Raw genomic sequence first — 58,669 nt, 5'->3', positions numbered from 1 at the left:
AAACTTAAAAAATAATAATAAAAAATGAAGTCAAGCAAAAATTTTGCGACCCCTCTGCAGTGCCTTCACAGACCCACTAGGGGTTGCGGACCCCCTGTTGAAGACCTGTGTGTTAGACCATTTAACATTTTAATATGATACAATTCAGACAGCCACAACATTTAGCATCTACCAGGCCATGTCCTTATCCTTCATTAACCGGGAATCAGCTATTGCTCATATCTGCCACCTATATTTTGTAAGTGTGCACCTAGCTTAATTGAACCACTTTCTTTCTGTATACTGCAAGAAATTACTGAAAAGACAAGAAAACAGTGAATCTGTTCATCTTTCTACACTTTAACGAGCCAAAAGCAAGTAGTTTCCAAGCTGGAAATTCCCTCCCTTATGGGAGCACTCTTTATCTGGAATTCGGATTTGAAACTGCTGACACAGCAGCTGTTTTATGGTGGTGCTTTATTTTGAGAAGTCTCTCCGGTTTAACTTTTTAAATCAGTTGTCCACCTCGGTGTTCTAAAATGCATTAGAGAGGAAATAAAATGAACTTCAGGTTGTTTTAAACTCATTTGATCTACATGTAACCCGGGGGCGTTACGTTTGAGACAGATCAAGCCTCTGGGGTGAAAATTTCATTTGCCTGACTCAATCTGCGGTGACCAGTGGAAGCTGCAGCCAGCTTCTGGCCTGAGGGCTCAACGGGGACGCTGACCTTTGATTGAAGGGGACGGTCTAAAATGCACAAGAACTTGACTTGTGTGCATCAGATGTCAACTTAAAAATGCTTACTTTGCTCCGGGGGGCTAATTTATCTGCTCAGAAACAAGCAGTGTGCTCCTCATCTGTGGAACAGTTTAAAGATTGGGCAGGCAGCGCTGGAGGCAGATCAAGACATTATTGACTTAAGCCGTTGGATGTGAGCGTGCAGGGCTTGTTTAGCACTGTAAATCAGGACTTGAGTCTCTGGACTGAGTCTTGTGTGATTTAGTTTGACCACCAGATGATTAAAAGCAGCCATTTGTCAAACTATGTAACAATTAGTCTTATCTTGAACAACCAAACGCAGCAAACATGGGAAAAGTCGAGGAATTTCTAAAGAATTACTTGAGAAAGACAAATAAACAGATATAGGACAAATGGCAGCAGTCCCTCAGCAGCCCCTCGGGGAAGGGTCTTTCCAGTGTGAGCTGCTCTCCTCCAGAGCAACTCGACACAGTCGGAGGTCCAGATGAGAGCCGGGGTCAGATGGGTCCAGACTCTGCATGAACTCTCACGTCTCTGACTCCGAGTTGATGACAAAGGGCTACTCTGGGTTGATGAGGGGAGGGAAGAGTTGTTTGACAGACCGTACAAATATCAGATGGGGCAAAAAAAATATTATATGAATGAACAGGCAGGGATGAAAGATAAACAGTTTTTGGAAGGTGTGCTCCATGAAGTATGAAGTGGACCTAGATGTTGAAAATAACTTTTGTAGTGTTTTCGTGCAAAGCACTGGGTAATTCATCATCGAAGATAGACAACATATTTTATCACAGTTTGTGTTTAATACAGAAGTTATCTAAATACGTGTCTGGTAAAGTCACCATTCATCACTCTATAAACTGATAAAATAATATAAAAGTCCTCACAGTTATAGTATTTGGGTGAGGCACAAAATAACAAGCCAAACATTTATCAGAATACAACATTTATACTATAACAAGTGCCATGTGGTTCTACCTGCTGTGGGGCCTAGAATCTGAACTCATTCGATTAATTTAACCAGATATGGACTGACACATGGGACACAATGACACAAATTTTCGCATTCATCGATTCTAGTTTTTGTCAACCTTTCCTCCCAGAGACTCGTCACATCACCTGATGTTCATCCCATGTGGGGCAAACATTACAAAATATCAGATCAGGTCTTTACACGGTATTAAGCATTAATATTTTCCTACTGAACAAATAATTTTCTCAATTCTGTTCTGATAGAGGTGGTTACATGAGGCCTTTCTGTTTTGATTGGTCTAATATTCAGATAACTACGTCCTTGTGAATGTAGCCACCGTGTGGCTCAGATTATTTCAAGCTCGCCAAAAAATACTTATCCTCTTCTCCGTCCTTGTTCAAATCTAAATTAAATCCATGATTGCAAAAAACGGGTTCATTCCAGAGGATCAAAGGCCCAAAGAACGAGCCCCCACCACCACGCAAGGACACATAAAAGTTGAGATTTATGCTTTATCTGGTGTGTTTTCCAACAGAATCGCTGCGGTCGCCCCACAACAACACCTCCGATGAAGAGTTTTTATTTGGAAACCGTTCCCTCCCACGGAGCGGGTGAGTAAGTCCAGAGCAGGGCTAAGGTGACCACAGGCAAACAATTCCCAGATGACTTCGAAAACAGCCCATTACTGTCAAACACATATCATCCCGCGCAGTGAAGTCCAACGCCCCAACTGAAGAAGAGCAACAGTGGGCCAAACGCGCCTTCAAGTGGATGTCGACTTTGAACAAACGCTGGAGATTCATATGTCGAGATCAGGACAAGAAAAATCCCCGCTGCCTTCCCTCAGGATCCCAATGAATCAGCGTGTAGTGTATACACTCTCATGTCACGGTCAGGACTTTGGACAGAGGCCAGGCGGTAGCCCCTGATATCTGATTCAGATTTTATCCCGCCCTCACATCTCTGTCCCACAGTGCAGTTGCGGTGCAAGTGTGGCTAAATTAACCATCACATCTATCCTAGTCGCAGGGCTGTGTCCAGATAAGCAAAAATGATAAATAAATAAAAGGTTGTTTCCTTTGATTTGTTGACAGATGTAAACAGGGAGCTATAATTCCTGTAAGACAATCCTCAGGACTTGGCAACCAAAATGGTTGTGGCGTTAAGAAAAAGATGCACGTCAGTTCAAATGTCAAAAACTACTATTCGTTTGACCTCACATCCTTCCGTGTGTGCTCCCAGTTCGGCATTATATGTAGCTCTTTTTATTGCTTACTTTCCGTTCTCAACCCGACGCCAGAGAGAGCGCGCACGTGCATCTGTACAGTAGTGATCCCGCTTTACATTTACAGCTTCAGCGGTCCGACTTGGAAAAGACTGGTAGCCTATACCTCTGAAACAGCTGGACGTGCGCGTATATTGAAAACAGATGTGACCAGTAATGTCCACCACATGGAAAAGCTGATTGTCCCTATACCTCTACAGTAATAAAGGACCTAACAGCCAAGAGTCTACTCACCCAGGCTAAAAAAGAGAAAAAAAAAAAACCTCTGGAAAGTTGGGGGATTAGCGAGTTTTGAGAGCAGCCTCCTGCGTCCAGCTCTTGTCTGTAATTTAACTGACCTCGTGGGTTCTTTAAGCACAGTCATCCAACTGAGTCAAAATGTTCTGAGCATGAACCCAGAACATGAAACAGGACGAATTTACTGTTCCGTTTTTTTGTTTGTTTGTTTTTTTTGCTCTAACCGTGTTAGGCTCACAGCCCAAACGAACACAGCTCCATATGGTGTCAGTCTGCACCGCAAATTACCCACGACTAAAAGAATTCCAGGCCCGCTACGAACCCTTTTTTTTCGTCGCTCGTTTCCGATTTTTATTCCGATGACACAATTTACGGTAAAGGCCGGGTTTATGACACATTTTCTTGCACGACGAGGAAAATTCTCCTGCTCCACATTATGAGAACATGGGGAGTGCAACGTTAATAAACAAAAGTCTAAACTAGAGGTGTCCACCTACTCTCATAAAATGACGGGAAACATGGCTGCACTGGTGGTGAACTTTCCTGCGGGCTGCATGTAGCATATGTACCATGTGGAGGGTCTCGATTTGGTTTAGTTGAGGCTGCTCAAGCGGATCTCTCACCTCTGCATGCAGATCCCAGACTCCGTCCCTCTAGTGGTGTGAGCGCATATGCGCCGCTGCAGGTATTTTACACTGTAAGCAGTTCGCCAGGCTCTCTCAATGGCAATTGCATCTGGCAGGTCAACAGAACATTCTACCTCAGCCTCAGTAGCTCAACGGAGAGGGATATTTATTGTGATTTGAACATGCAATCATGGAAAACTTGCGAGCATACCTCTGCTCAAACCCCTCTGTAGACATTAGACAACCGATTTCCTTCTGCTAAATCACTTAGAGCTCGGATAGCTTCGCTGCCTCTGTGCTGATCTCGCTCTTGAGACGCGGAGAAAGAGATATCCATACCACAAATGCTGGGTATTGGGCCGTTAATGATTTTGACTTGGGTTTCGCCTCACCCGTCACGTTAATATTTCCAACACAACTTCCACAGCGGGCCTATGAGAAGTCAGAGGATGCGAGCGCTGCCTCACTCCCAGTGCATTGTGACGATTAACATCTGTGACAATACCATCTGAGATGACGGTGCAAAGTGATCCGCAGGCTGCGCGGGGAAGGGTGAAGCTGTAATCTGATGGGTTTTAGAAGGCTGCAGCGTTAGATCATGTCCTTTTGAGCATCCAGCAGCATAACTGTGGTGAGTCTGAAGGGCTCATTAATAAACATTTGAAGCCTTCTCCACGGTGAAGCTGTCTCCAACACGTCATGTCTGAGGTTCGCGGATTCCTGTTTGCGAGTTTGTTCGGACTGACCGCTCACTCAGACCAACGCCGGCTGGCAACGCCTCATTGACAAAAGACACGACACGGCCCAAATCAAGGCAGACTTTTGTTCTCCATCTGGTGCCTCGATAATGTCCCAAAACGGAATTCAATGCAGGTCCAGATCACAAGTGATGGCTGCTTATCAGCTATTCCTCTCCTTACTACAAAAACAACATGTGCTTAGCTGATCAGAGCAGACTCACTGAGGACAACGTGTTGGCTTTAGCCTGCTTCTTTGTTTACAGCTCAAATATAAAAGGGATTGATGGAAACGCTATTGGCATCATCCTTAATGATCAAGTTAAAGTAATAAAAGGTTTCCTACAGCTCTACAAAAATATGTATACTCTGTTTGTAGTTTATTAGCATGGTAGTATTGTTTCCATAATGTACTTTCATACTTTCATATGTTTTTTAAGTATTAGAATAATTTTGGAGAGATGTTTAAATCCGAACAAAATTGTGCCAAAAGTGTTTAGTGTTTAATGTGGCTGCTTCAGCTTCATCAATTCTTTCTTCCTGTTTATCTTCTTCAAGGTCTGTTTTTGTTTTCCATTGGCCCTTTACTTCATCTACATTGTTTATTACAGCCATGAGCTCCATACGCCCACGTTGTGACCACGCTACATAGCCTGCTTTGTTTACTCCCAACCCAACCCGTTGATGGACGTGCACCTAATTTGCATTTTTCCGCTTTGCGACATTTTAAACATTTGCTTCAAATTTGCTGGAGTAAAATATGGAAACATGGTGATTATTTTGGTTCCGTGACCCTACGGTCTAGGTTCACTTTCACTGCTTCTATCAAACCGCTGCAAAACGTAGGTTTTCTGTTAAGGCCCCCAATAAATTGACTGTAAATTATCTGCTGGCGAACGTAACAGAGCATTTGTCGGCTAAAGAGCCAGCATGTATGGAGAAAAAATAATTATCGTTTAAAAGAAAAAAAAAGGTTTTTCATTGGATTTGGTCCATTTATTTCCAGGTCAGTATTTTGAGACTGGCCTAAAAAACAAGATCATTAAATCAGTGCTTGAAAGCAGGCATGGTTTTTAAATAAGCTAGAGAAAGTTGAAGAGAAGACCTTGTGCGAGAGAAAACTCCTGCCGTAAGGTGTAGTAACCAGTCGCAGAATTACTGAGCCCTGGGAGGGAAAGTCAAGAAAAAAGTTTCTCACATTTTTTTTCTTCCTTTTCTGGGATCTGTAGTTTCCCCTTCACGTTACAGAAATACAGAGGATTTAAATGGATTTAACTCATTCAGGAGAGTGACGGGTACACGGGTGGCCGTGCAACTCCCATAAACATAAACATTCCTGACATACACATACTTAACTGGAGTGTGTGTATATGTATAACTGACAGATAAAGAAATTGACAGATTCAAGTTTGAACTTGGGATTTCAAGTGGGGACAATTGCGGGAACATGACAGCGTCACCGTGTTATGTGTGATTGACTCAGCAGCGATAGGGGTGGGGCTTATCGTGTACAGGAAGCTTAGATTGACAGGTCTCGACTAGCTTGTCGCTGTTGAGGCAGCTCCTGTATAAATACTGACTGAAAGACAATGTCTTCTGCCTCCATTGATCCTTTTAGTAAATATGTTGGATCCATGTTAATTTGTATTTAAAGAAATTAATTTAAATTTGTGGGGGAAAATAGTGGATAAAAACTTTGAAAATATATATAAAAAAATGTCTAATCAACCAAATATTTTGCGACCCCCCTGCAGTACCTCAGCAGACCCCGTTGGGGTGGCGAACCCCCTGTTGAAGACCTATGTGCTAAACTGAGATTATGGTAAACATTACACTTACTTTGACATTGTGGCCAGGTTTTTATATAATTGACTATTAAATTCATGTCATTTCCTGTTCATTTTTTGCATAACGCATAGAGTAGTGTGGCGCTGCAAGGTCAGCTCGCATATGGCTAAATGAGCGAAGTGCAGCCTGAAAGATAATGTCTTCTGCCTGCATTGATCCCTTTACTAAACTATGTTGGATTCATGTTAATGTGTATTTAAAGAAATTTAAATTTGTGGGGGAAAATTTTAAAAAGATACATAAAAGATGTCTAATCAACCAAAGAGTAGAGCAGTAACTCCGCGGACCCCCTGTTGAAGACCTCTAAAGGAAAGCTAATATTCTCCAAATCTGTTGGCTGTGTTATGGGCATTTGGCTGCAAGCACAATAACTGTCTGTCAAACCTTAGCAGTGTCCTAATAACTATAAATAAAAAATGGCAGCCCATGACAAATAAATATAATTGCAACATGCTTTAGAGGAATTGTTACTAAATTAAATAGAAAAAGCTTCTTTTGTATGTTCTCCAGCTTAAGAATTGAAAATTCTATTTTATAGATGTTTATTAAAAAAATCTTCATCTCATAAACCATTTTTTTATTGTATTAATAACTCAAAATATATAGTCAATTAAGACATTATAGTGCAGAGTATTTATTGCAAGATTCGAGCGTGTGGCTTCGCCCCCCCTCCGTCCCCCCCAAGAGGATGACTGCATCCATTATATTAATAAGAAGAACAGCCATAAACACATCAGAATTTGATCAAATGTTCCACTCATCAACATCCAAACTATTCTCTGTCTGTTAAGGCCTCATTGTAAACAGACACAACAGGAGAAGTAAATATACAACAACCGCAGAAGCTCAATTACCCGCCTTAACAAGGAGAATTTTTCCATGGCTTTTCACCATGAAATTTGTGCTCTGTTTTATCATGTAAATGTCCTTGGCACACATCGGCGCTTCTCGAGAGAAAGGAACATAATGAATGGACTCTAAAATGGATGTAATTAAATGTCTGGAGCTGCAAGTTATGTAAGAATTACAGTAGGGTTACTGTGTACTTGGGTGTTCTATGTGTAAGGCGCTGGCACAGACTAGCGGCCGGTGAAGCTGATATGGCGGCACGTCAGAACACAATGAATATTTATTTTTCAAGCATTTTTATAGAAACGCTCTGAGGAGAATATCATTCCACGACCCACAGCAGAGAATTACCTCAATATGACACACAAAAGTGGCTTTTGATGCCATCTAACGTATCAGTGTTTTGCCACAAAGATATATATATACTGTCAAAATGTCAGTTAAAAGATATCCAACCTCAAAATAACTGAGATCACAATGACGAAAAGCAGACTTCTACGGAAACGTCCACTGTTAATATCCCTCGATTGCCAAGCGACAAGAGCACAACAGAGTCCGTCTGAAAAGCGGTATTTGTTTTTCCATATATCCACATTAATCACGCGGGGAGAGATTAAAACAAACACATTTGGTTACCATGCAAGGGCTAATGTTGCAATAATGAACCATGTCCCCGGAGTCTGCCGTCATGCAACACGCAACACGAGAGACGTCTGGAGCGAAAACGTTCTGTTCACTTCTGAAGTCGCGACCTGTCACAGTGATTTTCCTGGAAAACCATTTATTTATTTTTTTAATAGTTTTATGTACATGAAATAAAAGTGTTGTATTACAGGAATAAAAACGTCTCGGGCCGCGCGTTACTCAATACTCCGCGTGAAATATTGACCTTTCGGAGCCAAAACAAAGTCGGTAATGCCGTTTGGAATAACAGTCTGTTCGGTAGCAGAAGACGTGATCTCTGAAGGAGCTCAAAGTGAATTTTGATACGAATCACTGACATTGATTTAACCTCCTCAATAGGTTTCCCAGATAGTTGAAAACCTTGACAATTATTAGGGCCTTACCTCATTTGTCTAATATTCACAGTGACGTGTATTCTGAGAAAAAAATAATTAATTCTTATCAGCTCATGATACAGCAAGGTACATCTCAATGTATGGAATGCTATCCTCTATAGCTGCACATTGGTGTACTGGTCTAGCACTGATGTCTCACAGCAAGAAGGCTCTGGGTTTTAATTCCATCAACCAGCTGGGGCCTTTCTGTGTGGAGCTTGCATGTTCACTCAAGGCCTTGTGTGGGTTTCCTCCCACACTCCAAAGTTTAATAAGTTAGTCACTTCACCCGGTTAGGTTGTGAAAGAAGGGATGTCCTAAATTCTTCAACAGATTAAAATGTTCTTTTTGCAATGACCCCTGTGTTCCCTGGGTCCTATGTTCTGGACTTTGTATGTGAGCGGTGAACATAGTACCCTCTTTTTAGAAAAGGGTTAGGGTTAGGGACAGGGTTAGGGAGCCGGGGAACAAAGGACCCGGGGAACATATATATCCCCAATATTGTACCATCTTTAGTTGGGGGTGGGTTAGAGATGAAAGGCCTTGGGACCCGTCCAGTACAGCAGTGTATGCATCTGGAGAAATAGCACGGTCATGTATTTTAGAGAGGCACCTGAAGATATCTGTTCAGAATTTGTGTAGTTTGGGGCATGACCAGAAAAGGTCTCCCAGAGTGCCTTCTGCTGACTTACATTTTGGGCAGATTGGAGAGACAGATGGGTAAAAGGAATGCAGTTTAATTTAGTGCAGGAGTAATACAGTCTATGACTCACTTTAAATTGTATAAGGTGGTATCTAGAGTTTGTAGAGCAGCTGTGGACGGCAGAGAGGCAGGATTCCCAATTATCATCACTTATTGTGACACCAAGATCTTCCTCCCAAACCTCCTTTAGATACTGTGAGGAAGCATCTGCAGCAAAAACATTAACAAAGTAAGAGACAAGTCTTTTAGCATCAGTGACCTGCTTCATTAAGGTGTACAACTTGGGAGGGGGAGTGTGAAAGGTTACGGAAAATGAATGAACAAACCTTTCATGACATTACCCAGGATTCCTCAAGAGCAGCTTTGAAGCTCGATGTAGTGGCTCTGGTCATTGTTATCTTTGCTGATCTGGAGTCTATGCAACTTCTGGTCAATTCAAAAAGGGACACAGAAGCGTAGCATGTAACGGTTATGTAAGTGCTCACACCCACTGGCGATCTAACGGTTACCTAACTGCGCCTTGAGATTCAATACAGTGTAAATGTTATTAAAAATTGAATCTGAACATTTGCCAAGAATGGAAAAATTAGCCATATGGACCAAAACCGCTTTTCCTTACAAGTTGTAACACGTTTATTTCTCTTTTATCATGAGTGGTTTAGGATTGAGTAACTTTTGGAGCCAGCCTCAAGTGGCCATTTGAGGAACTACAGATTTTGGTTTGGGTTTTGGTTTTGCAGTCGCTTCATCCATTGTCGTGTCATATACACAGTTAATGCCGATGAGGTCACCATGTTGCTAACAACTCACTGAGTTATAGCCTTGGTTGTGTGGCGTGAATGCACCATTAGCATGCTTACACGTGAAGCCTGAAAGCATGACTCTCTAACTACTGAGTAAAATTCACCTGTATGACTATCCACTATTTGCGTCCACTGCCTCAGAAATTCCATATTGGGACAAAAGAGGTAGCTTCAATGGCATGTGCGCTATTTTCAGTCCCGCAACGCAATGGTGTGAAAAGTTTTATGTGTGTCTGGAGCGTCCCAAATCTTAATTTTATTGCTCACTTTAATGTGTCCATTACATAAGATTTTACTCCATCAAATTCCTCCGTTCGTCTGTGGATTTAAATCCGGAAAAGGAAAGTATGCCCATATGAATTATGCAAGAAACATTGGAAATCAGCTGTATGTGACCAAAAATAATAGCATATTTGCTTTGCGATTGCATATCCTTCTCGACATTTATAAGAAAGCCACACACCAGGAATTAAAAACCGCACCATCTTTAAAGTCAAGGCGTATCACACCAGCAGGGCTTATTTTTCCCCCAAATTCTCACTTTATGGAGCAACAATTATAGAATTCTCATTTCCATAAATCCTTCGTAAAACCAAGCTTAACCTCCACGTGGGACAAAAGCTTTGTTGTCTGAGTCTAAATATCACGAATCAGTGCTGGTATTCTTACTAATAGTTCAACAGCTTTTGTGTTGCTCATTAGGGCTTAATAGTCTGATTTTCCTAAACTTTCCAAACTAGGAATAAGCAGTCTCCTGTTTTGTACCATTCCTTGAATGGCTGAATGGTAAAGTCATCTGGACACACGGAGTAATTATTTGGGTGTCTGTCTGCTGCCGCAGCTTGTGCATATAAGCAGGTATGACTAAAATGGTATCTGCGGCAGGAACGCTGTGGCTAACCTCAACTATGAAGAGAGAGAAGCTTCACATAAACACAGTTGCCTTGTTTTAATCCAGTTTCATATAATTTAAACAAGGCAGCTTTTACATTGTATATATCATGTCATGTTTCCCGCTAGGCTTTGAGTTAACTGTCTGAACAAAGCTGGATGCTCGTCTGATTCACAAACAACACTGTCTCTGCCTCTTCGGCTCATTAAATGGATCCAATCTCGTTTCATTTTCAGTTTTCGATAAAATCTGTGCTCTTTTGACATAATCACAGTTGAGTAAAGTTTGTCACAACATCAACACTGGCGAACTGTTTGGGTGAAGACGGTACCACCAGTCTTTCAGGACCCACCAGAGGGTAACGGTGAATTACAGCACTTCTCCCTCATTTATCACAGTCTGGGGTTCAAACCGAAGCAGCAGAGAACGTTCAGGCTGCAGCCAGGATCCTTGTCAAGGAGAAGTCTGCTGCCAACAAGAACAGCCACAGCTGGAGTGGAAAATAAAGCCTCTTTTCTTCAACATGAAATTTGCAGAGCAGACTTGGTGTAACATTTTGCTGCATTTGTTTCCTTAATTGGTTCCTAGTTCAGTTAAGCACAACCCTTTTCAGCCTGAATGCAACTCATGTTTTAATTATCTAAAATAAATAAATAAATAAAATGTTTGCAGTGTAAGAAGCCCTCGCAAAGATAAATTATGTCAAATGGATGCAATATGAAAAAAAAAGTCCACTGCATACTGACTAAATATTTTATTATAATGTATAAGGAAACTTGCCAATTTACAATTATGAAAATCAGTTCTGAAATTTTGTTTTGTTTTTTCTCTGCACAACTATCTGGGTAGTTTTTCATTAGCACTTAACACAAAATGTCTTGGTCGTTTTGGTTGGTACTAGATGGTTTCTGGGCATGTTTTTGGTAGGGCTACCTGGTTAGGGCTCCCTTGTTTCTCGGTAACTTTTGTTTAGCACTAGATAATCCCTGGTAGGCATTGTGTAGGTAGTTGGTAGCTGGCACTAGGCTACCTGGTTCTGGAGCTAACTTTTAGTTAGCACTAGTGCCTGGTTAAGAGCAGACTGTTTCTAGTTGGCGACTGGATTCTGAATAGTTTTTTGTTAGCAACAGCTAGTTTCTGGCTAACATTTGGGTAGCTTTAGATAGTTTCTTAATAGCACTTGGTACTGAGTAACAGTATATATTTTTTTGTTAGCACTACCTGGTTCTGGGTAACTTTTACTTAGAACTAGATAGTTCCTAGTTAGCAATAGACAGCTTTTTTGTTGGCACTAGGTACTGAGTATTTTTCAGTTGATAGTTTCTGGGTATTGTTTTGTTGACACTAGCAAGTTTCTCTGTGATGTTAGGTAGATTCAGTAGCAGGTAGATTTCCATTAGCCCAGGACAGTTTTTGTTTAAAATAGGTTGACAAAACAATGAGCTAAACAAAACGCTGCCTTTTCTTACTTTTAACACCATGCAGTTTAAACATATGAGCTGCAGAACAGCATGATGTTTTGGCCATTTCTTGCACCGATGTTTTCGTAAGTGACTGGACATGAGGAGATTACATGTCCAGTAATCAATAAAATAGTGAAGGACCTGCTGATCCTTTATTAAACATGAGCACTTGTTTTGGAAAATTCCGATAGAATGACTTGTCCAATAGCAGATGAAACAAGCTGTTACTGAAAATTCTGTTAAGAAACACTTAACCCTGACCGGCAACACAAAGTTCTTTATCCACTTGAGTCAAGAATTACTGGACAGAGATTTTCAGCGATGGGATCACTTTCTATGAGACATATCCAGGGTCACTGGTTTTTAGTGTTGGTCCCATGTGATATCTTAAGTCAAACATCCAGAAAGGAGGAATTCTTTGACACTGTCACTTACTGAACTTAAAATACTGATATTTGTGTAACCCTGAAGATCTTGTATGTGTAACTTTATCAGAAAACATTTTCTTGTTTTCACTGATATGCAGAAAGTGCAGGTCAGTGTGTCATCTAAACAAGCTGCTTCTGATGTTGCAATTTATAAATATAGTGTACACACAGAGCCCTGAGTAGCTGGAACGGCAACCACTATGTTTGTGGATTTGTCTCAGTTTTCCTCACTGCGTAGCAACCATGTTTACTCATGCCTGTCAATACAGACTCCTAAATCCACTCTCTCCACAAAGAAATCTGTATTACCCTTTTTGGCAGCGTGCCTTTAAGGATAACTTGTTGCAGATGTGTGATAAGAAATGTAATTGTGCAGGAAAATAAATCCTCCACACAACCTTCACTAGGATACTAAATAAAACTCGTAATAAACCGATCGCTCCTTTTCGGAATCTACGTCAAGGCTGTTTTTACACTATTTACCATAAAATGACAAATCACAATGTCATTCCAGACATGTCGTTGTCCACTTGGTATGACTCAGGCAGGTGCAATGCACAGATGAGCACCAAAAAAAAAACCCCACTCAATCTGAACTGAGTGTTTTAATTTTTTCCGTTTTCGAAAAACTCTGACTCATGTTGATTTTCCTACAAGCATCAGCAGATAATTAAGATTCAAAGGGGCCTTTTTGACATTTCGTGCACAGTGAAACAGCTTGATTTAACTTATTTCAGGAAGACTCGACTGCGGCTGTTCTTCACTAACGATTATTGGGTACTGCCGCAGTCTAGCATGTTTGGATGTGTTTCTTTTATGGTTTGATTTGGTCACACAGCCTTGATAATACACAGTGAGGATCAACTGTAACAGCTTGTTTGTTCTTTTTGATGTATTAACAAACAGCAGATTGTTCGGGTCTGTATGCGGGTGGCACCACAGGCCATACCAGACATTCCAGCCACCTCCATTGACAAATCCTGCACGGCTCAAGGTTTAAGTCTTTTGCATACATACTCCGCCACCGCCAAGTCGGTTATGTAACCGAGGTCTGCCGTCCCTGATACTTGAACAGTGGTTGTCCTTCTCGGCAGGACACAGCACTTGGACCAACAGCTGCCATATAAGGGCAAGGCTACCGTGTCATTTCCAAAACTTCCAATAGTCTCCCAGTCAGGAATGGTATGTAAAAATAATGACTTCCACTTTTCAGATGTTTTTTATCTGTGTCCGGCTTGTGTGTTTGTACTTTTTGTCCCTTTCACATCGCTTTTTTTCCCATTTTTTTTTCCTGCACTTGTTTGCTGCTGCGTGCGAGTATTCACATTTTTATTTCCGTGAGACGGAGAGCAGTGAGCCCGCAATCTGTTTATCTTGAAAGCTTCTTTCCAGTGCAGTCATAGCTGATGTCATGCGACTTTTTTTTGCTCGTAGTGATGGATTGTTGTTTGAGCAGAGTCATATTCACTGCAAAGTCGCTGAAAATGTGCTTACTGAACCGCAGAGACATTTGATTGGATTATCTAATGATGATTAAGACAATGTTTCCGAATGACAGCCACCTTGTAGTCTGAAGAGTTTAATCAAACGCGGCATGTGTGAAAACACAGCCTTACTTTATTTATTGTGGGCAAACAGTGGAAGGCCCATAAAGTCAAGCTTCTTCATCGTTCTGATTCATCTTCAAAGGCACTGATACTCACACGCATCCCGGATTCTCGGTAGGGAAGATTTGCCACTTAAAAACTCAGAAATAAAACATCTGGGACAAAAGCCATCAGAGAGGAACACATGATCAGTTCTTAACGCGGCTTGATGCTTAAATAGTATCAACACTTACAGGAGAAGAAGCTCTTTTTCCGGGAATTAAAAGTGGGAGAAATCTGTATCAGATTTGTGGTGTGCCAGTGAGGTGTGCCAGAGTTCATGCATTTGATTTGGTTCAGCTGCTGTCAACAGTGGTTTCATTCAAACTATCCAACCACACACAGAGTTAAGCCAGAGGTACCTCATACTGCTACATTTGCTTTATCATTATTATTAAGTGTTGTACTCAACTACTGTTACGTTTGAAGGACTGTATAGTAACTGTGGGTTAGTATGGTTTGGATTAATATGAAATTCTTCCTCTATGACACAGAAGCCTAGTGTGGCAGCTCTAAGGTTACCTTTGACATGTCACAGCAGGAAAAGCAGAAGGTATCATTAATAACGCTGATGGCTGAATTCCATTAAAGTGAGACATTTCTAGGTTACGGTATTGTCCATGGTGTATTACAGGGGCGACCTGACTGGGCTTTACACAATTACACAATTTTTGTTTTTTTTTTCACTCTGACAAATGCTGTCTGAAAGTAAAAAGCAAACGGTTTCTTCATGTTGGCCTATCAATTTTCTCTCAGGGGGGACTGTGCGAGTACCGAAAAGCTACCATTCCAATTCACATTTGAATTGAGAAATGGTTTTCTTAAACCTGGAACACTTGAATACTTTTTGGCCAATTGAGAATGTAAGTAGAAAACAGATGCAGGCCATGGTTTACCAAAAGAAAAAAATATGAGGTGAAAAACAAAGGCAGCTGCACTTGCAGAATTTCTTGAAGATGTTTCGCCATTCCTCCGAGTAGCTCTTTCGGTTCTGAAGGACTGACAGGGATTTTGGGGTTTAAAAAGAAACATCTGTGAGTGTCGCCCATCGGAAAGATGATTCACTGATTGGTAGTATCTTAGCAGACAGCAGATTTACACACTTCCAGCCTACATGGGACATGTAATGTAGAGTAAAATTAGCAGAGCTTTTCTTTGGGGATGTCCATTCTTGGATTTATTTCTACCAGAGGCTACAGCTTTCATGTGACGCATACTGCAGTCATAAAGTTACTTCACTGATATACACAATTTGACCTGAGCGTCTGGAACGGCTAACTTTGTTTAAAATTGCATGAAGCAACATTGGAGAATTTTTTCACACAGTTATGATTCAAGACGCTATTAAAAACATGTGTTTATAAGGCTCAACGTTATAAAATGTAATCAAATATTTTCTCCAACTTCTTAAAATAGAATTACTTCCAGCTTCAACCTTCAGTAGCGTGTGCTTTCCCTGGGACTGCCAGGACTGTGGACCTTTAATCCATTTTCATCCATCAGAAAATAACATTTTTGCTAATGCCAACAGCAAGATATAACACAGGCCTGCACACATCATTTGTAGAGCGGAACTGGGGCCAGAGAGCGGAAAGTCATTTGGGTCGATATCGTTATAGCCACAAAGATAAAAGCCACATGCAAAAATGCTTTATCCAAAAAATGTCAGCTTCCACTTATGCCACACTAATTGTCAAAATTACCAGAAGACGAATACTTTCACGATGACTTTTTCGTTGTTTTGGTTTTTTTTTTGTTGTTGTTTTTTTTGTTTAGAAACCAAATCATTACATTGCAACACGGCCCATGTTCGGCGCCAAAGGAAAGGGACGGTGCAAGCCGATGCGGCGGACTTTAAAATGTTTACAGAAGTGTTACGTTGGCCGCTGTACCCCGCCGGCGCTGCTTGTGTCTGCTCTTCGTCTGGGAGGGAGCTGCTACTCTCCCATTTCCCTTCTCTCCTCCTCTCCTTCTCCCTGCTGAGGTAAAAATGAGTCACTGAGTCAGCAGCTGGTCTCCGTCATCCCCAGTATCGCCCAGGATTCCACAGGAGACCAGCTGCCGGATCGTTGCTCTCTGACGACACCACTTCCCCTTTGCCCTTTTATGGATATACTAACTGTTGGCAAAAAGGCTGACAATAAAAAGATCTAAGATGGTTAGATAGGAATGATGGAACACGGTTTGTAATTTACATGCGTAACGGCTTTTTGTTTAAACGAATCATATGTGTTTGAGCTTGTTTTTGCTTAAATTAGTTTTAGTGACCCCTGTAGAAGCTACTGAAGATGTATATCATGGAGATCAGGGCTATGTTTCTCTGTTGACGGGGGCCACCCATACTAGTAGTATGGGTGGAGTAGAACTAATAGAATAGTTAAGGAGTAGAAGTGTGAGCGTGAGCCTCATATCTTATATGTTACGCAAAAGTTACGCAAAAGATAAACATGTCAGGAAATCACATGAATCTATTATATAAAAACCTGGCCACAATGTCATAGCAAGTACACTGTTTACTATAATCTCAATTTACCATGTTGGATATTAACATTTGCTAATAAGGTTTGAGCACAAAGTCAAAATGTTAGTTTTCAGCTATTTATTTTATGAATACATAAATTCGTAAAATGCCCAAGCAATACTTGGCCCTCCATTATGGATTAATGTAACTGACTAACCGATTTGCTGTAAGCGTCGCTAAAATAACAGCAGCTGTACTTTGTCTCGCAATGGAGTACGTGGACCACATGCAATTGGTCAACACCGTTTTTGGCGTATCATCCCTTCAGTTGGACCTCAGGGCAAAAATACTTTTATTGCATTGTATAAAACTGAATCACCAAAACAAAAGGGAGGTCTTCGTTTTCGACTGGGTTGTTGATCGCGGATGAGTGGATTCTGTTATTGAATGTTTAAACCAAGGTGTTTAGTTTTCCCATTCCACTGGCTTCGAGGACAGGCAGGTCTGTGTCTCGCTCTATCTCATCTTCCTTCCCGTGTTCCTGTGAAGGGAGGTGCAGCGCCGGGCGCTGCTTATTTGAGGAATCACTATGGAATCTCCTGTCCCTTCTATTATGACCGAGCAGGCATGGTGGTGGAGATGTGAGCTGGAGCTGTCACTGCCCACTGACAGTTCACTTTCAAACAGCCCGTTTTTCTTGATGTTTATCCACAAGGTTTTGTGGAAAATATGGCCTGAATTCCACCTGTTTTGGTTTCCAGGTGGAGGCCTACCTAAGGCCTTTCTGTAGAATCAGAGATTAAAATGTCTGCATTGCTATAACTTGTTGCTTAGAACGTCATAGATTTAAAGATTGTAGCTCTATTGATTTTGGCAGGGTGTTTCAGCGTCAGAACACAGGGCACCATTGTTTTTCGGAAATACCAGGTCATGGTGCCTGAAGCAAAGAAAAATTGACGCCAAACATTAACTTTGAGGATGACTGGGCTCAGATTAGATCAACAAATCTGTCTCTAATGATCTGGAAGCTTTGTGAGATTAGCCTGCAAAGAATTTATGTTATCATTAGTTCAGGTAAACTGTTCTCTTCCAGTGGTAGCCAAATGATTTATAATGAAGACAAACATGCAGATATTTACTGTATCGTTGCCAGTGTCAGAGTCTGCATGTCCTGCCCTGAGTTCAACAAGACATCCAATTGTCTCTGATTCCATGTCACACTATGGCTAATGCCACTTCACCATTTGTCTGAGAAATATGAAGCCACACCTAACAGCTGGTTAGCTTAGCTTAGTTTATCTTAGATTATCTTAGGGCAGAGACTGGAAACAGGGGGAAGTAGCTAGCCCAGCTTTGCCCAAAGGTAACAAAATTACTAATTAACATGTTATCTCTCGCCATTGTCTAAGCCACACAAAACTACAGAGTGGATAGTTTGGCCAGGAGCAGCCGCCGGTCACTGAGCAGAGACTTCTTCCATTAATTAAATGTGCAAGGACATAATGACTAGTTTTTGTTTTTTTTTTGTAAGAGGAAGAATTGCTCAAATAATAGCAACAGAACACACAGTTTCTTGATAACAACATTCACGGGACAATACCAGGTCACTGCTGTAATCAGCGCACTCATTTGATTTCAACCCAGCCCCAGGACCCTGTGTCGAGAGCAGCTTAATACCATTACCATTTACCTCAGCGTGGATTTAATGGTTCCTGGGTTGATTTCAAATGAAACTCGCATGTTTGGCAGCACTCTGAATGAATGCTGATTGTTGTCGGAGGCCATTTCTCATGCATTAATGCAAAACGATGCCTTAAATGTGATCCTTTGACTCCGGATGGTTGATTGTGTTGAGATCCCCATTAAGAACAGTTACTGAAAATCAACATATTGTTGTTGGATGTTGACTAGCATTACACAGCATAGCCTGATGTGGGCTATTACAACTTTTAAGGGGACTTTTCTAGTTCATGAGGGACGTACAGAGACTGGACGCCCTTCCTTGTGTGTGAGTTGCTCTGTGGTGTTTGGCTCTCAGGCCTTAATGACACCATGCCTCTGTACACCAGCCAGGCAAAATTTCCCTCTCATTTGACCGCTTTTATTACAGTGTTACTTTATATTTTGCAAAGAAAGAAGCGAGAAAGTGGAGAAATGAGTTCAAAGCTCTCAGGAAAGCTTTTTGCTTTTGTTTTTTTACACACTCATTGGAAACTCTCAAAGCAAAGTCCTCTGAGGTCATTTGGTTTTAACCTCATTTCACCCTACTCTGTCTGGGGATCCATCCACACCCCATTAAAAATATAGGGCAGTGGCGAATTCAGTGAGACCTGCAAATAAAGGACCCGACAAGGGCCGGAGCTGCCGAGTCGATCTTGCATAATCACTATCAGTGAGCGCTCCAAATTGAGACAAACACATACGACCTCAGGGAAGCAGAGGAAGTCTCAACATCTGCAGCTCTGCACCTCTCTTCCAAAAGTAGAGGCTATCGGAAGCCCCATTGCTTGAAACACCTTTGTCCCATCATCTGGTCCTCTTTAGCACCCGACCGAAGACCCCACCCACTTGGGCTAAGTTGTTCTGTGATACTTCAGCTGGACCTGGCAACCACTGGCTTTTTTTTCCATTGTTGGACCAATATGAAGGAATTTCACAGTCTTTTTTTTTTTTTTTTTGTCTGCCTTTTTATGAAAGAGTCAATTCTTTACTTTCCAAAGGCAACAAACTGCAAATGTTGATTCTCACAAGGACTCAGCGGCGTTATGCTTGTATCAGAGTGATTTAAAGCCTTTCTCCTTTCACTGTTCATTAAGAGTGTGTTTAATCTGCATCTAGAAAAGGACGACTGATCACAACTTCTTCTTCTAAAGCCGCTTGCTTGCGTTTTATCAAAATCTCAGAGGTATGTCTACGAACTGTTGCTATGTAGCAATGCTGTATTCGATCCCACGGCTTTGGAAGAGCTCGTCCAAGTTGGCGGAAGGTCAAATGGCAAGCTTAAGTCTGCAGAGGACAGTGGGAATGAGAGGAGGTCATGAGGGGGCAGGGAAGAGGGCCTTGAGTCACGCAGCACAACAGAGTGAATCACGCCTCTCGGCAGTGCCGGTGACAGACTGACTAGTGTTTGGATCCGTCACAGCCGTGGAAATGGCTGGAATCTAAGCCACGGTTGGAAAGCCGCTGCACATGTGTATAACTGACAGGAGTGTGTGCTGATGGGCCCACACACTTGTTCCCGTAAGTCAAAAGGCACTTGTGGACACAGACGTGCAAATGGTTGCTGTTCTCCTTGGAATGCAAAACTTGTACAAGATGTGCAGCTTTATGCAAATGAAGTCTTTCCTGTGTCATTTGTTTTTCAGAGTCAAATTAATTGACAGGTATGAGGTTTTTTTTTGTTATGTAAGGGCTACTTGTATTTAAAAAAAGAACTCGCATTCCTATTTGAGAAAAAGTGCAAAAACAAGCCTGTGATGGTTTACATACCACAGAGGAGACACATTATGAGGACACGGAGAGCAAAGGCAGGAAGCACTAAACCAAACACAAGAGGAATATCTCACCTTAATGCTAAACCCATACTTCATGCCAAATTCAGACTAGGACACACAAAGCTAAAATTAGACCCTAAAGGGGACATGAGAGGAGTGTGTTAGATGAAAAAAGATGAGCTGCCGTCGCTGTTTATTTCTCCCATCGCTTCCTGTAGGCGGGGAAAAGTCCACTCTTTCAGACATACTGTGTGCTTCAGTTTAACCTCGTAATGCTGTCTGATGTTGTTGCTTTTAGCTTACTGCTCATCTTCATGTCTGATCCATCATGTGCATCCCATATGACATATCTTTGTGGTTTTAAGGCGGCCGAAGTATCAACCTGTTCCCCTCTCCACAACAACCAGATGCGCACAAGTGAAGGCAGGAATCATATTATTAAAAGTCTCATAAAGCTGCATTCTTACTGAAGTAAGGGTTGCAGACTGCTGAGTCTGGAACAATTGCTGTTTGACCTTTGAGATAAAACGAAACAGATTTCCACGAGCACAGAAAAGCTGTCTCATCACAATTACCTTTGTGACTTTCTTCTAAAGGCCATTGTTGTAACTGGAGCAGGAAGGACAGCCAGTGCTCTCCTCCAAGGATATTTAATCTTGTTCTCTTATGAGCTGGAATGTCGTGGGTATGCAGACCGGGAAGTCCTAAATCATGGCAGGAGCTAGCGTCTTTTCTTGCAGACTCACGCTTTCTCATTTTTCTCATATTTGTTCTTGTTCTAGTGCGTTTTTCATGCCTTGACTATAGACATGAGCAGGCAGCAGCCACGTTGTCACTTGGCTTGAAGCTGCTCCTATTAACACATTTAACAATGGATCAACTGGTCATTTCTGATTTTGTATGTAGTAGTGAGGAACCAACGGAGATTTATTACCTAACTCTGCAGTCCTATGCATCTCTATGGAACTTTTTACACCCCTTTCACAAATAAAAATACTGGGTTGACACGGGATTTTCAGACCAGGGTCGACTCACCTTTGGTGGGCTTTCACATCGCCAGAAGTCCCGGGTCGGACCTCCCACTGTGAGAGATGCGTGCCTGTTTTTTTCCTCCCTCTCATACGTCATTGTGTCGGCAACGTCATCATTACACATTTAAGTACATTACACTGCAAAGTAAACAATGGATGGCATGGTGTATTTTTTTTTTTAACGCTTGCAGTTTGTTGATGACCTGAAGAATGGACAGGTCAAACCCCCACTCTTTCAAAAGGCTGCTGCTATTCAAATAAATCATACAGTATCTGCACAGTACCCGATATCTGCAACTGAAATTCCTCTTCTACTTGGACACAGAGCAGCTCGCGGATCTCACGGTCTTGCCGGTGCACTGCCACGATCGTTAAAAAAAGTGCGCCACCTTGCTATACAAGCTGTATGGAAACACAGTTGCACATGCATTCCTTAATTGGTGCGATTTCCTGAACATGACGTTGGGCTAATTATGCGCTTCCATTAACAATCGCATGACAACACATTTGATTTGTTTGGCTGAAGAAATGGACAAAAATCTCTGCCCTTTAGAGATCGGTCTCTCATGGGAGTAGCCCAAAACTTTGCTCTGTTTTTGAGCTGCTCACAACCCTGGAGCTACAATGACACAGTCTGACAGGCCATCAAAAAACTCAGAACGTTACAGGCAGGTTTTCTTTAGCGTCTCTTGGGGCATTTATTTTATTTTAAGGTCTTAATTTTTTTATTTGTTTTTCTTCTTCTGGCACCTTTCAGCAACATAGTCTGAGATTTTACCAGCAAAATCCCCTGAATGTTACCTGCGCCAAATAGATGTGTTTAGTTAATGAATAGCTGGTGATTATTAGAGCTTATCAGCTTGGTGGAGTCCGAAACAAAGCTTAAAATTATAGTCACTCCATTGTCCAAAATTCAAACCTCACAGGTTCTGAAACAAGAACCAATTGCAGCTTGAGGCTTTCTTGACAACCACTAGTCCAAACTTCACATTTAACAATTTGCATTTTAGGTTGACATAGTTGATGTAATTAAATAAAAACAGGATTCCTCCTTTGTCATTGCAAATCGTTCATAGGTTGAGTTATGGTCACTCCAGTTTGCACATTTTAAGACATTCCTAACTAATATTAACTTAAAACAGCTTTCAGGCCAAATAAACACATCCAAGCAACTTCAAAGCTGATACTTTTGCACTTTTAGTAGAAAAAGCAACGTAAATATTTCTACGTGCCTGACTAGATAGAAGAAAAAACCTTCAGTGATTAAAGTGCTTGGTTTCATAACCAACCCTAGCAAGCCTTTCCATAGAACACACAGTACAGACGAGATGATGAGACTCTACAGGGCTTTTGATTTCTGGATCCCCTTCTTTACTTTGGCCTGGTCTAAGTTAGAGGGATGAAAACGTAGCAGCAGACCAAGTCTCCATCAGATAAAGAGGCCCAAAAGCCTGAGGACATTTCACACACATATGGTGTCCTCTGCAGGGCTTAAACCTGGAGATTGCTGCTGAAGATAAGAATAACAGAGAGGATGAGTAAACACCTATGAAGTGAAGTAAGATTATTGAGCATTTCATGCATCACATTGTGAATTATAGTCACAGCATAAACCTAAAACCTGACGGCAAAATATGAGTTCAACTGGAAAACTGTCTGTTCTTTTTGTACAATGACTTTCTGTTCTTCTTCAGAGGAGCAAAAACATTCACAGGTTACTTCTTTGGAGCTGCCTTTCCTCCTACTGTTTTCTCAATATGCATACCGAGTGCTAGTAAGCATGTGCTAAGCACGTGTAGTAAGCACATGGGTTTTGGGGAAATCAATCAAATCAACATATTTTCCTTCAAAATGTATGTGATTATATTTAGAATGCAATCCAAACTCACCACTACCTTGCAAAAAGACAAACCTCCGTTTGGTTTTAGGCTGTTCTCTGTCCACATGCCGAGGTTTAATTGAGATGACATTGGAGCAAATGGCAGAACACGTTTGAGGTGGCAGGAAAAACACAGCAGGCCGCCACGGGACTGCAGATCCCCTGTTCGGTTGGTTTAGGTTTGGTGGGAGAACAAATATTACAGTCAAATTTAAAAATGAACCTCGTCCGCCTCTTTTCTCTGGAGCTCGCACAAAGAGATGCCGACCACAACATCCCTCCCTCTTTCTGTGCAGCTGCAGGGCTCTCAGCCGCAGCACACCAGCCTTGCTAGACATCTCAAATGACTGCTGTCAGCATGGTCATTAAGCCTTTCAGCCTGGGTCTGTTTAAACAAGCTCCTCTGGTGGCCAGTGGCCACTCTAAAGCAGCTCCTAGCCACGGGATGATTTGCTTCTCGCTGCCCAAATTCATGCCGCGGTCCATTTAATGGGTGGTCAAACATACTTACTGTAAGGTAGAATAAACACTCCCAGTCATGTTTTTGTTAGCTTCCTTGGCTGCAAGCAGTGAAAGGGTGTCCACCTGTTTCTGTTATCACCTAGGAAGTGTTGTCAGCTAACAGTCATGCTAGGTGTTTTGCAAGGCTGAAGCTGCATAGAAGCGCTTCGAACATTGCATCAGCATGGAAACATACAGCAACAAACCAAATGGTTCAGGAATACACAAAGCAAGGCTGGAATTAAAGTGACATACAGCCATAGACCAGAGCATTTAAGATAGTAACGGGTGAAAATTATGGTGCAAAAACGTTGAATGGTCACCAGATTTATAGCAACTTGACCTCATCAGGACATATTGGAGTCAGTCTTTCTAAAAGTTGCAATGACGTTTCAATCAAGTCCACAAATAGGGCTTCAACTTTAGAGAACCATCTTTCAATATGTGCTAATCTGGAAATAACTTCAAAGACTAACTGTTTGTGACCTACTAAGTTAGACAAAAGTGAGCAAAGGCAAATATCTGGCCATGTCAGTCCATTTAAAACTGAACCACAGTGTCATATCAGTCAGCCAACATTGATATCCATCAAGTCATTCACAACTAAAACCTTTTCAGAATCAAAAGAATTTTCTTTGACTATAAATAATAAAATGTTCCTTTCTTACATTATAACTCATCCATGGCAAACATTGCCAAGTTTGCTCCCTTAATCTAAGCAAGATTGATCCAGATGGTTTACTAGACGGACGGTATCTTCACAGGTCTAGACAGGGGACATATCCTTCTGTCTGAATCCAATTGTAGCATGGGGCTAAGGACATGAATGTGCTCTCATCTCAAAACCACCTGCTACTGCTGGACAGATTCTCTAAATACTTTGCCTTCTGCAGTTTGAGACATCTGTGTTTTAGTAGTGAGCCAGTCTCTCTGATGATCCAATGGGCTGGTGAGCAGGAAAAGAGAGGTCTTTTTTCAAGGTACACTGGAGATCTTCATTGCTCATTCAGTTGGCTATCTGAGCTCTCCATAAACAGTCAAAACCACCTTACCATCAGTAGGACGGTCTAGTATGATTAAACTCTTTCAAAAACAACATCGGATACCGTCTCCTTAAGATGATTACCTTTACAGCCTAAGATGAGGTTTTGAGGACAGAGAGAGCAGCCCCATCCATTTAAATTTTATTTCTTGCTCAGTTGTACAAACCACTCACACCAAACACACACACACACACATTTGAACACGTTTTTGGTCAATGTGTTATTCAAAAGCAGAGACCATACAGGTAACTCCTACATGTAGTGAAAGTCTGAGTCCATCCGCATGTTAAATTGTTGCTCTTCAAACCAGAAGAGCTTTAACCTTTTGACCAAGCATCAAGCTACAGGACCAAAAGATGAGGCCAAAACCTGCAGTTTCCCAAAAACTGCCATCACCTCACCATATTAAAATGCCCAACTTCATGGCAGATATAAACAACACAATAGAAAAACAAGATAAGATAATACTTTATTGATCCAATAATTTGGGAAATTTTTGGGCTGGGCTGACCTGGGCCAGAAACTGCTCTTCAAGAATCCTATGTATGGTATTCGTCCGTTTTTATATGCGGTCAGTGCTTTTGACACATGAATGTGAAGTGAGAAAATAGTCCTGCAATCCAGACCACTGGTTGCTCCTAAACCACTTAAAGCTGTTGTTCCTAAAACAATAAGTTGCAGAAAATCACCACGGGGGGGGGGGGGGACAAAAAAGCTGAAATATTGTCTTAAGTTGAGTCAGGTTATGCCCTTGTCATAACACTTTGAGGAGGTAAATGATTACTTTGGGCCCTGCTGGGATTGCTTACTACTGGGTGATTGTCATGTCCAATAATAGCAGCAGCAGGCATACGTTTAAAATGTCCAAAAGGGCTCAGGGTTTCCAACCCTCTATTTGTTTCCTAATGTTACGAGTGTGAAGTACAACCAAGCCCACGTGCCCAGAAAGTTGCGAACACCCAAAGAGAACTCAGCCTCTGTTTTGTGAGATTATTAAGAGGGTAAGAGTTTACAGTTTTGAGTGCTATATCCATTACACCCACAATCACCTCATTCCTATCTTAATGGCTTTAAGACCAGTGATCTGAGGGGGATCTTGAGTTACTGTTCTAGGACATGTAAGCCACCCAGTGACCTTTTATTCTGCTGGAGCTCAGAAGCAATAGCTTCGTACACGAGAATGCACGAAGCGCTGTTCACCTCAACACAAGCTGCACTCTGTAATAAGTGGAGATTTGATGGTGAAGAGAGACCAACTAGCACATCAGATTGTTACCAAATGTTTCAACAATGAAAGCGTTCCCTGACATTTGGAGCCAAGTGTGAGGACGTAATAGTAACAGAAGGAGAAAGAGAAAGACTGCCTGTCATGCGCAACATTTAGGACACAGGATAGGCATAATGAGCCTGGCATTGTTCTCAACAGCAAACTGGATTCTGAAATAGCATTTGGTCAGCAGTGCCAACCCGTGAGAGACAAGAGAGATGTAGATAGAGTAGGTAAATGAGTTCTACTTTGGAATCAGTCACTGGCAAATTCCTAGTCATTTTGATCAGGTTTAGCAAACGTTGCTACTGTAAACTATGCAGGCTGCTGAATGAACTTTTCGGGGAGCCGGCTTAATAGACCATAACACAGACATCTTGAACCGAGTGACATACCCCAGTGCTGCATGCCAACAGCAGCCAATTTGGTAGCATGTCCCTGTTGTCGCTCAACTCTCAAGGCCCCTGAAGTGTTTAGACTCAGAGTTAATGAGTTGACTCCCTGCCCCCTGGCACAGAGCTAGCGCTTCCTGCAGACTGAGAGGGGTCGCGGGTTGGCCTGCTGTAGCAAACCCGACTGTATGCGGAACAACATGACCTGTGTATCTTTTTTTTCTGCCCGGTGGGAAAGACTCTTCCAGTCTTCTCATTTTCAAGTCATCGGACAAAAAATTTGGGGGTACACTGCTTTCCCTGGTAAATTGGAGGATGTTGACAATGCGCCCTATACTAACTAGTGTTCTCTCTGCTTGGCTAAACACATGAAGTACACCTAATGGCTTCCTGATAAATTGCTGCATTACTAATCAGGACGGATGGCTGCAGAAGGATGACTGTGCCACTGGTGATTGCAAGTTCTCGTTTTGAGTGGCCTAATTGTGTGCTTGAGAAGTGCATGGAAATATTTCCATCTGCAAATAATCATAAACAGCAAATTGGTTTAGCATGTGAGAGCTGAGTAATACTTGTATGTGTCTGACAGTCTTGTCAAACCTGTCAGTTTAGTACCTCTTATTTACCAATAAAATCAATTATAGTATAGTGGGTATTGATAATAGTTTTACCTGTTAACATTCTGAAAAGTCAGTTTTGGATTTCCTTATGTTGTCATGGATTTAAAAATGTACACCTGGTAATCCCACAATAGCTGCTAGCCTCTCCCAACCTTTATTGTATTTGTTAATGTTGCATTGAGAAAAGGTAGCATTACAAAAGCAATAGGAAACTGCTAATGGCAATAATATGTTTTTCCTCCGTTTTCCTCAATGGAACCATTGAGTAGGTAGGAACGCAACATTGTTGTGGAGGAGAGAAAGAGAGAAAGGTACTGGAAAAATCACACCGGTTATGCAGCAGCCAGGGCGTCAGTTTGTAGGTTTATATCACCAGTTTAGAGCATATTTAAGGTTTTTCATGGGATTATTGTATCCAGACGATAAATTAGCACTGGATTTGTTGAATTCCTAGGCTGAGATGAACCAGAGACAGTAGTCACATCACAGCCTTTTGAACTGTGCCAAAAATGAAATGTCAGCTGTGAAATCCTGTGCATGTAGAGTTTAAGTATAAAGTAGCATAAACTATGCTTCTTTTTCTAAAAAGTTCTGAAGCCTCTTTGAATGAAAATCAGACTTTGCTTGTGATCGTACATGTGCATTTTTATTATTATTATCGTTTTTACTTTTGTGAATTCCCACTGTGGTTCTGTACGTGTGTACCAATTCATTTTTTTTTCAAACTCCTATGTGTTTCAATTATGTACTCATCTTTTTCAGCCGTCATGCAAACTGACTTGTACAGGTAGATAAACCTTCGCTTCAGCTGTGCGTGTGTTTAGGTTCATGAAAAGCTGCACTTTTCAACATGTTTACACTGACGCAAATATGTATCAGAGACGGAGTGGAGATGACACGTGATGTTTTGCCCCCAAATGTGGTTAAGTAACGAGGATCTTTAGACTTCATATTCAATGTTATTCCAGCCCAGACAGCCTGCCTCCCATATAACCAGAAAGATGACTTTAATCGAATGCCCAGTCTGATCTGTTTTGATGTTTTTCTTTTTGGGAGAATGTGTTTTAAATTTACTGTCACTCACATGCAAGTGAGCAAAAGGAAAAACAAAACCGTTTCAGCGAGGGTGCTACTGTAGCTGCTGCAGATTCACTGTGGCGATATGCACTTGCTGTGTTTTTGTTGATGCTGATGTGGTGTTGATGTTGATGCTGAGAGGAATTATGCGGAATCGTGTGCAGCGATGCGCCTCTGCGGACTATACTTGGCTGTTCGTCTTGGTGGTGGTTTGAGGTTTGCTTAATAGCGGTGCTTTGGTTCTGGGGGAGCACTGAGCTTCTGGATTGATGAAATATCCCCAAGATCCAGCATCTGAGGGCCTTGAATTCATTACACATGTCCCCAACCTCCTGGGCTTAACCCTGCAATAAAGAGGCCGCCCCTTGATCACCCGTTGAGAGAAATACCACACAGAAGTCCTCTTCTGACTCCTGAGGAAGTTTGTTGTTGAGTGTGAGAGCTACAAGAGACTATTAGAAATAGATAAATAACGTCGGTAAGCCGCAGAGTCAAGAAAAGTGGCTCGTTGCTGTTCGGTGTAGAGAAAGAGAAATGTGCTTCCCAACCTCGCATGTGGTCCAAGGGGAATTCATTACTTAGAGATTACTCAGCGATAAGCTTGGGAAAGGATGAATAGATGCTGATGTGTCATCACAAACTGGCCTGCTGTGATGAAGTTAAGTGGGAAAACAAAGGCTCGGGACCAGACGGCATGTCCACTTTTCCTAGGTGATCAACTTGCAATGAACTCTGATGTTACAGAGCAAATTCCAGTTCATTCTATCTGAACCTAAAGTCATATCCTGAAATTTCTCTACAACACATTCGGAATATGTGTCTGTAATTGACTCATAGGCTTAACCGAAAAGAAGAGGCAAGTTCTGCACGTAAACTAGCCAACAGTTTATCAGGCTTGGGTAGAAACGAGTGGTCAAAAGAAACGCAGAGAGACAAATGCACCGACTACTATATTTTGAAAGACTTAAATATCAACAGTTTTCTGAGCTCCAACTCTTTCCAGAAGCTGGTTGAATTGTAAATAAGCCGCTGGGAAAAAAATCTGGTAACATACGGTTGCAATCCGTTGGGGCAGAAAGTCTAAATACACGTTTTGTTTTTCTAAGACAAGCTAACCAATCAGATTTTGGACAGCACAAAAATATTTTGTAAGCGACGAAGGGCTAGAAAAATGTCACAAAAAGTGTTTATGGCAAAAGTCACTTTCTGTCAACAACGGCTCTTGACCGCAACGCCACAATCCTGCCATGCCTCTGTCGCGAGCGGCAATAAGCACATCATATTTCCGTGGCAGTCATGCCATCTGAGGCGACATGCAATTTTTCTCTTCGCTCTTTATTTCCTGGATTGAGATCAATGTTTTGTTCGCTCACGTTAAATGATGAGGAATGTGTAGGGCCAAGCTCATTACTCTATGGCAAACAATTTTCCATCCATCCATTATTGCGTCATATATTGCACACGGATGACTGACTAGAACATATACGTGACCACTAACAACTGAAAACAAAAAAGTACAATCTGGCCGCGCGTGTTCAAACACGATCCGCGCGGCCGTGAACTCGGCGCCTCTTCTTCCCTGCGTGTCTCGCTCAGTGGGGTACAACGATAAAGAGAGAACGGCACGAGCAGTTCAGAGGCGAGGAGCAGCGGGGCCTTCTCTGCAAAGATACAATCGCGGGGTCCGTGACATTGTGTGTGAACAGCAGCTAGCAGCGGGTGGCGGCACCCCGACATGTGATCACTGCCCGCCCGTGTTTTTTTTTTTCTCCGCCAGACACCACTGCGCCGTGGGTCGTCGGCATCGGAGGGAAGTTCAACAAAAGTGCAGTTAAGGGTTTTACGCCACCGACGCCCGACTGCTTTGGCGTTTTCTGCTGGAATGCTCGGCTTTGTGTGAAAAACCTGCTCGGACACGTTTCGTCTGTGTATTTTAGCTTCTTCATTATAAAACGTGGCTCTACGTGCCGCCCATAGTATGTTGGATGTTTTCCGAATAAAAAGATCTGCCAAATAACATAGTGTATGTTAACTCAAGTGTTCGGCGTTAACGGATTTCGCATATGTAGACTATGTTGTGTCAACACAATTATACGGAGAGATGATTGCACTTTGGAGCTAACAGACAGCTTGACAGCTAAAAACACAGACACATGCAGGGTTGTCTGCCAGTACTCATCAGAGGCAGCACGATTTTATTAGGAATTAATACCACCAGAGTAGTAAGAGTCATAGCGTGAGCAACACCCTGGGGAAAGCGTCTTGCTCCCGCTCCGCATGTGGTCAGCCACAAGCAGCCCCCCCCGTTACATAACGGCGCTTTTGCGCGGGCGTACACTTCCATGTGTCTTTTTGTCTCTGATCCTGACGGCCACACAGGTGGACAATAAAATGAGGTTCCAATATCCTGTTAGGATAGGCCCGGGGAGAATCTGTCATCTTGATAGAGTGATAGAGGAGAGCCCTTACCTGTCTAAGTGTATTTGCAGGTTTTTGAAATGAAAAACGTACTCTGGGGGGAATAGAGCCTCGTGTCTGCCAGATCCATGCTGTCTGCGTCTGCTGTCAATCCAGCTCTAGCTGGAACCAGCTCTAATCCAAGTCTAGAGGCATAAGAAGAGCTCGCATCTACCTGCCGGCAAAGAAAGACAAACTAAAGCAACTTAAGTATAGCTGCGGTGATGGTGAGCAAATACAAAAATGTATTTATTCAAATGGAAAACAATTGTGGTGCCCTGTCTTAGCAGAGCACTTACAGCTGCATTATATACATTTACAGTAGATGATTACCATACAGAGGACAGACTGACATAAAAACATTCATTATTGCTTAAAAAGAAATCTGTATGATTGGTGTGATTCAGCAAAAGATGTGCTTGTTTGAGGATCAAAGTGCATTTTATGCGCAGAAACTTTTTTTAAGGATGGCAGTCTTCATGACCAGGCAGAGAAGCCGTGCTTTTCTTTTACCACCCATATGCTGTCAATCACCTTCCCGTACTGGAAAACAGACAAAAGCCTTAAGTTATTAACTGAGCAACACTTATCCTCCTTAAAATGTGTGTTATTTCACTTTTGCAGTAATAGCGTTGAGCCATGTGAGCTCACCTGATCGTCAGAGACTTGCTCCAAGTAAATGTGGGTGGCGTTGACCACTTGCATGCGGCTGTAGCCGTAGTCTGTGCTGCGGAAAGCGCTCCACCCTTTGGGGTTTGGATTGAACTTGTCCGTCCTCTCTCTGCAGCCCTGCAGAGGATTCGACAGAAAGAAGAGACACGTGCCTTTCTCAAACTCCGTCCACAAAGTCCTGTTTGACATTTACAAGTGTGGCTGTGCCTTGGTGTGAGTCTGGCTGCATGTTGATATGCTGATGACTAATCCCTCTGCGGTTGGATGACAAAGCATGCCCTGCGCCGCTTGCCACCACATCAGAAAACACTTAACCAGAGGAACAGCTGGTACTAAACTTATGTGGCAGAGCAGCTGCTGCACAGACAGAACTGTGTACAGTACATAGCAGTGTTTTTGTTGATGTTACAGTCAAGTCGTGTATTGATCTATGTGGAAAACTTCGACGGTGACACGGTGGTGTAAAACTACTTACAGCAGAGCCTGTGATAATGTGCACAGGAGCCTTGGGGTTCACATAAGGCTGCTCTGTGCTCCCATTGTACACCTACAGAGAGGAAAACCGTAGTTTGCATCATTCACTACTGGACAACAGGACACAGCGACGTGTATTATGGCTGCAGCAGCTGACCTTGTCGCCGTAAACAGGCCAAAGCCTCTCATACGTGTGCTCGTGTGCCCACAACTCCAAATCCACCCCTGTGGAAGACATTTGATGACAGCAAGCAGTTCAGTGAAAAAATAACATATCTACACAAACAGCTCAATTAAAAATATTATGCGGCCTAATCTCATGTTTCTCAGATCCTGCGCCTATTTAATTTTGAGATTTCTCGGCAATCAACAAAAGCTTAAGATCAGAGCAACCAAAACTTTCCAAGTTCCACCACAAGTCAAATAATTAAATGCAACAAACAAAAGTCTCCGAAATGTAATACAGGACAAATATTTGGAAAAGGGGCTGCGGGGATGTCAGCCAGAGCCCAGGCCTGCTTTTCCAATGAGGGAGCAATGCAGCGACTGTTGGGACATAAGTCTGAGTGTGCAAATTTGTGATCTTAAACACCCATTAGAGACACATAGCTGGCTGTCAAGTAGGAAGCATACCATAGCGGTAGAATAAATCCTCTAGACCAGGAGCCGTCGGCTTCGTGTCTTTCCGCCCGAGCCGGACCTGAGATATAACAGAGGGGAATAATGACAGTGTGAGCTGGCATTAGCGTACCTGCTACGTGAAACGCTACCTCGTGCATCGTGCCCGTGCCAGCCTCAGCCCCGACAGTGCCAAGTGCTGAGAGACGCAAGTCCAAGTGGAAACTATTCGGTCCAAATTACAGTGATTATGACAGCATGCCGCACTCAACGTGCTTATGGGATGTGATGTGGACTGGCCAGCCTGCAACATCCATGACACGTCTGCTACCACGGGTAATTTAGGTGTCAAGCAACGCAGCAAAAATAAATCATTCTAATAACTTGTGATGAATTAAAACCTTTAACAGTGCAGATGTGTCGTTCTTTCTGGGCACAGAGCAAACAATGGGCTGATTTCTCACAATGTTTTACTGTTTAATAATATATTTTGTCTTGTTCGGCCAAATCAAATAATCTCGTGTCACACAGACATGGTTGCATTAGCAAAATGTTATTAATGAGGCTTTGCTAATGAAATGTCTGGAATGCAGCTAAGCCATTAGAGCAGGAATGTCCCCCTTTACTTGGCCAGACTGTTAACTCACTTGACACCTAAAGAATCTATTTATCTACCTACGGTATGAAGCTTTGTCAAGTAATTTTCTCCAGCACTATCTACATCAGTGGTACATTAGGCAAACTCTTAAAATAAACCCATACATAGGAGTCAAACTGGGTGCAGTCATCCTGGTCGTCATCAGAGCAGTACATTGGTCTGTGTCCCATGGTGATGATCCATGGACGCGCCGCTCTGTTCTCAGGCTTGTTGGCCTCCTAAGGAATAAGTGAACCCGTACACGTAACAGATTAAAATAAGGAGACTAATGGAGTAAAATTATTTGTGTTAACATAATTGAGATTGATTAAATGACATTGCTTTGTAACTCTCGGCAAAACAAGAGTGATAGAGAGGTTAAGAGCAAGTGTGGGAACAAAAGTGAGCACTCGGCCATCATCAACTGCTGTGGTCATTAACCTCCAGGTCTTTCTTCAGCCACTCGTACTGCTTGAAGAGGAGCTCCAAGCCAAACTCCAGATAGAAATAAACTTCGGTGGAAAAGGAGATGATGTGTGCGGACCCCAGGTTCCAGCTGCAGACAAACATTGTTAAAGTGTTACATAGGCTTGACCCAGAAGAAGAGGCACGCTGAGCAAGAACAGGCATCGCTTTAACCTTTGCACAGTGTGAAAAATACTCCAAAATCGTGGTGATGTTTTGCCGCTGCAAAGTTATTGTTCAGTGCAATAAACTCCTCCTTTAGTGTGAGGGGTTACACGGTCATTCAGCAGGGTTAGTGGGAAAGTATGATACTGAACATGGGCGCTGTGCGTTATGAGCTGAGCTGTTTCCAGTAGCAGACAAATGCCTCTCCACCCTTGCTGCTAACCGTGCACATGAGTGAAGGGCGCTAAGCCAGCAGCCCTGTCTACCTCTAGACCCACGGAGAGTGGGCAGCTGGCCTGTGGTCCAGCGAAGTATTATCTTACTGTCTGCAAGACGGAGGTCTGTAGTGGGTAATGAGTCACCCCGTCGGATGTGTAGCTCCTTTGTATAGGCTCCCTGTCCCTGAGATACAGTAGCAGGAGGCAAACTAAACTAAGAGAAGGAGGCTAAGCACTCTCACAGAATGCTGACTCGTAAGGCTCATTAATGCTTAGTGAAATCAGCAGGAGGTACACCACACTTTAATGTGATACATCACATGAGGCCCTCTTTGTAAAAAAAAAAAAAAAAAAAAAAAAAGTACTATTTGCTAAAAAAGTATTATTTGCTAATTCTTTCACCTGCCCGAGCATATCTCTAACCCTTACCTGTACCACAGGCTCTCCGTCTGGCCCGGCATACTGAAGCGATTCCTGTAGTTGGAAAAGTTGCTGTGAACAAACAAGATAGTGAGAAATGTAATCAGCACACAATCTGCATTCCTTGAATATCCAACAAACAGCAATTAGCACCACAAACTGCCGCTTTCTCTCTGCTTGTGGTCCTTGGGCCACTGCGCAGAAAACTGCAATGTATTCAGTTAATTTCCAGCTTTCTCAAAAATGTAATGAACCCTTTTAAAATAACCATCTAAATTTGGACTGCTTCTTTTGTTTTATGTCCATTTTAAGTTGTCATTTCAACTTGGCAGAAAACTCTGGGTGATAGATCACTGGGCAAAAAATCAACCAACCTGCAATGGTGGCTTCGGATTCGAGCCTTAAAAGAACCGTGGATATTTAGAGAAACCATACGTACTGCTATATGCAGGCTATCAGTGGCTGGCGTCTAAATTAAAGGCTGTACAAAAACATGAATGTGACATCACCCTATATGTCTGCGATGGGATATTTTGAAGCTTAGAATCATGGTCAGCTACTGGAGCCAGATAATCAAAATCTGGGCAACACGGGGGAGCCCGGGTGGAGCCGGAGTTGGGATAAGAAAGCAGGAGCCACCACGGCTGAGTGTGCTACACTTGTCAATCATGAAAACGTGCCTTTAAATATACTCTTCTCAAAACCATGACATCTTGTTAAATGAAGACTATAATTTTAGATCCGGCAGTCATTAGAAGAAACGGATTTTGAGGCGCTTCGACTGTGGTTTTAACAGTGAGTCATGGCGGTTCCTATTGATCCAGATATAGTCGGACCCTTCCACTGCATCTATTCTAAGAGAGCACTAATACAAAACTCTAAAGGAGAACACAAACAAGTATTCCCCAAATATTACAATGGGTGCACCGAGCAAGGGGGAAAAACTCTTTCATGGAAACCTTTCCCCGACTCAAGTCCGCCAGTCTCTTTTCACAGCTTCTAATTTCAGCATGAAAGCCGGAGCCAATCCTCTCAACAAGCCATTAACTAAACGAGGTGATGGGAGCGATTGTTTTGTTATCTTACGTAAGGGGGGTGGAAAAACAAAAAAAGAAAAAGAAAAACAGGGAATATCCTCAACAGCAGCCGGGGTACGCCGGGACAATTTGGAACGCCACACTGACTGGATTGATGTAGGGTTTGGGATAACCAGAGGCCGCCAGGGTCAGAGGTCAAAGGCCAGGAATAGGGACACGGAAGGACGATCACAGAGACCTTTGGTAATGCTGAGTAGCTGAGTAAGCTAAAACCAATTAGGCCAGTATTTCTGTGTGGGTCGAGGTCAGGTATAAATTGCCAGCTTGACAATTCAGGAAAGGACAGATCGTGAGCTGTGTTCATTCATCAATGCTGTTTGATCGTCCGTTTATATCCATCATGAGGTGCTGATCATACTTCTGATACCTCATGTTTAAGGTTTTACACTATATCCCAAACCAAGCACTCAAGTCATTTAAGTTACACTCGCGGCCAAAGTGTCTTAACACAGGTTCATACTTCCATCTTGTGGTTAGGAAGGGTACCAGCATACATTTTAAAGGACCTGAGCATGTAGAAGCTATTAGAGAGAAGGAATAAACAATCCATTTTAATCAGTGTAATAACACACATGCACTGCGCTTGCTAGGAAACCAAACGGTAAAAATATTAGCTTCTAGGGACAAAACCTACCGCAAGTAGCGGAAAACCTGATTGCATACAAATATGATAAGGCCAGAGTATATTTATTTCATTAATCAACACTACGGGAATCCAGAGTACTGCACCATGTGAGTCATTCTCTCTAACCCAAAGCATGCTTGTTTCCATGCGAGCGCGTGTTTTTCTATGACACGTCAAGATAGAAATCTGGTGGATGTCAACTTCGATGTGAACGGCCCGACCCCTCGAAAGGCCCCAAAAAGATTTCCTCTCCTCATCAAAACTTTCCTTTCATCATCTGATGAGTTAAATCCAGGCAGTCAGGCAAATGAAAGCAGCCAGTTGTAGTCTTCACGAAGCATATCCCTGACTCCCATCACTGGACATTGTTTCAGAAGGCGACCGTTATTTCCCTCCGTGAACAAAGACAGTCTTGATTGGGGCCTTAGCATCTTCTGTGGATCCGCTGTTCTCATCCTGCTGGAATGCTGACTGAAAACTTTTGCGGTCGTGGGCCGATTCGGTTGCCTTTCACCCATTAGGTTTTGAGGTTGGAAAGAACAAGGAACAGAAAGTATAGCAAGCGAGAGAGAAAGCACAACATGAGGCAAGGAAGAAAAGCACGAGGCCAGCTGCTGGGAATATTTGGATTCTTAACAACACCGCAGAACAAAACATACATTTAGGTATGGAGGCGGGTGAGAGGAGCTGAGTTTCAGGTTATGTAATGAAGCGCGCTGGTTCGTGATATCGGGTTGTAATGTCGGGATGCGGCGCCAAGAAAAAGGGACTACTGTTTGCAACTCTTTAATAAAGACCAGACAAGGCAAGGCCGAGTGAGGGCTGTCTCAGTATAGCGGCGGTGGGTAAATATTATGGTGCAGGATTGGGCACCTCTGAGTGATTCAAAATGCAAAACACACACAACTAAATCCAGCAGATGTGCTTGGAATTTAGGGATACATTCACTGCTGATCCTCAAGATGAAAATCGTTCCAGAAAGTCTCACATACTCTATAACGCTGAACGGAAACATATCCATATGGATGACCAATTCTTTTTGAATTCACAATGGAGTGTGACTAGGATGGAGTTGTGATGTGTTTGCTGACGTTTTAAGAAATGGTGGCGTTAGGTGGTAAATTAATATACTGTGTACTGAGGAACGGCCTCGTCCTTTTCATTACATCTTTACATTTTGTACACTGCGTTACCTTGTTAACATGCTAAACCATAGGTCTTCAGCAGGGGATCTGCGACCCATAGGGGGCTCATGGAGATATTGTGGAGGGTCGCAAAGTATTTGGTTGACATTTTATACATATATATAATTTAGTGATACAAGAGCTTTCTCAACAGCGCACCGTTAAACACAGAGCGTCACACTAGCCAAGACTTGTCAATCTAAGCCTCAATTAAACCTCTATTTCCCACTAGTTTATCAGAACTGAAGAAGCTACTAGGATGAGTGGCGAAACGTCTTCAAGAAATTCTACAAGTCCAGCTGACCTTATTCAACGCTTTTTTGGAATAATACTGTACATTTATATATAGCACCAGGCCGGGACGGCACAGAAGCTCGGTGGTTAGTACAGATGCCTCCCTGCAAGAAGGTCCGGCTCTGGCCTTTCTGGGTGGAGTTTGCATGTTCTCCCTTTGTCTATGTGGGTTTTCTCCGAGTACCTCCAAAGACATGCTCGATAGGCTAATTGGTGATTCTAAAATGGACCCTAGGTGTGATTGTGAGTGCGAATGGTTGTTTGTCTATGTGTTAGCCCTGCGACAGGCTGGCGTCCTGTCCAGGGTGTACCCCGCCTCTTGCCCAATGACAGCTAGGATAGGGTCCAGCAACCCCTGCAATAAGTGGTAGTAGGAGATGAGATGAGCACTAGGCCGAGTTTAATATAGAACACATTTAGTAGGTAGGGGGTCCCTACTTAATTTCTCCATCAGTTTGGGGGTCCTTGGCCTGAAAAATTGAAGACCCCTATTTTAAATTGTTCGCTGCATCTTCTAGACACCAACATTTGGCCAGCAGCGGTGTTCTCACAACATCCAATGTTGATGCAAGATTTCTAGTGTGACGAGTTCCAGTTGGAGCAGTTTTATTATAAGTTAGTTTAGTAAGTTAGTTTATTATAATGCAGATTTTTCTGAAAGAACTATAACATGCATGTTTTAAATTGCCTCAGGTTGCTTAATTCAGATTGTTTGATCCACTGAGGCAATATAACACATTGTATGCTGCTGTATTTTGTTTGTGCTTCAAGAAGTGGTTATCAAATCCATAAAATTGCTTGGCCTCTCCGACCAACAGTCAAAACCCCAAACACATGTCATCTTCTATCATTCCAAATAGTAAATATCTGACAAAAGAAAGAAACAAATCGTCCCATTAAAGAAGCTACGGTTGGGAGTTGTTTGAAAATAATGTTCTGAACAATGAAATCATTGAATTTAGCTCAAATTGAGATTCTGAGGTATTCTGTCCTCGCTGTCCTGTCATTCAGAAACACTCTCGGCCGGCGGTTCCCACAACCGCAGGCCACCTCCACAATCTGAAAAACAGATATAGAGCTGATGATTCCCCATCAGATAAATGTTTGTTCTGGAGAGTGTTGCCTTGTTTAGATGTTGGTGGTTCCTGATGCCGCTCCAGCATTCAGAGACCAAAATAGCTCCCATCTGTCGAAATGGTCCGGCGAAGGGTTCTCGGCAGAACAAAGTGTGTTCTCTGAAGCAGAAAAACTGCGGCTGACAGCTAGAGCATGTCTCACCAATATGAAATACGGCATGTGCTGCTGTTTTTTCTCCAAAACCCATCACTTACACTGCTGCCTCTGACTGCCTTCTGTCTGACCCGAGTGGAATGTGGTGCAAATGTAAAGAAAAGGGAAACAGAAAAGAACAGAGGACAGACAGACCGGGAGACAGCTGTTGTGTTGACTCACTGACTATGAATGCGTGTGACTTCCTATATGGGTACACGTTCAGATGTCAAACAGAGTGACTGGAGAGAGACAGTGACGAGAATTCCACCTACTACGTAGACTCGTGGTTGCCTGGACAGGTCATGTAGGGCACGTAGGCTGCTATGGACTGGATCTGCCTCATGAACTCATCTCCAATCCTGGCATTGTCCTGAAACAGCAACATTCATCCATTAAACGTGACGCACAAGAGTTTCCCATTAGACATCAATGCTTGATTTTCCTCCATTCACTGATAATTAGCCAAATTAGTTTAAGAACTGACTTAGCCCATTTTCCAGACAGCTTCAGGAATGCATCATGAGCTACCAAACAAACCTGAATGAAACCAGAGGATTTTGTCCTCAGCAGAGCTTTAACAGCACACTGTGGTTCACTGCCGTTCTGATGGCTTTTACCTGCCACAGCCATTAACAAGCCTTCCTCTGTTTTTCTATTTAGAATATCAGTGAAGCCGCGGGACGTGCTTGCACGTTCCAGCTGAAAACACAGCTTGGGTGAATTATGGTTATTAATTTTTTTGCAAAAGTCTGCTGATGTCATTTATCATTCTCTCCATATTAAGCATTAATAACGCGGGGACTCATTTGAGGGAAAATGATATTAGCATTCAAGACGGGGTTATGTCGGCAAAATATCAAAGATGACAACTGGGAGGATTTCATAAGAGCAAATATGTTATTGGGATTTGAGATTTGTGGTTTTGAATAGCACCACTTTATTCATGAAATAGCTGGGCGACATGACCCCGACTCTCGTCTTTCACCGCAGACTTAAGGCATTTCACAGCAATGCTAATCATAAGGTGACTGTCTAAACCACGGTTCAGAGCCTCCGTGTGCCATGATCTTAAACAGGGGTGTGCTTTGGGAAGGAGGCAGGAGAGGAACCTAAAGTGGCTTTTCTCATCTGTCACTGTGGAATTAGTGGAATATCAGAGCGGTTTAAAGAATATAACATATTGATGACAGAAATTTGCTGTCAGTGATCTTAACTGGTATGCGGCACATGTTTGGTCACATTTCAGTGGATTGTAAATGCAGAAAGATTAAATACCTCGTGCATGTCGTAGGCAAAGTCCCCTGTAAAACAAAAAACTCCAGATTAAAACTGAACTTTAAAGCGATTTAACTCGGGTAAAATGGACAAACCCTTCAGCAACATATTTTTCTTATGTGCTTATTACCTTTAAATCCCCCGAGGTTATTTTACTACATTTAAGTGAATAGTTAATTTTGCAGTTTTCCTGGTGGAAACATCTAGTCTGGATATTCCAGCACTTCCAAAGCACCCCAAATAACACATTATATCATGTTAGTCTAATCTGTACAAAATGTATCAACGCCAATTTACCGTTTCACAAGGTATTACATCCTTGAACTAATCACATAAGGAGATTCTGAGGTCCTTAGTTGGCAGACTGAAAATGTTAGCTGGGCTAAACATTTTATGTAATCAGTCACCACAGAAAAAATATCAACATTTATTGTACTGTAAATTAGTGTTAATGGTTCTGATACAGTATCTGTAAGAGAAAGCTTCTTCTTCAGTTTGATTCCTGCAGCCATGACACATCCATGTCCTGGACACGGACTCAATGAGTGTCGCTAATTCTACATTAAAATTAGATCAGGTGCTACGAAATAGTGTAGCACATTGTCGTCAGGCTCGTCTGCTACGACTCGGTATTCTGTGCGGGAGTTCATCGGTCCTGCGTGTCAATGCCTCTTGTCCAACTTAGTGAAATTCACAGCTCATATTCTATAACTAAAACACATTACAGTCCAAATGCTGTCTGATTTTATGGTATTTTATGGTTTTGTGATGTGACCAGTTATGACATGAGGCGGAGAAGAAATAACAGCAAATTGGCATGGTTTTTATGTGGTTATAAGATGCTGTCGTTACAGGTGTTAACCTTGATTGGCTAAATGTGACTCACTAAGAGTGAATCTATTAATCACAGGGCCCTCGGATCGTTATGCTGCACCTCAGTCGGCTGTTTCGCTCTGCTGCCCTGCTCATAAATCAGTACTGCTGATGGCATCGACACAGCAGATTTAAAATAGGACTTGTGATAGATCTATATACTGGATTCTTATACTTTAGTTTAGATTCCACAACCTACTCTCAATCTCAACTGTGACGTGATGGAAGCACAGTCCAAACCATACATATGCTCCAAATGACAAATAGGTCTTATTATGCTAATTACAGTCATTACCGCGATGATATATTACGTCTTCACTACATATTTCAGCTGCACGTCCACATCATTTGATTTATATTAATACAGCAGTGCCAGGTATACACGGATGACTGATGCTCGAGGCTCCTGTTGATAAAACTTAATTCCCTTTTAATTGCTTTCACGGTTGAGAATAATAATATTTCTATCGGCGTAGACGCGTGTACCTATGTGCAGGATGACGTCGTACATGCCAAGCTGTGTCTCCTTCTGCAGACGAGACAGGGACTGAGGGTTCTCATTGCCCAGATCGCCATACAGAGCAAAGCGGGGGCTGAAACTAATGCTGTCGTTCAGTGCGGTGAAGGAGAACACATCGCTCCAGCCTTCATCGCTCCCGCAGTGATAAACTGAAGAAAAAAAATGAAGAGAAGATAATATTTACGCACATACGCGCATATGAAGAAGCCAGAAATACGAAAGCTCCACCCACCGTAAGCAGCAGCAGGTTTGAGGCCCGTGAGCGTGACTCTGTGGATGAACAGCTTCCTCTTCTCCTCTCCCGAGTCCACAAATAGAGCGGTGTCACCTTTGGCGCTCATCTCAAAGAGCCGACCTCCAAGAAGGCCATACTCCACCTTGCTATCCGTCTTATTGAAGGTGGTCCAGGTTACTACCATTGAGCCTGGCGCTCCTGTGAAGGACAGCCCAGTTATTGGAAATCTGATTGGAGATTGATCTGACAGAACCATTGGATTCACTTACAAGTGCATTTATAACAGTCCAGAGATGCTGACTTTACGATTGTGGAGCTTTTGATCTCACTTCTGGCGAGATGGAACCGTGAGAGGGCCGAGTTAGCCTGTCGACTCGCCAGGTACTTATTGTATCAAGACATCAACTCATTAAATGACTACCACATGTTTCTCCTCAAAAGAACCGAACATCAGCTACACCATGACAAATTAGAGTACAGCTACTTGAACTTAAGTGAACTTTCTAAAAAATATAAGTGCCTTCAGTCACTGCATTATTGATTGATTAGTACAAAATACTTGTAAAGCTGTGAGCCATATGACCTGGATCCTGGTTTCCATAACCAGTGACGGAAGCAAATGCTCACCTGCATAGGAGAGGTGCACTTGTTCTGGTTGGGTCCAAATAGGAGGAACACCAAGCACCAACAGGGGTGCAAGGCTGAACAAGGCACAGGCAGCATGAACACGCACCATTTCACACGGGGCTGAACAAAAAAGAAAGCCCGGTTAAAGAAGCCACGCACACCCACAACATAAACAGGTTTGTGACGTACACCAAAAATCACATGCCACTAAGGGCACTGTCATTTAAAAAAAGGGCGAGTAAATCTGCTCCATTTACTGACCTGATCTCAGAGCCAGTTTAGTCAGTGGTGAGTGTGGCAGAGATCCACAAACTAGGCTGTGCTCCGGTCTCTGGTGAGAAGGTCCACATCAGTTAAACCTGCAGTCAAGTCGAACGGTGAAACTGCAGAAGCAAAACAGTGGAGTCAGCGAGAGTTGCGGAAACAGACGATGAGTCAATAGAAGCAGCTGATGCTGTTTTTCTACAATGAAAATGAGTTCAAGTACAGAATGGATCAGTTCACAAGCCAGGGCTTGCCCCAGATCAATGAAGCACAAAGGAAAACAGCCCATGAGCTTCACTTATCAGCACCATGGTGCTATTATGGGGATGTCTCATGAAATTAAAATCATATAGTCTTAATTGAGAGCTGAGCCGCTCTCGTTTATCACGCAGGGGAACGTCGCGTCAAACTGATCGTGTAGTGTTACTAAGATCAGCTGACTAGTTTACACTGCAGACTGTTTGGTTTTGAATTATGCACCATTAGTAGATCAGTAGTCGCTAGAGGGTGCACATGAATAGACTCCTTTATACTCTCACACTGGGCGGTATCTAACGTTAACTAGCTGGCAGTCGCCTAAAAGAATCATAGGCAATGTTTAACTATATTATCTGTGATTAGGGAAGGGAAGCAAGGTGAGTAAAACACACACACCATTTAATACCGGCAAGACGTTTCACTTTAAGTAGTGTAACATTATATTCGGCTGAGGTAAAAGACCTATATGTATCTTATATCACTGGTTGTGACGTTTAACAGCTCTAATTAACTATAGTACTGTTTTATTAGCTGTTAGCTTTCCGGCTTAATTACATTTTAACTACATTTAACGGCTAATAATTTACGTGCGAGAGGAAGCGATTTATTTTGACTTCGGACGACACTCACGGTTTAGTCAAAACGCGTTGTTCCAAACGAACAAACGTCGGTCCTTTTGCCCTAAACAAGTTAGCTGTAATTTTAAAATAGTCTCTGCAAACACTCACAGCTCACCTAGACTGTTTTGTATTTCCTGGCTACGTCATTGTTCAGAGGCACAACAATGCCCAGGAGGATTCTGGGACATTGTGTTTTAATGTGTTTAAGACTGGGAGCTGCAGGCAACGCTTAATAAATGACGTTCGAGGGGGAAATGATATTGTAATTGTGTTATTGTAATCACAGTGCTTCTGTGTGTTTGTTTACTTGTGTTACTCGTGTTGTGGGGACATTTAAAATCTGAATACACAGTCAAACTATGGGGACTCGGTGAACCAGTTCATAGTGTACTCAAAAACAAAGCTGAAGCACATTCAGCTGGACTCTTGAGTTTTCTTAAAGATGTTTTGCCACTCATTTAGGTGGCTTTTTCAGTTCCAAGTGGCTGGTGTCATTTAGAGCATTTTTTTTATCTGGAACCTGCCAAATCTTTTGAACAATTAGTGTTTTTCCTGTATGAAAAAAAAAAAAAAGAAAAAAAAAGTGTTCTTTCTTTATAGATCTGATGGACTCCAACTCTGAAGACGGAGAGAGCCATCTTGGACATGCCTTCTATTATGATGCAGAACAGTACAGAGTGAGCTATTCTCATGGAAGAAGTAAAAACGAGGTGTGCAGGCTGCTCAGCTTGATACGCAAATCTATTTATTCTGTATGCTGGTCCTCTTTTTTTGTTAACTCTAATCACCGTGCTACTGTATGTTTGTATGCAGGTGAATTACGGTAAAAATGAGGAGTTCATCCAAAAGAGGTACGTCAAACATGTATTGTGTTTATTACAACATTTATATGTATATATATATATATATATATATATAGAAAGAGAGAGAGACAGAGAGAGAGAGAGAGAGAGGAGAGAGAGAGATTTTTTTTCCTGTAGTTTTGAAACATTTTACCACATCCAGGTATCCAGTCAGTCGATCTGGCAACAACCCAGGCAGAGTGAAGAGGGTGGTGTCGTGTAAGAGAAAGACACATCACACGACGGTGTCTCGGAAGAAGCAGCTCGGGTCTGGGAGGACTTGCGACGCTGCAAACAAGGAAAATGACATCAGCTGCTTTCAGGAAAGGCAGCAGGGCATTTTCAATATGGACCCTTGGGAGTTTCCACTGAATGTCACTAATCACCACAAGACTGGTAGAACTGGTTCTGAACAGACTGACATCTGTATACTTACTGAGGTCAGTATGACTCTCACAGACTGCATTACTTTCTTTGCACGCTTGTGTTGTTTAATACATTGCGGTGATTCCTACCATGCAAATAAAAGTGTCCGAATAAAACAACATTTTTCAGATCACAAGGGATCACAACGCAATGACTGACGTGCTCTTTGGAAGACATCTCAGGCTGAAAGTGGCTTTAACTCTGTGGCAAAGAAACGTCGGAGAGCTGCTGACGTTCTTTCTGAGGTACGTGTCTTGCAGCTGGGTGCGGCGCAGCATGTTTGCTACAATTTCGAACGTTTCACTGTCTCTTTACAGGATCCAAGACACCGGTGCATTTGTTGATTTTCTCCCCCTGATAACCAAATGGTAAGCATTGTGTTTTGCAATAACAACAGTAACACATAAACATAAATGTGCATTTAAACTAGTTTTCTCTGCAGCATTGACGAGGACTCTGCCAGGGTAACCATTGGCTGCTGTGTCGACCTCTTTCCTTTAGTTAAGAAAATCCTCAACAGTCCATATGAAGAGTGAGTATTTCTGCTGTCTTGCTTTTTGCAATGCAAAAAAGTCTGGGCATGATGTACATTTGCAGATTAATTATAGAAATCTAAATAGCTGAAGGTCGTCCTTTACTACCTAGGTATCTCATTGTTGGTTTGAAGTGGATAAAGTCAGTTTTGAAAAACTGGTGGGAGGAACTGAGATCAAGTGGCTACGGCGGAACAACAAAACATCTGCTGGATGAGTAAGTAAATCATACTTTCTCATGAGTAACGTGAAATTGATACAAGCAAAGTATCAAGTGCTATGTAGCTGAAACCGAAAAACACAGTACGGTAAAAACATCACGGTGCTAATTCAAATTTGAAACGTGTTCAAAAAATCTTTTTGCCTATTAATGGTATAATATGCAGCATTTCTCCCCAAAAAACTGTGATTAGCCTCATAAAAGTAGTCCATCTCATTCATCAGCTCAGTCACTAGCCCTCATGACACCGCTGCTCTAGCTCACTCAGGGGGGAGGGACCAACTGCGAATGTTGCGTTTACAGCCAGCAATGTTCAATTACTTCATAATATATATTTAAATAACAAGTCAGCTGAAGTTGTAACCATTATTTTCAATTATTCTCTTTGTCTTTTACAGTGTTTCACCCAGAATGAAAACATAATTGTGGATGTTTTTGCTTGTTTTTTAATTTTTTACAGAAATTTCCAGGTTTTTAATCACCAGTTAATGGAGTTATGGTACAATGAACCTTCCTTGACATCTGTTCCCGGAGATGCAGGAGACATGGCAAAGGTCAGTGTAAAAACACAGATTTGTTTTTATTTTTTTGTTATTTAAATGTCTCTTACATAAAGGACTTTGTTTTTTTCTTTCTCTTAGGTCATCGATGCCTTTCTGTCTCAACTTACGTGACTGCCACTTACAGTAGCGTTGTAATATGTACGTATGTATTGACTTGCACAGCAGTTAAGATACTGTGAATGTGTGATAGCAATTTAATCAATTTAATTTCTGTTAAAGTAAGATGTTGCAATTAAAGTCTCAGAACCTTTGATGACAGTAATGTATACTAATAACATGTTGTGGCATCTGTTCTTTTTAACTGCTCCGTCTATGATTAATAAAGATTATATTTAAAAAATATAAATGGTTGGCATGATGATCAATGCAAGTCAAAATGCACGCCTACTCTAGGTCTGTCCACAACTGTATATTATCTCTATAAAGTCTCACTTTACCAGCTAAAGTAGAGTTTAGTGGCCAGATTACCGGTATCACACTTAAACCGAACCCCCACAGTTCAGCGTCAGCTGGACTTCAGTCCTCATTCACCGTTGAAGGGATTTAAGTAAGGCAGAGATATGGGTTTATCTCACTTGACACAGATAAGTGGAGGGCTGATGTCTGTCATTATGATGTGAACCTGGGGCTGAAGTCCAGCTGTAGCTGGGAAGGGGAGGCTGAGTGAAAGGACCTGCATTAATGTGAACTCTGAATCTGAGCTAAGCAGTCAACAGCTGTGTTTGCGTTCTGGTGCTTTTCGTTCGGTCACAGTAGTCTAATAGAGCGCGGAAGACGATTCATGCACAGAGAACGACATATTTCACTCCGGTGGCTCAACTTAATGTAAGTAGTTTTATATATTTGTGTTTTTAACAAAAGGTACAGGACCTAAAAGTTACTTTACATCAGTAAGCACTGTAACATACATGGATTGTTGGTTTTAGAGCAGAAGACAGTGAAGGATGATGGGTTTGAGATGGTGGCTGCGAGCAGCCACTTTTCTGCTGCTCAGCTTGACCGGACTTAACTCGGAGCATCTCCAAGCCAAGAACCTCAACCTCCTTCCCCCTGACGAGCACAACGTGGTCATGAACCATGGAATGAGAGGTATTCATTTGTCCTTTCACTTTCAGTTTGACTTTTCCTTTTGCCTCCCAGTGATAGTTGGGGATGAAAGGCACATAACTTGAATTCTCAAACTTGCTACTAGCAGACTGTAGTTTCTGTGATACGACAATGTGATTTTTAAATGCTGAATTACCTTCATTTTATGTTATCTGTGTGCATTACTCACTCTCTTGTGAGTGTGGGTCAAATTCCAGTCTGTTGATCCAAACTGCTCAGTGACTCATTGATTAATAGTGTTACGTTTTTATGAGGTGGTTTGTGACTCTTAATAATGCAGTGGATCAAAGCTTTACCTTTCACCTACAAGACACTGAGAAACTGTTGCGCTGTTATCATTAGTATAATGCCAGTTTCTTACATGTGCATTGCTTTTTCACTACAGTGTGACCTTTGAACTATTGAGGTGCACTACGTAAAATAACATGAAGAGTGGTTTTAAATAGTTCGACATTTTGGGAAATATGAAGCTAACACTAACATAAATAGCAATAGCAATACCATTAGCATGGTTTTGTCCACCAATTAACCATTTGGATTATTCATATAAACACCACACTCTCAGAGGGGAAAGACGTTAGCTTCTTCCAGGTATGTAGTTTTTGTGCTAAGCTATGCTTAGCTAAGCTAATCACACCCTAGCTATTGCTTCTTAACGTACGGATATGGGAGTAAATTAATCATAATGATAAAAACAGGGCTAATATTGCTGGATTACTGGGTTATTGCCCACTACTGGCAAAGATGTAAGAGGTTACAAGTTATTTTCAAAGTAATTTTCAGCTACAAACTGACACGCAACACTTGGCACGCTAAAGTCAAAGTTAAGCTTTGCTGTAGCTTTGTTAAGTGCACCATTAACGCAGTGACCAATCATCAGTGTTTCTTTTAAACAGACAACTACATCCAACAATGTCAAACATCTACGGATCGTTGAGTCTTTGAGTGCTTGAGCAACACAGCAGGGACTCACAGACAATGTAACCGATCCCATCTGGCTGTTTTGTAGATTTTGCTTTTGCTGGTAGTGTGAGCGTAGCATGCTGGTTGAAGTTCCCTTCGGATACAGTCAGTATCACTCAAGCACTGGACATTAACTAGGGTAACCAGACGTCCTCCTAATCCCAGACATCTGCTCTTTTTAAGACCTAAAAATGTCTCCGTTCTACTTGTTCTAGAGCCTTGAACATGTTTATTTGTTCTTTACACACATTTTCTCATTTGCCCATCAGTGCTGCCCAGAGACTGTTATGAAATGCTGATGACCTCTTCAGGCCAGGCCAGAGATGGCGTGTACCTGATCCAACCGGGTGATTCTCCCATTGTGGCCTACTGTGCCATGCAGGAGGGAGGCTGGACCGTGGTGCAGCACATCACTGTCAACAGCAGCGTGAATTTTGATTGCACCTGGGCTGAGTACAAAGACGGCTTTGGGTACGTCACAGGGGATCACTGGCTTGGGAATGAGCACCTGCATCAGCTCACCCGCGGCCCTGCGCGCTATAAACTAGGAATAAAACTTGTTGACCAAGATGCCGTCACCAAGATGGGGGAATACGATCCATTCCTGGTCGAGGATGAGAACTCAGCATACCGGCTGAGGCTCGGTTTGTTCCAGGGCACGGCTGTGGACGCTCTGACTCTAGACACAGACAACTACCTGCATGACAACCAGAAATTCACCACAAAAGACAGAGACAATGACAACTACTTCCAAAATTGTGCCAAACTGGAGTTTCAAGGGGTGCCAGGAGGAGGATGGTGGTACGACGCCTGCGCCGGCGCCAATCTAAATCGCAGGAATGTCATTTACTGGCAAAAGGACTGTAACAAAGAGCGGCTGTGCAAATATGCATGGATGATGGTGAGACCTTCAGACACAGTTAAACTCGTTCACAGTGGAGACTGCAGGAAAGATGAACTCTGAGTTCTGTGTCAAAAACTTTAAGATTATCTTCAAACACTACGGAGAGGGACATGAATGTTTTTTTTTGATAACAGTTATTATATTAGATGTTAGGTTCACCACATTTTATTCAGAAATGTATGGACATGATCACAAAAACAAACAAGAAACAAGAAAACAAAAACTTTTATCACAAACTTGAAACACAGTATAAAATTGCAGTAATGTTTAAGATCTAGCTTTGTTTCCATTGTACGCCATATCAACACACATGAAGCAAAGCATCGTCATTCTGCCAGTTGCAAGTGCAAACGTCTGTCACAGTTCCAAAAACAGTGTTTCAAGACATTATAGCTTATGGCAAATAATAACAAAACAACTTTTGCATGTCATCTTCCATCCAACGCTTACAGATAGGAGAATTTCACAAACATGTTTTTTTCCACAATAAATCACAGGCTTGGCAGAAATACGACAAGGATATGATGACATTGATTTAGCCACAGTAATCTGCAGAGAACAACTGTATGCTCAAAGGAAAAGAAGATATCCTGAGGATGAAGGGTAATAAAGAGGTTTTCGTAAACAGCATGTGCTGTCAAATCCTCCATGCCACTTCCTCTGTAAACACTGACATGGTTAGCAAGTTAGTCATGTCATTCAAATCAAAAGATTTACAGCATTGTCTTTCACCTGTTGACCAGTAGTATCATTTAAGGGATTTTACTAGTGCCTGTTGTTTAATTACAGGCTTTGTTCTCCGTGCGTATCTGACTGTATTTTAAACAGAAACTTTGCAACATAGAAAATGCATGTCATGTGAAAACACTTAAACTGAATCTATATTTAGTCATCTGACAAACTGCAATGGCACCAAAGGCTTTGATTATCGTCAAGTTACAATCTTGACTTAGAACGCAGACTCTGACACTAGGATGACACGAATTAGCCCTTTAAAACAAAAGCAGCCATTCCAAAACGTATGCAAACAACACAAACACAATATTCAAAAAGACTTAGAGAGATCTGCATGTGTTTTGGGTGCAGAAGCATCAAATTGGGGGAGAATACAAATACAGCACATTATGAAATAATCTATGATAACTGATGACATCGTGTGCAAGTTTATGAGTAAATGCTGTTTTTAAAAGCTATTGTAGAGCCTATATACAGTGTCATACTGGTACAATTGTATAATGGGCTCCCATTTCCAGAGTTTTAGAAGCAATAAACATATACTATAGCAGACCTACTAATCAATGAGCACACTATAAGATGTACCAGCCTCTTGATATCTATATATTTTACTTCTGGTATCACCTACTATGTAGAATTCAGGTTCATAAAGAACAGATTACTGATACAAACATATGATTTACAGCTGTTGCCATACACCATCTTAAAACAAACCTTCATGTCAGTTTGGAGCTGACCACAGGGTTTTGTCCGTACCAGTATAGTTTCTCCTCAATCCTTTTCTTTTTCCACTGACAGAGTAAGAGCATGCGAAAGGTCTTCTGAAAAGTCTTGTTACAAAGGGCGTAGCACATGGGGTTGACAGTACTGTTGACGTAGCACAGCCAGTAGCCCAGATGCCAGAGGGAGAGGGGGATGCAGTCTGAGCAGAAGGTTGAAATCAGCACCATGATGTTGTAAGGCGTCCACGTTAGGATGAAGGCCAGCAAGATAGCGCTGAGAGTTTGAGCTGCTTTCCTCTCCTTGATCAGCACCATCCTCTTCCGCTTGGTCATCTGGTTCTTCAGCGTAGCGTCTGTGGGCTTAGACGTGGAGGAGGTGGATGGAACGCTCATGGATTCGGCCGAGGAGAACATGGACGACACCATTTTGGTGTCTCCATTTTTGTTGTGGTGCTCAGCTTGAGTGTCTTTGGCTACGGGTTTAAACTTGTAGGACACGCACTTGCTGCTCTTCTGAGAGCTGCTTTTGGGCGGTGTCTGGAAGAAACTGTCCTCATCGTAGCTGCTGAGCTGCTCGCTCTCACTGCCAACTCTGCTTTTACTGGCCTCGCAAGCTTGGTTCCTGAAGGAGGACTGGAAGCCTCCTGGGGACACGGGCCTGTCCTCGTCTTCTGAGGAGGCATAGCTGTTGAACGTTGTCAGCTGACCAGCTTTGGACCACTCGTCATTGGTGGTGGCTGCTGATTTGGCAGCGTTGCTCCTGCTGGAGGATGACCAGGAGGCTTGGTTCCTGTCATGTGAAGTTGATTTTAGTTTGCAGCTAAAACATGATCTGATGATAGCCTTCTGAGGCTGGGTTGTCCCAGACTCTGTAGGATAATTAATCCCCTGAAGCTCCGCCAGGTCTTTGGTCCTTTTCTCTGTCTCCTTGTAAATTCGACAGTAGAGGATTGTCATGATGGACACAGGGATATAAAAGGCTGCAATCGCTGTCCCAAAGGTTATCACAGGCTCCGAGAAAAACTGGATCTGGCATTGCCTCTCAGGGACAGTTCTTTTTCCAACAAAGTATTGCCAGCATAGAATAGGCGGGGCCCACAGGATGAGGGACACCAGCCACGCTAGACCTATCATAATCCCTGCTCGTTTGGGAGTCCGTTTAGCCCTGTAAGTCAGAGGCCTCGTGATAGAGAAATATCGGTCAAAACTGATCACCAGCAGGTTCATGACTGAGGCGTTACTCGCCACATAGTCCAGTGCCAACCATAAATCACAGGCAAGGTTCCCTAAGGCCCAGTAGCCCATCAGTATGTAAGAGGTGTACAGATTCATAGAGAAAACACCTATGATGAGGTCAGCCGCTGCCAAACTCAGCAGATAGTAATTGTTCACTGTCTTCAGTTGGCTGTTGACTTTAAAGGAGAGCATTACTAGAACATTCCCCACAATGGTGATGAGGCTGACTATAGCAGACACGGTCGCGATGGTGATAACCTCCCAGAGACTGTGAGTGACCAGCTGGATGTCCATTGTGCTGGTATTTACTGTGGAGTTCACCATGTTTTCTCCTTCCATGCTCTTCTTCTGTTTACTGGCATCCAAGCATGAGAAATGTGTACAGTTCTGTCATTTCCAGGAAGATCTCCTAGAAAGAAAAGGAAAGAAAGGTTATTCTTTATATCTGCCACAAGATGGCATCAATTCAGCATATTGAGCATCAAACTGTCACAGTTTGCTTGATAGTCTGCTTGAATTGCTGGTAATGAATATAAAATATCTGTGTTGTGCAGTACAAAATATCAGTCATTTGGCAGGAGTTATTCCCAGTGGCTCTCATTTCTATCTACATATAATCCACATATGAAGCACTTTAGAGAATCACTGCACACATCTGTGGCACATTTCAAAACTATTAGCCAATACATAATTTTAATCCTTCCATTCCTTGTTCATTCTAAAATCCTAAATATGTAGTTGTGATTTATGTTCTTTTATAATTTATTATTATTTTAGTATTATTATTTGTTATTTTATTATTGTTTTGTAGGTTTTCCCATATTTACCGAAATTCACATCTGTAGTGATAGGCGATACCTCAGGCAGTTATTGAGTTACTGAAAATGCTGCCAAGCATTTACCAAAGTTTGTACATAATCTCTTAATATCGTATATTATAACAAAGCACTTACAGAGTAGATTAAAATAAAATAGTGACATGGATTTCTTTTTTTATTATTATTGTTGGTGAATCGATTCCTCAACAACACAGTGACAACATAATTTCTGACTCTGGTGCACTCTAAGGGAGCCAATATTGCACAAGGAAATGTAATGAAGGTCTATAAACTGACATGGGCAATCTGGCTCAGGGTTTGAGGTTCCTGAAACATTCAAATGTCTCTGCCAGCTAATTTGTCAGCCATGCTTCACATTGCCATTTCTGCAGTAATTTTAGAGAGGGGATTGCATTAACTAAACTAATCAAGTAAGCGAACATTTTCCTGTGTTGCAAATTTTAGAAATGCATCCATCACTAGCCAACACTGTATTTATGCCCTGTTTTGACATTCATGCTCTGTGTAAATCTGCAAGTGTTAAATGCTGTTGATTGGGTTGAGTACTCAGGCACTACCATGCCCAACCCCACCCTCAGAGGCTTTCTGTGCCAGTAGAGGGCAGAGCACACCCTCCACATACTGAAGCTTAAAGCACACATGGTCCCTTTACTCTTAGGTTAGACCAGTGGAGTGAATACACATTTCATTTCTGGATACTGGACTCTACACCAGTAGTAAGCGAGGGCACATCCATGCCTACTGGACATGTGTGCTTAAGGAAAGTCCAGAAGACATGGCTATGGCTTTGTGCCTTCATGATGTACAAATACATGGCAGTGCCATGTGGTCTGTCTTGACATGAAGGTTTTAATCTAATGTCAAATCCCCTGCATATGAAAATGAAAACAGAGCTTTTTGGCCATTCTTTGAGACTACAAGAATTTGGACGTGAGGATAATAGTCTCTGCGGTCGCACTGTGCCATGTTGTCATGTTAGTTGATAAACTGTCACTCCTCCCATCTTTCCAGAACGGACACTCCTCTCCCTCAGGAAGTACTTCAGCCAACTGGGCGCCATGGTACTGATATTTTCAGCTGTGCCACTTCCTCTGCTTAAAATTAGGGAATCTCATTTCAGTGTTACAGCCTAGCATCTGTGTCCTGCGTATGACCTTCCAGACTCTAAAATTCTGTTTTGACTAGTCTAATAACAGTGGCATGAATCCACTGTCAAGAAGGTGCAGACTCCCTGACGCTCCCAGTGTGGTGCAACAATAGGCAGATTAACTCTACAGAGAAAATCCCTCATCTGGGTAGCAGCAATTGAACCATTAGGCTGAACCCTGGCACACTTGCATGCAGGGAATTGACTCTCAAACTCATTCTTATCCTAACTGACCAACCCTTGCCACCTCTAGACTACTTAATAAATAACTGGAAAGACATTCTTTTACCTAACAAAGTCCATGTCTCCTCATCCCAAAGCCTCTTAACTGCCATTTAAACTTGAGGTATCTATCAAGTAGAGATGTACTGATGTCCACACTGCAATGCTTTGAACATAATCACAAACCCATATTTGAGAAATAACTTCCTCGCTCACTGGCATTCCTTCGACAGTGGCAGGTTAGCGGGAGGGCCAGTGGACGCCTGGGGCCCACACAAATAACATTCCAGTTACTGTGGGGGTCCTCCTGCGGGACGTGTATTGTCCCTCATCTTGTTATAGAATGGCATTTCATATCACATCACTCAAATCCCAACATCATTGCACTGTTGAGCAAGTCCACAGGAAAGTCCACAGAGTTCCGCCAGCATTATCTGTTCTTCTGCCATTTCCTGGAACAAACTATCTAATTTTAATTTGTTTTCATTTAATACCTTGATTTCCGAAGCTAAATCTCCTTTGTATACTCAGAGAAGAGATTTTAGTGATCCTAGCGCCATGGTTATGGGGATGGCAATACCAGTTGACTGGTCCATCACCTGACGAAACAGACGAAACTGCCGACATTCCCAACAGCTTTTGTTGTACCTATTGCTAACTGTTGGGTGTTTGACTTATATCTTGCAGGGGAAATGAGTTATAAACCAATCTTTCCATGTCATCACTGATATGGTGACTGTGTTATCCAGCAGTTGTTGCATCTTAGTAAGGTACAATATTCATCCACCTTTAGCTCAGTTTTTGTTCTTCACCAACCCTGAGGGAAATACATGACTCTTTAGCTACTAAATGCTCCCTTACATTAAATAGCTAGTGGCTAAAGTGTTTTTTTCGTCCTGTTTCTCTCCTTGAAAGGCAGTGTACAGTTGGTTTTTAGAATTTTATTTCTGGGAACAGATGCCTGCCCTGCCCCACAAAATGAGGCATCTTGTTAGCAAATTTGCCATGTGCAAAGCATAAATTACTAATGTTGAGCATCAGTAGCTGATCGTTGTCTGTAAGTTATTCATAACTACAAACGACACATTCCACGTTGTTTCCTATTTTACTGTAAAATATTATAATATTTTAATACTATATTCTTCTGTGTCTGTCGTATTCTTCTTTAAGAGTAGTGGAATTCATTCATTCAGGACTTGGCTCATCTTCAGAGGTGTTTTTGTCAATCAGCTAGCATTAGCATACTGACAGATGAAGCTGACGCCCATTGTCCAATGTTAAGTTATGTATTATTTCCTCTTCAGAACAAACATTGGACAGAATGAACCAGCGGTGATTATGTTCAATGCCATATGCGAGCGTTTGAGAAATGAGGATATTCTTGACTCAGTGTGTTCTAAGCTTACACACACACGCACACACTCACAGAGACAAAGAATAGACTTGTTTTACCTCTTGACCTCACGGGGTGGAACAAGTCAAGCCTGCTAATAGCTTCTAAATCGAAGCAGGAAGGGTTTTAATGGTACACTCAGAACTCAGAGTGTGGGGTAAACATGGACTCCGCATCACTATAAATAGTGAATATGGTCCGTTGTGGCCTGTTTTTGGACTTTTCAGGGATGCGCTTTGATATCAAACATGATGCACAGTGGGGGAGAATTGTGACACTGTCTGGCTTGACAAAAATAGGAAGGTGGGGGATTGGAAGAAGAATCATGCAGCTGAATATGCGCAAGTGTGTTGGCCTTTTATTTTTTCATTTTTTTATTTTAAAGTATGTGTAAAATTAAAATTCATCTTATACCGGAGGTCATTACAGTTGGCGCAGAAATCTTGTTGCTCTCGCCAAGAAAATTGAGTCTGCCTTATTGCATATACATCCTGAGAGTATCAGAATGCCTTCTGAAATATCGTGTTAGCTCAGTATGCATAAGTAATGGTCATTGATCCAGTGATTAAAAGTCCAGTTTGTGAGTGAGGAGAGGCAGCACAAATCCACCCTGAGCCTTCATATTGTATACGCAGGTCCTCTGGCACCTGGCCACCAGCGCTCCTGTGCTGTATCTCCATGCGCCGGCCCTCACCAGGGCCCCTAGTCATACGTAACCTTTCTTTACACTCTCCTTTGGTTGCAACACAACTGCTCGGCGCAGCAAAAACAAGAAAGCCAATAGCGCGTGTGGCATTTGTGGACGAAAGGGAAAAGAGATTAGTGACCAACAGAGGAGGAAGAAGGAGAAAGGAACAGAGAGGCAACTCAAAGCAAAGGACAGCATATGTGGTGAGTATGTATGATGTGCAAATCAGCCCAGAGCTCCTGGGCACAACGGTTCATGCCTCCTTTAGTCAGCCCGCTGACCCATAGTTAAGACTCCTGCATATGTGGTGCTCTGGAAGAGGACGTATGATATAGCTTGAATCATTTTATTTGTCATTTTGAACTAAAGGAGAAACAAAGAGGATTATGAATGTCCACATTAAGAGCTGCTCCAAAACATGCAATCTGAAATATTCATCACTGTTTCAATATTAATGGCAGACGCAGACAAACACTGACGATAGAAAAGACCTGCCAAAATTGTTCCTAATGTGTAACTCTCCTTTTCGTTTCTTCAGTGCATAACATTTTATTCCTCCTACAGTACAAATTAAAATGACACATCTTCTCCGATTAGAAATGATGAATATGATCATTAGATGAATATTATGATCTGCTTATGGACACCACTGCAGAGCTGGCAACTGCTGGAGGGAATAAACGTCTGCAATCCCTCTAGGAGTTCTGTTTTATGAGTGACTACAACATTTCATTAACGCCCCATCATTTGGATAATGATCTGGCTGTAAACTCGTTTGTGTTCTTGCGCTTAGAGTTTTCTAAATATGAGTCTGTGCCTGCCTTTGTACGTGCCACTGGGTTGTCTGATGTTTGTTCCCAGCTGGCTCAGTTTTGTTCTTTGCTACTGTTACACATTGTTCTGCAAAGCAAAAGGTTTTAGAAGCCGTGCACTGAGGAAGACAGAGCCTGCAACTCCCCAGCATATATGTTTTTACAAAAATGCTTATAGTAGTGCTAGTAGCATGCTGAAGGATTTTGTGTTAAGCTAGTCTATAGTATGGCCACGATTTCATCAAATTCAGCTTTGCGGCAGCTACTTTCCACAGCACCTTTCTACGTTTGAACACCTCATGAAATCCAAAGGGACTGGATGGACTTGTTAAAATCACGCTTCACTGCTTAATCCTTCTCTGTTTTGTCGTTCCCAGTTAATCAAAGAGAGGAGGGGAAGGGCGCTGAGAGCCAACTGCTTCAGCTTTTGACAAAAAATATTGATTTTTTTTGTTTCCGGGGCCAGAATCAAAAGAACATGAATTTAACATGTTGCAACTAGGCGGAAGGAACTACGATTTTGCATATCAGATACATCAAGACCGAAACCACCAGGTATAAGGAGTAAAGGGGAGACAGTGTGTGGGGAAGAATGTTATAAAACTGGGTGTGCTACTCACAGATTAAGGGTGTTTGTAGAAATATAAGCGAGGTGGATGAACTGTGGTTATCACAGCAGATGTAAATCCCGATTTAAGTCTCACCAGAAACAGAGAATAGAGAGGACAATAAATGTGTGATGGTGTGAAGATGTATATATATTCAACAACATGTCAAACACAGCTACCATTTATAATGGCTACGTAGACTCATATGCATTCTAGTGCATAGTACTTTTATATGCTGAATGTTTACCAGAAGAACAGATGCACACACATCTTTTTGAGAGCACATCCTCTGTTGTGTTCATTAAGGTAAAAGGCCACATTAAAAATACATGCTAAGACCTCTCAGACATGCACTTGAGCACACATAACGATATTTCTCCTTAAATCCAGGTCATGCATTAATAAAAAAAAAAAAAAAAAAAGTGCTCACTCTCTGGAGACAGCAAAACAAGCCACTGACGTAAAGGGTAAAAAAAAAATATATATATTAAGAAGACGAATATACTCACAGTTTCATCAGATCTCACAGTCTGTTTAAGGGATGATGTCTCTCGGCGAGAGCAAAGTTCATGGTTAATCCTTTTGTTTTGCCTGGGAAACCTTCAGGTCAAGTGTGGCGCTGAGAAACAGGATCACAACACAGTTGCAGAGAGGACCGTGGAGGACGAGAAATCCTGCTGACCTGACCCCCGCATGCCAGAGGGGTCTGGGGAAAAAAGTGTGAACAGCGAGGCAGAGGAGAAAGAGGACGAAGAGTGGGAGGAGGGTGGACACAGAAGGCTTTGGTCATCCCTGCTCAGGAGACGCACGGTACAGCATCACGTCCCCCCCACCCCACCCCCCTCCCCTGCTTCAGCCATCCAAAAAAGCTGTTGTTTGTCCAGATGAGAAGAGTATCCTCAGGTTGCAGGACATCCTTCCTCGGCCACTCATGAATTAAAGAGGAATCAGCTCACAAGCCAGTGAAAGAGAGAACTTTTCCACCCAGTCTGAGCCGAGCAGGAGGACCTGCGCCGTGCCTAAGTTGGAGTAGAATGTCACTGAGAGGCAGTCTGCTGCCCGAGCCAAGTCGCTGCCGCTGCCACTCTGCTGCTGCTGCTGCCGCTGCCGTTGGAACTGCTGCCTGACAGACACAGATGTAGCTGACGCTAGCAAGCAGGGAGGAGAAATTCCCATAGGGCTGAATGGTTCATCATGTTTCGGGACAGTGAGCATGCAGCTTAAACCACAGAGTGTGAGAGGGAGGTGGGAGGGGAGGGGGGGTCCGGTGGCTTCAAGAGGTCCTTTTTGGAAGGTGTAGGGGCGGGAGGTAAACTGTGACAGGGAGTATGTGTGTGGAGGTGGCCATGAGGCTGGTGTTTAGTCAGACCAGTGAAGCCAAATGC

The 58,669-nt window shown here is 42.3% G+C and overlaps 4 protein-coding genes across 7 annotated transcripts; 2 read left to right on the top strand and 2 right to left on the bottom strand.

Annotated features, from left to right (window-relative positions):
* Positions 1 to 13,718: 13,718 nt before the first annotated feature.
* LOC125023938 (KATNB1-like protein 1) lies at positions 13,719 to 46,239 on the top strand. Of its 2 annotated transcripts, none has more exons than XM_047611526.1 (10): positions 13,719 to 13,825; positions 43,925 to 44,034; positions 44,138 to 44,175; positions 44,330 to 44,606; positions 44,722 to 44,837; positions 44,910 to 44,960; positions 45,035 to 45,124; positions 45,238 to 45,342; positions 45,806 to 45,899; positions 45,987 to 46,239. In XM_047611526.1, the coding sequence occupies exons 2-10, from the start codon at positions 43,930 to 43,932 to the stop codon at positions 46,017 to 46,019; spliced, it is 909 nt and encodes a 302-aa protein (XP_047467482.1). In that variant the 5' UTR covers positions 13,719 to 13,825; positions 43,925 to 43,929; the 3' UTR covers positions 46,020 to 46,239. The 2 variants fall into 2 exon arrangements, with proteins under 2 accessions (XP_047467482.1, XP_047467481.1); XM_047611525.1 differs by lacking the exon at positions 13,719 to 13,825 and adding an exon at positions 42,910 to 43,081 and having other exon boundaries at positions 45,987 to 46,238.
* acp7 (acid phosphatase 7, tartrate resistant (putative)) lies at positions 30,737 to 43,497 on the bottom strand. Of its 2 annotated transcripts, none has more exons than XM_047611523.1 (15): positions 43,335 to 43,497; positions 42,444 to 42,565; positions 42,183 to 42,302; positions 41,553 to 41,753; positions 41,287 to 41,469; positions 39,928 to 39,953; positions 38,925 to 39,022; positions 34,190 to 34,252; positions 33,354 to 33,468; positions 33,038 to 33,151; positions 32,291 to 32,357; positions 31,815 to 31,882; positions 31,659 to 31,730; positions 31,163 to 31,300; positions 30,737 to 31,054 (listed from the first exon to the last, which is right to left on the bottom strand). In XM_047611523.1, the coding sequence occupies exons 3-15, from the start codon at positions 42,289 to 42,291 to the stop codon at positions 30,989 to 30,991; spliced, it is 1,320 nt and encodes a 439-aa protein (XP_047467479.1). In that variant the 5' UTR covers positions 42,292 to 42,302; positions 42,444 to 42,565; positions 43,335 to 43,497; the 3' UTR covers positions 30,737 to 30,988. The 2 variants fall into 2 exon arrangements, with proteins under 2 accessions (XP_047467479.1, XP_047467480.1); XM_047611524.1 differs by having other exon boundaries at positions 43,440 to 43,491.
* Positions 46,240 to 46,545: 306 nt separating the features above from the next.
* zgc:194887 (uncharacterized protein LOC571819 homolog) lies at positions 46,546 to 50,277 on the top strand. 2 transcript variants are annotated; one of them, XM_047611528.1, is made up of 3 exons: positions 46,546 to 46,733; positions 46,840 to 46,997; positions 48,248 to 50,277. In XM_047611528.1, the coding sequence occupies exons 2-3, from the start codon at positions 46,853 to 46,855 to the stop codon at positions 48,940 to 48,942; spliced, it is 840 nt and encodes a 279-aa protein (XP_047467484.1). In that variant the 5' UTR covers positions 46,546 to 46,733; positions 46,840 to 46,852; the 3' UTR covers positions 48,943 to 50,277. The 2 variants fall into 2 exon arrangements, with proteins under 2 accessions (XP_047467484.1, XP_047467483.1); XM_047611527.1 differs by having other exon boundaries at positions 46,558 to 46,733; positions 46,835 to 46,997; positions 48,248 to 50,270.
* chrm5a (cholinergic receptor, muscarinic 5a) lies at positions 49,090 to 58,466 on the bottom strand. The gene is made up of 2 exons (XM_047611522.1): positions 57,794 to 58,466; positions 49,090 to 51,984 (listed from the first exon to the last, which is right to left on the bottom strand). The coding sequence occupies exon 2, from the start codon at positions 51,912 to 51,914 to the stop codon at positions 50,334 to 50,336; it is 1,581 nt and encodes a 526-aa protein (XP_047467478.1). The 5' UTR covers positions 51,915 to 51,984; positions 57,794 to 58,466; the 3' UTR covers positions 49,090 to 50,333.
* Positions 58,467 to 58,669: the final 203 nt, after the last annotated feature.

The sequence above is a fragment of the Mugil cephalus genome, chromosome 17, assembly GCF_022458985.1.
Source record: "Mugil cephalus isolate CIBA_MC_2020 chromosome 17, CIBA_Mcephalus_1.1, whole genome shotgun sequence".
Classification (NCBI taxonomy): Eukaryota; Metazoa; Chordata; class Actinopteri; order Mugiliformes; family Mugilidae; genus Mugil; species Mugil cephalus.
This window is presented reverse-complemented; position numbering and strand designations above follow the sequence as displayed.

Bases quoted from the DNA above. Each gene is read 5' to 3' on its own strand.
- acp7 (XM_047611523.1), bottom strand. From the start codon at position 42,291: ATGGTGCGTGTTCATGCTGCCTGTGCCTTGTTCAGCCTTGCACCCCTG. The intron at 39,954-41,286 runs GTACACGCGTCT...TTTGTTTTACAG, and splicing joins CGACGTCATCCTGCACATAG to GGGACTTTGCCTACGACATG. The intron at 31,301-31,658 runs GTAAGTAGTTTT...AATCCTCTGCAG, and splicing joins ACATTATCACAGGCTCTGCT to GGCTGCAGAGAGAGGACGGA.
- LOC125023938 (XM_047611526.1), top strand. From the start codon at position 43,930: ATGGACTCCAACTCTGAAGACGGAGAGAGCCATCTTGGACATGCCTTC. The intron at 45,125-45,237 runs GTGAGTATTTCT...TTTACTACCTAG, and splicing joins CTCAACAGTCCATATGAAGA to GTATCTCATTGTTGGTTTGA. The intron at 45,343-45,805 runs GTAAGTAAATCA...AATTTTTTACAG, and splicing joins ACAAAACATCTGCTGGATGA to AAATTTCCAGGTTTTTAATC.
- zgc:194887 (XM_047611528.1), top strand. From the start codon at position 46,853: ATGATGGGTTTGAGATGGTGGCTGCGAGCAGCCACTTTTCTGCTGCTC. The intron at 46,998-48,247 runs GTATTCATTTGT...TTTGCCCATCAG, and splicing joins CATGAACCATGGAATGAGAG to TGCTGCCCAGAGACTGTTAT.
- chrm5a (XM_047611522.1), bottom strand. From the start codon at position 51,914: ATGGAAGGAGAAAACATGGTGAACTCCACAGTAAATACCAGCACAATG.